Below are 72,089 nucleotides of genomic sequence, written 5' to 3'. Positions count from 1 at the left end.
GAATCTCTCTAACTCAACAAAGCCATGCAGGCCACCAAAACCCAAGAGTACCGCCAGAAAACACCTGTAGAAACTCACTACCTCATAAGGACCAAAAGAGCCAATCGCATCCATTACCATGCCGATCCAACCTACTACCAAGTTGTCTTATTTATCCTTGTTCCTTCTAAATTACCTTCAAATTGCTACTTGTCCTCACCATAATACCACAATCCTCAACCAAGACTTATCACACGAGACCCTAGCATAAACCACACCACCCTAAGGCTCATAAGCCGTTGAATGCTCTCTTAATCACCCCAAAAGTACCACAACCGAGATACTCACTCTGAAGAGACCTTCTGCGAATATAAAGCCATGTTCGCCTTCCTGATACTGATATGTAGAATCCATAATGATATAGAAATGCCACAAGTCCTGACATCCTCTAATATGAATCTCAGTTTCTAGCCAAATACATATCTTGAAGATTCCCAATTGCCACGCTCAAATCTTGAATTCATTTGAACCATTATCGAGAGTCTTTCACTCTGCTCAAATCTCAATTAGACTGACCAAACGGACCGAATGATCGATGCCCCATTAGCATTCCAACACACAAAGAAGTAACTCCACTTTAAGGCAACCACATATAGTCCTGCTCCATACACATTGCATCCTTCACCAATAACAACTCAAATCGTTTTGTGATTCTCATATACTCATAAAGTTTACCCAAAATTTCCTTTATTCAAGTCATCCTCGATCTCACCATCAACAGAACATAACTCATTCACAAGTATACCTCAAACCGAAACCAATACAACATGTAACCGTGAAATCAACTTATCAATAGCGGACTCCCCCCACTTGGCTCAAATCCATAAATCAAAGAACACAAAAACGCACAATGCCCATACTCTATTACTGCCATAATACCATAGTGAGATTCAACTAAATCCTTCATAAGCTCATGCAACACAAACCATCTAGTATTTCAGATCATCTGCAAATCTTGCATTCACCCTTGTAACAGTCAAGCCCACTCTCATAAGCGATCATAACTCAAATTGCGACACATATATTTCATTGGTAAAAGAGAACTCCCAACAAACAACATAAGGGTCACACAAACCTCAGGACACACTGCAGAAGATAAACCCATCTGCTTTGCCTCAAACTAACATCTCCATATACCCTTCCACAGTCATAACCATTACACAATCACTTAATCTTCCTGAGTCTAAACTTATATCACGACATGAAATCTACTTCACTCCTCAACTAAATAACATGTAAAGACCCTTCAACACACCATAACTCGGGACTATATATTAAATCAAGATGGAAATCAAGCACCAAATAGTTATTTCTACACTCCAAGCAGACCCTTCTCATCACATTCAACAATATGAACACATCTCGCAGTCACATCATACTCATCACGTAGCCATCTAGCCATAAATTCTACGAATAGGGACACTGCCGAACATATAAATCCAAAAGCGCATGCTCACCCAATCAACACCTCTGTGCTCAAACCACAGTCAAAACCCGGCCTCAAGTCCTCCAAACTGGTCGATCATCAGCATACCAAATTACATCTCGCACCTCTTCCATAAAATCACAAGCCGTCGATGTACAGCTGATACCGAGCGCTCACATGTGCATACGAATGCGTGGAAGGAATTCAAAGAGTCACGCTTCAAGCTGAATTAATGTTGCACGATAAGGAAAGAAAGATAGGAAGTATATCCTAAATGTCATGTAGCCTCTCGAAGATACATATGGACGTCATTATACCGATCTGCATGACTCTACTAGACACTTGCTCATGACTTGTAGAACTTATGAACCTAGAGCTCTGATATCAACTTGTCACGACCCAAAATACACCAGTCGTGATGGCACCTAACCCAACCCGCTAGGTAAGCCAATTAACAATTATCCAGTTTCATTTAACTTAAAAAAATTTACAAAGCAACAATGGAACAATTACACAGTCTATTTGAAAACTACATAAACATAATTTTATAGTCTAAGGCTACCGTGAACAAGAGGTAGCTACAGCAGGAACGCGAGTACGCCTTCAAATCCAGCAAATCGAACGTAGCAACATCAGCATCCGGGATCTGCACGCACTGTGTAGGAAGTGCAGTATGAGTACAACAGACCTTATGTACTCAAAAAGTAACAAACCTAACCTCAGGTTGAAAGCAGTGACATGCTAACATAGGATCCGGTCCAAAGCCAATATTTCCACAACAGGTCATAACAATATAAATGCGAGTATAAAAGAGATATTTCAAAAGTAAAATACTCAGCTCGTTCACAGTTCCAGAAAATGGTCATGCTTTTCAAATATCTCAGTGAAAGAAAATCCCAGATCTCTTACTGAATGCCAAAAGTATAAGTAAGTTTGAAAACTGTAATTTTTCAAATATCCTTTCCACAATAAATAAAATATTTCATTTTCCTTCCAAATAAAAAGTATAAAGTGCCTCTCCATACCCAGATATCAAAGTATATAATAAGTCATGAATGACATGATACTATATAGCATGAGGAAGAATGCATCTCTATGCCTTTATGTCATGTATGCATGTGAATGCCATGTATCTCAAAGATGAAACATGTACTCACACTCTCAGAGTACTCAATCTCATTACCTTGCATCCACTCTTACTAAGCTCAATACTCATCACACTAAATCACTCAGCACTGTATAATAACTGTTGCAGCGTGCAGCCCGATCCATATATATATATATATATATAGTCGACTGCACTCATTGGGGGTGTACAAACTTCGGAGGGGCTCCTACAGCCCAAGTGCTTTATTGCTGCGGCGTGCAGCCCGACCCAATATCGTTGTGGCATGCAGCCCAATCCATATATCGTCGCAGCGTGCAGCCCAATCCATATATCTATTTATATCCTCACAATTAGGCCCTCGACCTCACTTAGTCATCACTCTCTCCAGTCTCGCTCACGGGCTCAAAATGCCATGAAACTAGCCCGCCAACAATGATATGATGCATCAACAACAACAACTGAGACTGAGATACGATATGAATGCATGAATATGACTGAGTACAAAATATCAATGGAAATCAGTTAGATGACAACAAGAAATAACCACTATAGGTACAAACATAAAGCCTAAACATGATATTTAGCATGATTGGCAGCTCAATTACTTTATCACATAATGAAAACACAACTATCAACAAAATAAGGCCTCCATACAAAGCCATGGGAACAACAGAGTCCCATTTCATAGGGTGCACGCCCACACGCCCGTCACCTAGCATGTGTGTCACATCAATACCAATCCTCAATACCAATCACATAACATATAGTTCGGGGTTTCCTACCCTCAGAATTAAGCTTAGAAGAGTTACTTATCTTAAACAAGCCAATTTCGATACCAAGCAAGCCAAGCGATGCTCCAAGAATCCCATCATGCACGTTCCGACCTCTGAATGGCTCGAAACTAATCAAAAATAACTCAAATACATCAAACAATGCTAAAGGAACCAATCTCAATCGAAAAAGGTCGAATCTTTAATCAAAACCCCAAAATCGGCCAAAAAACCCAACCCGGGCCCGCACCTCGGAACCCGACAAAACTCATAAAATTCGTCAACCCATTCAATTATGAGTTCAACCATATTAGTTTCACTCAAATTCGACTCCAAATCGGTATTCAGAACTCAAAAAAATCATATTATGAAATTTTAGGCCAAAACCCCCAATTTCTTTTTTAAAATTCATCAATCAAAAGCTAAAACCGAAGATAGATTCATAAAATATAACCAAAACCGAGTAGAGAACACTTACCCCAATTCATATGCTGAAAAGCGCCTCGAAAAATTACCCAATCCAAGCTCCCCAACTTAAAATATATTAAATGCATAAAACCCTCGTTTTAACATTGTTCTGCCTCGTTTCTTGTGCCAAAGGATCTCAAAACTTACTTTTGATACCTCTAATGATTTCCTTGTGAAATTATAGTCAAGATAGGCTCTTGAATCACTCCATTTGGCCTTATATTGAAGGAGATATGTTGGTTTCAATATTTGGAAATAGTGCAGATTTTTAAATACGTAGCAGTGTCAATTTCGTAATTAATCTGAAAAATCTGGCAACTCAATTCTTAGTAAAATGACCATAAAATGCTTATACTATGTCCAAATTTGACCATTCTTTTTGCTATGGCTACATAATTACGATACGGATCTAATGCTTTAATAAAAATAGAAATCGAAGCTCATTTGTTCGATATGGTACCATTTATGCTTGAAGAAACGACGTCGAAACATAAGAAAAACGAGCGCAACACAACCCAAACCTATCCGAAGCTCACCTGAGCCCCTCGGGACCCTGTCTAAACATACCAAAAAGTTTCATATCATAATACAGACCCACTCATCAAAATCGAAACAACGAAATGCACCTCAAATCAAACTTAATGAACTTTCGAACTTTTGACTTCCAAAAACTCACGCCGAAACATATCAAATCAACTCGAAATAAACTCAAATTTTATACAAAAGTCCTAATACATTATATGGAGCTACTAGTGCCCCCAAACTACCGAGCGAAGTGCAAATGCTCAAAACGACCGATCGGGGCGTTTCAACGCAATATGACAAAAGAAAATCTGATAATTAGTATTTCATTTCAATTGAAAAATACAGTTAGATGTTTGGCACAATATAAATAGGTTAGTAACTAATACTTATTATGGAAAGAAAACTTTGCGCGCGCGTTAAGGACAAGCTTCCCAAGAAGCCAGTCCTGGCTGAGCCAACACAACATGAAGTGAACGACCATAATTTTGTGTTGGCAAATCTGACTTTTGGCAGGAGTGCGATAATTTTTTGCTTGCATAGTCTAACCGTATATCAGACTTAATGGATAGTATATACATTGTTGGGAGATAGTAGTTATTAAATAGACGAGGTACACATAAATTGACCGAATACAATCAATATATTAGAGAGAAATAAAGGAGAGTGATTAAGTGCAATAAAACCTGTGACACAAAGGGGGGCCTACAGACCATTGAGGAGGAGCTTTTGCTTGCATGATGAGGTACACCGAGCATGCCATGTGAGTTAGGAGACTACCAGCCAGCTATGGCTAATTTTGTGGGTCTTTATTCTCAGCGCCCGCAAACCTTGAAATACAAACAAAATCCAAAACAAGTACTGTCCTTTTCCAAAGGCTGCATCGGCTTAATGTCTTCTTCACGGACTCTTGTACCAACCTCTAATCTTTTGGTAGACTCCAAAAACCTTAGAATTGATATGAAGATTTGACGCGCTTGAAAGACATGTGCCTATGTTGTTTTGATATTTAAGCAGATGCGAAACTAAATTTTAAGTTAATGAGTTATAAACTTAAAACAGATGACGAAAGCTAACTCTACGAAGTACTGCCGAACTACTAAGCATAATTGCGGGGGCGTATCTGAATTGGGGAAGCCAAGAATTTTTCCAACAGTGTTCAAACTTTAAAAAAATGAAAAAATATTCCTTCGACAAAGGATGTTCAATATATGTTATATACTTCTAAAATTTAATATTTTACCTATATATATATATATATAATGTAATGTTTCGACGAAGAGTGGTCAATTGACCACCCTTAAGTAAATGTAGCTTCGCCCCTGCGTATCTGTATTAGAAATTGTGGGATACATGCACCCATCCTTCTCTGGAGTTAAAGTAGGGAAAAAAAGAGAGTTGATTTTTGTATAAATATTTAATGGTTTAGCTATATAGTGTAAATGGCATCCATGCTCAAATTTTTGTATTAGTGCCTGCAGTCGTGACCCCATGGAGTCATGGATATACATTAATATAATACTACGTATTTACTTTGTACTTCGTAGCTCTTTTTTTTTTATTTCAATTCTATTTCTTTTTTCTTTCGCCCTTCTTATCATTTTTTCTTTTTTATCTCTTCTAAAATTTCATGGTAACCAATAACCTAAGAAGTAAGAGATTGAACTATTGAGATTTATCGTTATTTTGAACCGTCATAAATTAGTTTATTATAAATAATTTATGTGACAATAACATCAAATTCATGATAAGACTTGCTTATTGATTTTATTCCAAATTATTGCTTAAATATATTTGAATTTCAATCAAATTATTAAATTCTTTTTCAAATTTTTAGGATAAAATATAGTTTTAAAAATTTATAAGCAAGTCACATATAAAGAACTAATCATATGCTCTTAAGGCTTTTTATATTTTCATGCTTTTTTTAGCCCCAGAAGTAATACAAATTTCAATTTTTACTACATTAAATTTTCATTAGCATTCTACTTTATCTTTATTTTGAATTTTATGTTAAATCCTAAATAAGTCTAACTGTCTAAGACAAATATTGTGTAATAATTGTTAGATTATAATTGATAATATTAATAACAAACACAAAATTAGATTAGCAAGATTATAGTTTATCTCTTTGGATAATGTAAAAAATTAATACTATGTCATAAAATACTAAAAAAATTCACATCACTTGATAATATAATATGTATCGTGGTATACCCATGATTTTAAAATTTTCGATAAGTCTGTAGCTCTGCCCCAGCTAATCTAAGACAGTTTTAATTCTTCTAAATCCATTTTGTAAAGTTATGTAAAAGTAAGGGGATTACTTTCATGGATGGCCATACAAATTAACTTAGGCAAAGTTAATTGAAGTTTTTGTAACAAAAAATAATTTAGTGATTTTTTGGATAAAAATAAATTATTGCAACAAAATAAAATTTGAGTTACCATCTTTGAAATTATTCCGATATGTATTAGTCCCCAAATAATATTGAAATTCGAGCTCTTAAACTGCAGTTTGATTTGTGATTTCTCAATGATTAATTGCATTATTCCCTTAGAATAAAGCGCTCAGATTTACACATGGCCCAACTTAGCCTCCTTGTTCCAAAATGAAAACAATTCCTCCGCGTAATGGCGTGTGGGATTCCAAATCACATGGTTTGCGCTGTGCTGCACCTTTCTTTTCGATCATTTTCTATGGAATTTCTAAGATACTATTTAATACACTTTAAGACGTGATGCATACTTGTCACACATGCCATAACAAAAACTATTAAATAAATATAATAAATAAAATAACAGCAAAGGAAGACAAAAAGAGGAAATTAAAACAGAAAGTGGGCAAAAGCGTAAATATGATAACAACCGAAAGCGTGATAGGCAACTGTTTTTTACGGGAAATCAAAAGAACCGTTGCGAAGTGGCGAGCCGCAAGGGGCGTTACTGGAAATTTATTAGTATCATATTGCCATATTGGCATTATAACAGAGTTTACCAAGTAATAAAGCTTTATTAATTTAAAACAATATAGTACAGTTATTATATATCTGAATTGAGGAGAGATAGCAAGTAGTCAATTAAATAGTTAAGGCGCACAATAAGTTGATTAAAATAATATATATTGTTATAAAATAAAGAATTATTTCACAATCAAATTACTTAAAACCAAAATTATTGCTGACCTTTCATAAAATAGTAGAGGCCATCTAAAAAACAAATATAATCCGTTAAAATACAATTACATTATATATATATTAAGTTAAACTTTGATAAAAGATCTTGCTTGAAAGTTATATGTGATAACCTTAGGAATTCATTTGCTACATGGAGTTAAACTGCACCATAATGCTGTCAGGGGTCGTTTGGTAGGAGGCAGGGGTGTACAAAGGAAACCGATAAATCGCACCAACCCGATAATCCGAGTTAAACCGGAAAAAAAACCCCGATAATGGTTTGGTTTGATTTGGTTTGGTGTTGGAAAAAGAATCCGACCATAATTGGTTTGGTTTGGTTTTAATAAAAGAAAATTAAGCCGAAACCAAACCAACCCCACATTACATATATAGAAATTTTAGATATATTTAATATATAAATATACTTATTGTGATGTCATTTATAAATATTTCTTTAAATTTTTCATAATTTTATCTTTTAAGGTATTATTTCAAGGTTGGACTTAGAACTTTTGAATGCTCCAATAAGTTTTATAGCCATTAATATTAGTAAATTAAATAATGTTAACTGTGAGCACGTGATTTTTGCCCTATATGAATTACTCCCATAAATTCAAAACAAAATAATTTCTTTTCATTATTTGCAATTTTTGTGGCGTTTTCTGTTAATTGTTTGCATTTGTCTGTGCATTTCGTTTTCGTTTAACTAATGAAAAATACAAAAATATGTTGCATTTGCATTTAGGATTTAATTCTACATTTTGGGATTAATTAGCAAATTAATTGTTTTATAAAAATGGAAAAATCACAAAAATAACTTAATTTTGCATTTTTTTTTAATTTTAGTCTCGAATTTTGGAGGTTTTCTTTAATTTGGTATTTAATTAGTTATGGTAATTATTATTTAGAGTTAGTTGACTTAATTTGATAGGATAATTTGATTAGGAATTAATTTAGGTTTTATGTTTAATTTTTAATCTCAGTTTAAAAAGAAATTAGAAGAAAAATGAAAAAATGGAAAATGAAAAGATACGGGAAATAAGGGCAAATTCAGTTCTGGGCCAAATTTACCCCAGGCCCAAACATTTCCCCCTGAAACCCGTTTGGCATGGCCCATTCCCCCCAACCTGGTTCGTCCCACACCCCAACCAAACGGCGTCGTTTCGTTAAGCTTTGATCTGAGCCGTTGATCGTGCCTAGATCCAACGGACTAGAACTAACCCTTCCCCCCGTATAAAAGTGTCTGAATCCTCAGACCCCCCCCCCAATCTCCTGAGCCCGAAGCCTAATCCCCTCTCTGAAATCACCACCCCTTTCCACCGTGGCTCCGCCGTCCGAAAATCGCCTCACGGCGGCGGAGCACTTCCAAATCCATTCAAATTTCGACCAGACAACTCCCATCGTCCCCTCTTTCATGTCCTGCCATCATTTTTTCCAAAAGACCACTAGATTTTTTCGATTTTCAGATCAAAGATTAAAAATCCAAGTTTTCTTCTTTCGTCTAAAAATTCCGGATTGCATCCTCAGTTTGTGTTATAACCAGCATGAATTCCTCAGTTTTCATCAAAAATGGGGCCATTTCATGTCAAGAGCGCCCTTTCCCTTGTTTCTGACCCGATTTCAAACACTCAGCCTCAAACGACCCAGTTTCTTCAAGATTCCGCCTCGTTCCTTTCTTGGCTCGTGATGAGAATTGCGACACGAATTATTAGCTATGAACAAGAGTTCAACTAATATTCGTGTTACAATTCTCGCCATTTGGTCAAGCTTTTGAATTCGCTAGAGTTTCGATGTCGGGTCAGCCTCGTCTTTGAGGATTCTGAAGTTTAAAATGGAGTGCATAGGTATCTTCTGTTCCCTTGGTATTTTTCTGTCTTGTTCTGTTTTTTTAGTTCAATCTTTAGTCATCAGTTGCTTCTCCTTTTCTGTAGGATTAAGTTAGATATGCTAGTTAATAACTTAGTGTTAATTTCAGGCTAAAGCATTTTTAAAAGAAAAGAAGAAAAGGAATTGGATTAATTGTGTGTGTTGTCGCTGTTCTGAATTGGACTTTAATTTCCCTTAAGTTTGTTTGTTTGGGCTGGGTATGGGGTCTGTTGTTTACTAGCCCGTTGCTTGAAGGAAACATGCCCGTTAGCCCAAGTTTAAAATTAGTTTTGAGTTGATCTGACCCTGCTTTGTCCTAAGAGTAAATAACAGGGTTTGGGGGGGGGGATAATTTGGGTAATCTAGGCTAGGGAATCTTTTATAACTGACTGAGGAAGCTGGGGTGGGGACTAATGTGAAAAATCTGATTTTTGGCTAGGGTTTTTTAAGTTAAAACGAAAATTAGCAAAGGGGCAAAGTGCAAGCCGAGGCTACCCTGCTTTCTTGCCTATAAATGCATCATTTCTTGCCTTTCAAGGGGGGAATATTTTTTGGGAAGTAAAACCAATACAGAAACATAGACGGCTAAAAAAAACAATGAAACTTTTACTGTTCCATTAAATTTTCTGAGATTCTAGAGGTTAAAAATGATCTGAATTTGCTGGTTTTCAAGTATTTGGTTCAAACTTGGCTGTATTTTGATTATTGGGTATCCTTGATCCCTCTGTTGGCCTGAATTTGGTTCAAAGTTGGTTGTCTGTAGTTATCTCTGGTTTGATTTTGTTGCTGTGGTTAATCCTGCTGCTGAATTATCCACCTCTGCTTTTGTTTTTGTAATCCAGGTATGCTTTGGATCTATTGTATATGAAGTGTAAATGTGAGCTCATGTAGTCCAAGATGATGAATGTTGATCAATATTAAGTTTCTATTGTCTGCTCATCATCATATTTGATTTAGTTCTTGCCTAGTAGAATTTTGTTTTATATGACAGTCTGTTTGGTTAAGCTCGTATTCGAGCTTATGAAGGTACAACTGATTTGGAGGCATTTAGGCCTTTAGTATATGTTCAAAATGGACTGTAGCCTGTAGGTTAATCAGTTGGTACACTTGATGTTTAGCTCATAATCATGGATGTGGATACATGTTATACACTTGATGTATAAAGTTACAGTGGCTCTTTTAAAATTATCTTTGGATATTACCTTTGTGAATTTAGTCTGAAGTTGTATAAAGTTGTCTGTTAAAACCAGTTCTCGCTCAGGTTTTCATTCTTATTTTCTGCATTTTGATTTCTTCTTTTTCTCCCTGTTTTTATGCGCTTACTGTTTTAGCCACGAAGTTCACGTGATTGATACATACTTCAATCGTTTCCTCTTTTCTTGCTCTAGTGTGTGAAGTATGTTAGGCATAATTTTTGGCTGCTAATTTTGTCACATGTTAGGCTTATTCTCGTGTCTCATGTGGTGTCACTAATAGGCACTTATGTGAGTTGGAGCAATCGTCGATTTGGGAAGTCGAACCAAAGTGCTTGGTTCGGATAGTGAGAGCTTAATGTCGGGTCTGAGAGAATGACACTATGTCTTTGGGTGTCCTCTCTTGTATTATACTCGGGCTCATTTTGGGCCCAAGTCTGAGTGTGTTCACAGCGAAGATTTAGATTTGTTTATCCTCGCCGACCCATTTTTCTGTTATTTATTGCGTTGGCCCAATCCATTTGTTTAAATAATTGATTTTCTTCATGTGAGCCTTTTGGTTAGTGTGAGCGAAACTCTCATTTGCATTTAGCGTTCAGTAAATTAGGCTCGTTAATTGGTGGAAGCGAGCCATATTAGATAACATAACTAGCTTATGGCCCTCATCAATTAGTTTAGAAATCCTTTGATTAGAATAAACCGAGGTAGGCCCTGCTGAACAAAATGACAATTGCATGGCCCTCGTAATAATTTAGATATAAAATTGATAAATGTACGGAGTTTGCTTATGCACGTTTAATATACTATCCTAATTATGGACACGTTCGCGTGACATGATTACGATTTCTAAAAACCAAACCGGAGTATGTGTTTGCGCAACTTTGGCCAAACTTTTCTTCATATTAATAAAGCGTTATTGATTGTGGACACGTTTGCGTGACATGATTTTTGATGCGCCAAACATGGGTACACGTACGCGTGACCCATTTCAAGATAATCTTTTAATTAAAAAGCGGTAAAAGTTAAATGCACATAGGTTCTAAAACGAGTAGTTAAACAATTTTAATAAGCCAAGTATGATCAAAGCGACTGTGCTAGAACCACGGAACTCGGGAATGCCTAACACATTCTCACGGGTTAACAAAATTCCTTACACGGATTTCTGTGTTCGCAGACCATAAATAGGTCAAATTTCCTCGATTCGGAATTTTAAACCGGTGACTTGGGACACTATAAATTATCTCAAGTGGTGACTGAATCTTTAAATAAACAAATCCCGTTTCGATTGTCCTTTAATTGGAAAAACTCCCTTATATTTATACTCTTTACAGGGTGTAGTAAAAAAAGAGGTGTGACACTAACAAAAGCCCAAACCAAAATCAAATCAATACTAATGCTAACAAAAGACATTCAATTCAATATTATGAACGAGAATGTATTGAATATCTATTTTTTATTTTGCATTAATTTAGATAAAAATGCATAACCTATTTTTATTTTTCTTTAGCGTTTAGTCATGTAATTAATACCCCCTTATTAATTTATTTATTTTAGCATGACTAAGTACTTTTAGATTATTTTTATTTTTATTATGGCTTTTTAATTAGCAATATTTATATTACATAATTTTATTGTCTTTATTGTTCAATATTTTAGGATAATGCCATGACACATTTAATATTTTGTATTATTTTCTTGGAAAATACTTTATATAGTTGTATCTTACTAGGATTAAAGAAATATTTTGAGCATACGTTATATGTTTTGTTCTACGAAGATTTGACCAGGAAAAAACCCCCAAAAATTGTGAAAACCCGAGATTGAAAAACCCGAGTTTTATTGATTTGGTTTGGTCTTTAGATTTAATAACCCGACACAGTTGGATTGGTTTGTTAATTGTAAAATCCAAATCAGTCCGGCCTATGTACACCCCTAGTAGGAGGTATAAGAAAAAATAATGCAAGTATTAGTTATGTGCATTACTAATACCTTATTTGGTACTTTTTTACATTATACTTGGTATTATCCTATGTATAAGTAATGCATAGAAAATCATGACATTAATAATACTAAGGGGTCGTTTGGTAGGATGTATAAGAATAGTGCGGAATAAGGTGTATTAGTAATGTAATAATTAGTAATGCATGAGTTAGTAATGCAAACATTAGTTATGCAAGTATTATTTCTTATATGTTGTTTGGTGTGGTGTATTAAAAATTATAATGGATTGCATAATTTTTAAGAAAAAATAGTTGTTTACAAAAATGCCCTCCATATTCTCTAGCTTTAAGGGACTTTAAGATCAATTTTATCTTTAACCATACTAATGCATGCATTAATAGCCTTGGTATTACTAACGCCATAGTTTTCTATGCATTACTTATATATAGGATAATACCAAGTATGATGTATTAGGGGTCGTTTGGTAGGGTGTATGAGAATAGTGCGGAATAATGTGTATTAGTAATGCAAGCATTAGTTATGCAAATATTATTTCTTATCTATTGTTTGGTGTGGTGTATTAAAATTATAATGCATTGCATAATTTTAAAAAAATAGTTACTTACAAAAATGCCCTCCATATTCTCTAGCTTTAAGGGAATTTAAGGACAATTTTGTCTTTAACCATGCTAATGCATGCATTAAAACCTTGGTATTACTAATGCCATGGTTTTCTATGCATTACTTATGCATAAGATAATGCCAAGTATGATGTATAACTAATACAAGTATTAGTTATACTTGTATTAGTTAAGTATGCATTACTTATGCATAGGATAATGCCAAGTATGATGTATAACTAATACAAGTATTAGTTATGCACAAGTTGAAAAAGGTGCCAAACAAGGTATTAGTAATGCATAGAGCTAATGCTTGCATTATTTTTTCTAATACCTCCTACCAAACGACCCCTTTAGTGTATTAGTTATACACAGGTTGAAAAAATGTACCAAACAAGGTATCAGTAATGCATATAGCTAATGCTTGCATTATTTTTTCTAATACCTCCTACCAAACGATCCCTAAGGCTATTAATGCATGCATTAGTATGGTTAAAGACAAAATTGTCCTTAAAGTCCCTTAAAGCTAGAGAATATAGAGGACATTTTTGTAAACAACTATTTTTCTTAAAAATTGTGCAATGCATTATAATTTTTAATACAACACACCAAACAACAGATAAGAAATAATATCTGCATAACTAATGCTTGTATTACTAACACGTCCAATATTAATCCCTACATTACTAATACATCTTATTCCGCACTATTCTTATACACCCTACCAAAAGACCCCTCAGTATATACCTTAAATCTTGTTACATCCATTGCTCGAGCTTTGCTCTCTCTGAGCCACCGCTTGGGCTGTTGTGCTGTACTACAAGGGGTGGAAATGGGCGGGTCGGGTTAGATATGACTGGGTCAAAAATGAGTAATTAAAAAATGGACAAATTATCCGACCCGACCCGTATTTGAGACCGATAAAAATGGGTTATCCGATGGATAATATGGATATTTATATTATCCATAACTTCTTGAATATGATCACTTATGAGAGAATTCCTAGCATCCCAAATTTGAGAAACCCTCAATTTGAAGCTTTACAAATATAAAAGTTAAACACATTAATTATCCATTTGATTAACCATTTTCTAAATGGATAATATAGTTCTTATCCATATTCGACCCTTTTTTTAAAAAATTATTATCAAATTTATTTTTTAATGAATTATATGGATAAATAACCGTTTTCTTTTAACCATTTTGCGTATGTCTATTGTACTAGTATTACATGGTGGGAAAGCCCAAGAAAAAAGCAAACCCCACAAAAGTAGAAGAGAAAGAACATCTCAGCGGTGGTTGTCATATGCTGTCATTGAAGTTAACAGTAACACATACTGCATGTACGGTCCCATCTTCTTATATACACTTCAGCCTTTCTTTTCTGTTCCTCAACTACCTATTCTACACACACTCCCCCCCCCCCCCCCCAACCCCTCTCTCTCTGTATTTGGGAATAACTATTAACTACCTTTCATTCTGTCTTCTTGGCTTTCCTTAAACTTCATCTCCACTTCTGTGAAGATTTCAGCTAACTGTTTTCCAACTCACTAGCCAAGAACACATTTTCTTTCCCCTTTGACTCTGTTTTCTTCTTCTATTGTTAAATATTTTCAATGGAAGCTGCTTGTGTAGAGGATTGTTGTGTCAAAGTGGCAGTTCATATTAGGCCGCTTATTGGAGATGAGAAGCTTCAAGGTTGCAAAGATTGTGTCTTTCTAGTCCCTGGAAAGCCTCAGGTACAGTTGTTTTTTTTATGTGATTATTGGCTCAGCATTGTGGACTCTTTAACATATGTTCCTGCTGTGGTGTTATTGGGCAAGCTTACTTTTTGCCTTTTATTTTCAAATTGATGATGATATTATGCCTTTATCAAGGAAATTATGGATCACATTATGATTTTAAAGCTTTCAAAGACCATGTTTTTCTGGAATCTTCATGTCCTATTTCAAGCAATTATGGTGATGTGATCCGAGTTTTACTCTGATTTTATTAATAGCCTAGTACTACTACAATAAATAGTTTCTATAATAGGGTATATTCAGTGTACTCTTCTGCTTAATTGCAGATTACTAATCCAATTTCTTGCACAACAATGATTTCTTCAATTTCCTTTAACTAGTTTGGGATTGAGGGACAATTGACTGATTGATTGGTCTGAGTGTGACTCTGATGGGGGCTTAACACATGTTCTGAGCTTAGTTTGCTTCCTTGAAATATCCGGCTTCGTTTAAATTCTTTCTTTCTTAGTTTGTAATTTTCTATTACACGGCAACTCGAGTACAATTCATCTAGTGAAGATTAAGACCAACAACAGGACCAAGCAAGTACACAATTTGTCTTTGTGTCACCATATTTCTTGTACAACAGCTGATTTCTTCCATCTTTCTGCTTATACTGCATTCATATTACACATTTTCCTCAATTTAATTGATAACTGGTACCTTCTCCGAATCCTTCCTCGTTGACGTCTGGGAGACTTAATTGTCAAAAACTAGGAAATAGGGAAATCTTGCACCAGCACTTTGAATGTAGTAATTAAGTTTTAAAGACAGTAACAGAAATTCTCGATGTGCCTACTAGAGTTTGGAGGCACTTCTGCAGTCTATATTTCATGTACATATTTTATTATCTAGCAAGTATAAGGCTCATTATGGCTGCTTTGCAGGTGCAAATTGGCTCACACTCATTTACTTTTGATCATGTTTATGGGAGCAGTGGTTCACCCTCAGTTACAATGTTTGAGGAGTGTGTGGCCCCTCTTGTTGACGGTTTATTCCAAGGATATAATGCCACTGTCCTTGCGTATGGCCAGGTATACCCTTTATCGTATAATATATGTGTGTTTCTGTGATATTAGCTATTTTCAATTTCAGCCATTTGTTTCCATATTCTTTCTATTTACATTTGAATGTAATGCAGACAGGCTCTGGGAAAACATACACCATGGGTACTGGTTTCAAAGATGGTGGCCAAACTGGACTCGTTCTGCAAGTTATGAATACTTTGTTTAACAAGATTGAGACCTTGAAACATCAGTCAGAATTCCAGTTGCACGTATCCTTCATTGAGGTTTGCCAACTCATTCCTTTCTTCTGTTTTCCTCATATCAAAGAATCCTTCTCATGCCCCTGCATGTCTCCTCGCGCCGTTCTTTTCGTAGTCGGTGCCTAAGCATTTCAGTAAATAACAAAAATTTGACCTAATAAGTGGCTCGTTAAAGCAAAACGTTCAATAATTCTAGTAGATAGCTCAATAGGCCATAAGGTACAGATAGTCTTTAGTTTCTGTAAGTTTGAGATTATACTTAAGAATCAATTGATCATATAGGAATACTGGGAGGCTTTGACAGTGAACACATCAACCTTCATTTTTTCCGTAATATGTTATAGTTCACGATGATAAGAAACATGTAGGCCATTCCATGGATCTAAGAAGAGAATAGTGAAATAAAGATGCTGAATTCTATCCAAGAACAACTGTTTTGATGAATTATACATTTTTCGAGCACGTCAAAGTTGCATGAGTTGGAATTTGGTCTTTCATTCTAATGTAAATTTTTTTTAGTCAATGCTGCATCACACATTTTTTTGCTTCCATAATTCCACTTGTTAAATGTATGTCCACCTCATCTAAAAACTTATGCTATTGACGGAGGACACTTTTGTTAATTTATGTTATGTTTTACAGCGACCCTCTCATGAGGCCTGAATTTTTTATTGTGACCAAGTACGTGGAAATACTTTGTTTATGAGTGGCGGTAAGACTTGACTACATGACCTCTATCTGCTCTAGTACCATGTTGAATTATCTGACCACTGCATCTAAAAGCTTAATCTGTTAGGCACAGAACAATTTTATTTTATTTATATCTATATATTTTACAACACTTGGAATTTGTAGAATGACTAACATTCCAAACAGTTATGACTTTCTTTGTTGGCTACACTATGCACGGTCATGCAGTTTGACTTAGTTATTCTCTTATGCAGATACATAAAGAAGAAGTAATAGATTTGCTGGACCCTGATTCTATTAGCAAATCAGAGACAATAAATGGGCACACAGGGAAAGTAGCCAGCCCAAGGAAACCACCAATACAGATCCGTGAAACATCAAATGGTGTTATTACATTGGTAGGATCAACTGAGCGTAGTGTAAAAACACTAAAGGAAATGGCTGATTGCCTGGAGCAAGGATCACTTAATAGGGCCACCGGCAGTACAAACATGAACAACCAGTCAAGGTAGGAAACATGGTCTCATGGTCTTGTGTGTTCTTTTTTTGCCCTTTATTATCTTGGTAAAATAACATGGAAAGACACCATCAATTATTTGCTTTCCTTTTTTATTTGTGGGGGGAAGGCTTGTCAAGTTATACTTAATAAAATCTTAGGCAGAAAAGTACAATACTTGTGCGCTAATAGCATAATACACGAAATCCAGGCTTTCACTTGTATCCTACATATAGTTTCTTTAATGGGTCCAGTGATCTGAAGGACGCATTCTCCCTGTTGCATTATTTATGTACAAAATTTTATGAACTGTTTCATCTTTTTTCTCATTTTTGTCAGTCGGTCTCATGCCATCTTCACCATTACACTGGAGCAGATGCGCCAGCTCAACCCGATGGATTCAAATGATGGCCATAGCAGTGAGTGCATGACTGAAGAATATCTTTGTGCCAAGTTGCATTTGGTGGATCTTGCTGGTTCAGAGCGAGTCAAAAGAACGGGATCAGATGGTCTCCGTTTTAAAGAAGGTACTCATTCTCATTGTTATCTCTTAATGTGTTCGAAAATGCCTCATGTGTGACACAGTTACTTGGTGGACGTTCCAATAACAGGAGTTCACATTAATAAAGGCCTTCTTGCACTTGGAAATGTTATTAGTGCACTAGGCGATGAGAAAAAGCAGAGAGAAGGTGCTCATGTTCCATATCGAGATAGTAAACTCACTCGGCTCCTGCAGGTTTGACATGTTTTCCTTTTAAGGATATTCCAATATTCCTTATTTTCATCAAATCATAGAGGAATAGTTATTGGAGACGAGAAAAACTTGCTTCGTTACCATTCTCAGAAAAACAGATGAGAAAAACTTGTTGTTTTTCTTTAAGAATCCTGTAATAGGTGTATCATACAACCTATCTACTAAAGTCGAAAAAGCATCCAATAATTATTTTCTATGTCAAAAATAGCTGAAACCAGCTGGTAACAGAAGTATCCTCTTGGTTTACTTTAAGAAAAGTGTCTCCCTTTATGTAGCTTTTCATGATATTGTTCTTAATATTTGGGGAACCTTTTCACCATTTAGCTTTATACTGCTGATAATACAATCTTGATAGTGGATGGTGTCAACTATTTTTTTCAATATCTAAATAGACTCAATTCTTATCCTGCCTGTTACAGTGTTATTAAACTTCCAAATTTTGAAATGTTGTTCTGAAATCCTTTATAGTCTTTCTTGAATACTTCCTTTGTTGCACTCTTTGTGGCATCATAACTATCTAAGGACTCAAACTGTTATTTCTTTGACTATGATTTTTCAATACATTATCTAAATAGTTTTTAACTATCAGAATTTGTTATTTAGAGTACTAATTAGAATTATTTCAAAAAGTTATGCAAGACATTTGAAGTGAAGTTGAAAATTAAACTGAAAGTTAAAGTTTACAAAAAAAATGTAGGTAAAAATTGATGTCCAAATTCACACCGAAATGAGATGGTTGACCCTTGTTTGGCAAACCCCACCATTTTTTCTGGGACGGAAGAAGTGATAAGTAAAGTGACAAAATTCTGTTACGAGTCTACTCAGTAAAGAGTGTCATTGAGGCCATGGTTGGTTTTCTGTGTTCATCACATAATCTGTAATGTCACTATCTTTAAGTATTATAAAGCACTTATTTGTTGCTACAATGAATTACATTTGCCAATAAAAAAGAGACTTCTCAGTAAAAAGGAAAGATCAGAAAACCAACACTGCCACACTTAATTGAATTATCAGCAGAAAGTTGTGAACAAACTTTGGTATTATTACATGGTCAACAGAACTTAATTATTTGAGGATTTGTTTTGTCTTCATCTTTTAAAAAACACTTAGATTTTGTTTTTTCCTTGTTGAGTCATTTCCACTGTGTCTATTGAAGTTATTTGCACACTTCATCCACTAAGAGTTTTTGGCAAATGACAGGATTCACTTGGCGGTAACAGTCGTACTTTCATGATAGGTAATTCCTGTTTATCTGCCCTTTTTGCGTTAGAATGACACCAATAGCATGCTGATGAACAATGATATATCTAACTATAGTGAATTTTCTAAATTTTGTTCTAGCGAAAGCAAATATAGTTGCAATGACCTATCAATGATAATATGACTGAGTTTTATTACTTACTCTGGATCCACGAAGAATGCAGATAACTACATCCTAATAACTATTACAGGGAGAATCCATAAACTGATTCACCACACACACATGAAAGGAAATGTTAGGTCTAGTCACTGTGGGGTAATTTAATTTACCAACCAGCTGCCTATATCTTGCAGGATCGCTAAGAGGCTCCCACTGTGTCGTTCATGTCTTCTCCAGAATGTCTAAGGCATACTTTCGTTGCGAGATCACAATACCTGAGCTAGACTGAGCGATCTCAATATCCAGAAAATACTTTAATCTGCCCAGATCCTTTGACTGAAAGTGCTGAAAGATATGTTGCTTCAACTTAGTAATATCATCCTGATCAGTGCCAGTAATAACAATATCATTAACATAAATCACCAGATAAATACAGAGATTTGAAACAGAATGCCGATAGAACACAGAGTGATTAGTTTCACTACGAATCATGCCAAACTACTGAATAACTGTGCTGAACTTACCAAACCAGGCTCGAGAAGACTGCTTTAGACCATAGAGGGACCGACGCAACCGACATACAGTGCCACTAGATTCCCCCGAGAAACAAAACTAGGTGGTTGCTCCATATAAACCTCATCCTCAAGATCACCATAAAGAAAAGCATTCTTAATGTCCAACTGATAGAGAGGTCAATGGCGAACAACAGCCATGGATAGAAAAGGCAGACTGATGCTATTTTAGCCATGGGAGAGAAAGTACCGCTGTAATCGAGCCCAAATATCTGAGTATACCCTTTAGCAATAAGACGAACCTTAAGTCGATCAACCTGTCTATTTGGACCAACTTTGACTGCATACACCCAATGATAACCAACAATAAATTTACCCGAAGGAAGAGGAACAAGCTCCCAACTCGTATGTAAAGCATACATCTCGTCAATCATAGCATGTTGCCATCCTGGATAAGGCAGTGTTTCACCTATAGACTTAGGGATGGAGACAAAAGACTAAGATGATACAAACGCATAATGGGGTGATGACACACGATGGTAACTTAAACCAACATATTGGGGATTAGGATTAAGTGTGGACCGTATACCTTTCCGAAGTGCAATCGATTGACTAGAAGGAGACAAGTTCGCAGTAGGAGCAGGGTCAGGTGGAGGACGTGAATTAGCTGGGCCTGATGCTAGGCGCGAACAACAATGATAAGTAAGAAGTGGTGGAGCTGTAGAAGGTTGAACTGGACTCGGTGATGGAACTGGAGCCATACATGGTAGAGCTAGAACTGGAGCTGTAGGTGGTGGAACTGGAGCTATAGGAGGAAGATGAATGGGAGATAGTGACTGAATCTCCAAAAAATGGAACTGGTAGCACCTCAGAAATATCTAAGTGATTACCTGGACCTGTAAAGTATTAGTGGGTTTCAAAGAAGGTAACATCAGTAGACATAAGGTACCATTGGAGGTGAGGTGAATAGCATCGATATTCCTTTTGCGTTCTCGAGTAACCTAGAAATATGCACTTAAGAGCATGAGGAGTTAACTTATTTTTTCCTGGAGTAAGGAACAAAACACGTGCTCTCAGAGACACGGGGTGGAAGAGAGAACAAAAATGAGTGGGAAACAAGACAGAGAATGGAACTTGATTCTAGATAACTGAGGAAGGCATATGATTAATAATATAACAAGATGTAAGAACTGCACCCCCCAAAACGCAACGGAACATGAGATTATATGTGTAGAGCACGAGCAATTTCAATAAGATATTTATTCTTCCTTTCAGCTACCCCATTTTGTTGAGATATGTATGGACAAGATATTTGATGAATAATCCCATGAGAGTTAATAAACTGATGAAATAGGGAAGACAAATACTCTAGGGCATTATCACTACAAAATGTGCGGATATAAACCCCAAATTAATTTTGAATTTCAGCGTGGAAGGTCTTAAAAATAGGAAATAACTCCGATCTATTTTTCATCAAAAATATCCAAGTGCACCTGGAATAATCATCAATGAAACTCACAAAGTAGTGGAATCCCAAGGTAGAACCGACCCGACTAGGACCCCAAATATCTGAATGGACTAAAGTGAAAGGTGACTGCTCGATTATCAAGACGTCGAGGGAAATGAGAGCGAGTATGCTTACTGATCTGACATGACTCACACTCTAGAGTGGACAAGTGAGATAAATCAGGTACCATTTTCTGAAGTTTTGACAAACTGGAATGTCCTAAACATTTATGTAATAAATCTGATGAATCAGTAACATGATGAGTTGTTGAAGGAAGATAAGATGTGAGTCCATGTGATTCTGTAAGGATAAGGTAATAAAGTCCATTTGGTTCATGCCCGGTTCCAATGATCCGCCCTGTATGTATAAAAACAAGGTCATTAAGAAATAAAACAGAATATTTAAGTGATTTGGCTAAGCGACTAACGACTATGAGATTAAAGGACTACCGGAAACATAAAGAACTGAATCTAAAGGTAAGGAATTGCGAGGAAAACAAACTAAGGTTTTGCCAAAATCTGGCCGGAAACAGCCTCACGTGCCGACGCACTGACGTAGGAACTTAGCCGGAGAAGTTCTCCAGCGGCGCGTGAGTCCTTTTCTGCCGAAGATTTTTTTTAAGGGTTGGTCGCCTAACTCTGATCTACTTCTTGGTAGTGTTGGTTTTTGCACACTGACGGATACTATTGTTCTTGTGGACAGACCTGTTTTTGTCGGAAAAGGGGCTTTCGGTTGATGTATTTCTCTTCCCGAAGTTGCTAGAATTTATGCACAATGATAAATTTTCATGGTTGTTCTGATACCATGTGAGAATGCACGGGAGAAAAATATATTATTGATATTCTATTAAGCTAAGTTGCTCGGACACGGGTGCGAGTGCTGACACGGATGCGGATCTAGAGGTCGGATCTTCGAGATGTAAATTCTAAGATTCGGTGACACGGATCCTAGTACGGATACGGATGCGGGGATCCGGCTAAAAATAATTCAAAAAAATAAAAATATATCTAAATTATGAGAAATTTTGTGGAATACTGATGTATAGCTTTTAAAGTGTGGATTTCTTTTTTATTCTCAACCTGTAGATAAGTAAAGGATTGATTTCCTAGATAGGTATGCTATTTTCTTAAAATTTACCCTAGTTTTGGTTCTTATTTCGAGAATCAAATTGTATCTCATCTCGAATTTTCTCGTCCGTCGCGGTCAAAGTACCCAAAATTGTTTGACCAAATCCGGTACGAATCCCATATCCACACCCATACTAGTGTCGTGATGACACGGGTACGGCACCTAAGCTGCCGTGTCGGAGCAACTTAGCTATTAAGTATTTTACAATAGCCCTATTTATAACTATACACAATATCTATTCTACTCCTATTCACGTGGGACTAGGGTTATTTCCATAACTATCTAACACTGCTCACTATTGTGCTGCCCTTGGTCAAGAATTTGATTTTCCCTATTGAGTTGGCTAGCAAAGTTTGATACTGGGTTATGTTTTATGTGCTGTGAACAATATCTTGCTCGTTAAAAATAGCAAGTATGGATCTTCTCTCTTCATAATTGTAATCTTCAGCCTGCTTTTTGTTTGCTTTTGTTCCTTTAACGTTTTATAATTAAAAGTTAGTCGTTACACTAACACTAGGTCTCGTGTTTGTTAGCAGTCCTTTTTTTCTGTTTGGAAAGTTGTACTTCCAAGTAGGAATAATTGTACGATTTTGAGAACTCATATTTGTGTTAGAAGACATATTATTTAGCATCAGAATGAAATAAACCTGAAGAGAGCAAAATGGAGATAGAGAACTTATACATTCAACCTCAAAAAATTTGTGATTGAGGAAAATTTTGGATTGAGGCATAGTTGATTGATTGAATGATTGTTTGCCCTAACATTGAGCACAATCTTTGAGCTCAATTTAACTTCTAAGCTAAATCATGGTGGTGTTAATATTTTGAATCGTTAGTATGGGCTGATGGGGCACACTGTTAACAAATTTGATTCACTTGAGAGATAAGCCAGTGGGACTTTGCATTATCGAAGCAAATTGGTGGAATTAGCTAACTTTTGCTCCCTTTCCTTTCTCCTTGGCCGGAGGCCAGGTAGGTCTCTATATGGACCCCGATTGAGGAAGTTGAGACCTGTTGTTTGGGAGTCCTCAGTAGGTATATTTATCTGGCCTCACTCAATATCAATTACCTGCTTCCTCTTATTGTTTCAATCTCCAGTGAACATGTCTTTTTACTACCATTTAAAAAAGAGACCAAGAAAAGAACATTGTTTAAGTAAGATGCTGAAGAAATCTATGACAGTGTTATGTATATTCGTCTTGGATTAATCAAAGTTGTGGTTCTTATTTCTCTGTCTTTGAGATGCTTGCATGTCCTGCTGTTCCTACAAGGGGACACTTCACCTACTTTTTCTTATCTTTAATTTACATTTTTCCAGCATGCATTAGTCCTGCTGATATAAATGCTGAAGAAACTCTGAACACTCTTAAATATGCAAATCGTGCTCGGAATATTCAGAACAAGCCAGTAGTAAGTTTTGCAACAAAACTTTTCTTACAATGTCTTTCCATCATTCTGGGAAAAAGAAATCTTAAGTACCTCTCTTTGAACATTTTGTAGATAAATAGAGATCCAATGTCTAATGAGATGCTGAAGATGCGCCACCAACTAGAGTATTTGCAGGCAGAACTCTGTGCCCGTAGTGGAGGTGCTTTTTCTGATGAAATACAGGTGGTTTTGTTGTTCTACGGTTGTCCATGACTTAGATCGTCTTTTTACAATTTAAAATGGATCCCTGGATAGTTTTCATACTTCAATAGCTGACAATCAACTCATTTGTGATTTCAATTGCAGGTGCTTAAGGATAAGATTGCATGGCTTGAAGCTACTAATGAAGAGCTAAATAGAGAACTAAATGAGTACCGCAGAAGAGGCTCTAGCACTGAGCAATATGAAACAGAAGTTAAAGTATACATTAACTTCACTACATTAATGAAGTCCAGTTTATGAAAAGAGGATCCTGATTAGTCGCATAACTAATTCTCTCTCTCTCTCTCTCTCTCTCTCAGGTTAGTGGTGCCTTTCCAGTGAAAAGTGAAGGCCTTAAAAGAGGCTTGCAAAGCATTGATTCATCTGGTTATCCTGTGAAAGAAAATGGTACACCTCTCTTGACTTTTGATTCACATGTCAGAACTCAACTCTACAAGTGGTTCAGTGCTTTGATTCGGACTCACTGACTGACAGGTGATCCAGGAGATATGGAAGAAGAAGCAGCAAAAGAGCGGGAACACACTCTCCTGCAAGACTCCTTAGACAAAGAATTGAATGAATTAAATAGGCGTTTAGAGCAGAAAGAGGTAAGCTGGACTCTTAAACTGCATTTAAATTAAACATATCATTGGTTGAGTAATATATTCTTCACACAAGGACACAGTGATGTGATCTAAAGTTGTCTGTTTTTCGCATAACAATCACAGCAAGTGCTAGTCTGTCACTATTTGGAGTTACTTCTAAAATAGAAGGGCTCATTAAAGAAATTCATCAAAAGTCCGAAAAGATTGTCTAGAGCCTAGCACTGGTTTGGAGGTTCTAATTCTTAGTGTTTTGAACTTAGTTTAGCACCACTCCCCCCTCTTGACATGGAAGAGGGAGGCTATAACCACCTCCTGGCTTGATTTTACAACTCCAAATTTATGGATTAGCATTCTCAGACCTAGCTAACCCTATGTTGTGCGGACGCTCCAAAATGATGCCGCACCCGTGTCGGATCCTCCAAAAATACACTATTTTTGGAGTATCCGACACGCACCCGGCAACATTTTCGGAGAGTGCGAGGAACATAGAGCTAACCTGTATAGTTTGCCGTTTTCTGTAGATAGCTGAACTGCCACAATGACACCTCCTATTTGTTTATTTTTGAGGCTTTAGAAGTACTAGTTTTGGTATGTCATGTCATGCAATTAATTGTCTATATGGAGTTGGACACGAGAAATTGTTCTAGATTCGACAATTCTTCTGGATGGTACCTTTTCTTAAAAATGGTTGCTAGCGTTCCTAGTTTTGCTACATCTGATGATCTAATAATAATCATCTGCGTAATACTGTGCAGTCTGAGATGAAACTTTATGGAGGCTTTGACACCATGGCTCTGAAGCAGCACTTTGGTAAGAAGATTATTGAACTTGAAGAGGAGAAAAGAGCTGTGCAGGTAATTGAGAAAACAAATTGAAGAAATGTAATTTCCACATTTTTGTTTGGGTTGGTGATTTCCTCATTTGCTGATCCCCTGATGCAGCAAGAAAGAGATCGATTATTAGCTGAGGTTGAAAACCGTGCTGCTAATTCTGATGGACTGTCCCAGAAATTGCAAGATATGCATTCCCAAAAGCTAAAATCACTTGAAGCACAGGTCTGCATTTGTGCCATGTTCTTTAAAATAATCATTTACTTGGGGTTAGAAAACCAGATAATCTTCTGCTGTGTGCCTATCTCTGTAATTTGTTAAATGTGTATTCACCTACCAGATACAAGATCTTAAGAAGAAACAAGAGAACCAGGTTCAGCTTTCAAAGCAAAAACAGGAGAGTGACGAAGCAGCAAAGCGCTTGCAAGATGAAATGCAATCAATCAAGGCGCAGAAGGTTGCGTTACCCTTTGATTTCTCCTGTAAAAGTAACGTCCTTCATAGCACTTATGTGCAAATTATGTTCTGTGGTTTTATAGGCACAACTGCAGCAAAAAACTAAACAAGAGGCTGAACAATATCGTCTATGGAAGGCATCTCGGGAAAAAGAATTGGTGCAGGTAGTTTGCTGCTACTGCTGCTTTTACTCTCTATTCTTCGCCTTGTGTTATGGTTGTCACAACCATTATGAGAAAGAATGATGTTACTACTGCTTCAGAACTATAAGTGTCTTTCATAATTATCTTCTCCTAAATACATGCTGTTAATGAGGAAATTGCTAGTTATTGTGTTTGAAGTCTTCAGGTTGTTGATAATGCTAGACGTTGTTATCTTTGAATGCAGTTAAGGAAGGAGGGGATGAGGAATGAGTATGAAAGGCATAAATTGGTTGCTCTGAATCAGCGCCAAAAGATGGTGAGCATTTTCCTCTCACTTTATATTGTGTTTCCCTCTTCTGCAGCAGCTTGTTGCAGAGAACTGGAAATTTTGATTGACTACAGAGGGTCTATGCTTGACCCCTGTGCAACAATTCAACTTCTACTTAACGAAATGGCTAAATAGCTTCCCACGTTTTAGCCCACCTTATCACACCGCGTGGTTTTAAGTAGTTCCCCTGCTAGCAACACGAGTATCAAGCCCACCTTATCTCACCGCATGCGTTTCAACCCCAAACCTTATACCACCGCATGCGTATCAATATCATAACGTATCACAAATCGCACCTCAAGTGCCCAATATCACAACTTGCCATGAAACCAACAACAATAGTATTTTCACAACAAGTAGCCCATGGCTCAACCACAATATGCACAAGAGTATCAATAACAACCGGAAGTGAATAACTCAACGAGAATAGTATTTCACAACTGAACACTTTGCCTCAATGTGAATCACGACCCTTATAACTCAATACCAATTTCAACAACAAGATATTCCAAGAATAACAACTTCAAGTAAAGAATTCAACGATTAAATAATGAATATGGAATAAAGGAAGCAAGAACTTCGACTAAACATGTAGAGCAATTAACAAGTAAGAGATAAGGCAAGTAGAGCAAGTGAAAATAGACAAATGATGATGAATATAACATGACAAGATAACTCAATTAACCCATGAAAGGAATCTACATAGCTAAAACCGATAAATTTCCACATTTAGCCTGTGTACGCACTCGTCACCTTGCGTACACGGCTTTCACATATCACAATTATCACAAACCAACACCAATCCTAAGGGATAATTTTCCCCCACAAAGTTAGGCAAGACACTTACCTCAAAACACGCTAATTCAACCCACTAGTAGGCCTTTTCCTCGATTATCCGACTCCGAACGGGTTGAATATAGCTAAAACAACTTCATACCATAAATATAAGCTATAGGAAACTATTTCGAACAATAAAATTACGATTTTTGCAAAGAAATAAAAAGTCAACTCAAAAGGTCAACCGAGGCCCACATCTCGTAACCCGACCAAAATTACAAAATACGAACACCATTCGATAACGAGTCCAACCATACAAGAATTACTCAAATATGACCTCAAATCGCTTTTCAAATCCCCAATTTTTAGCTTAAGAAGTTTCACAAATTTTTCCCCAAAATTCCAACTCAAAACACCAATTAAATGATGAAAACAACAATAGATTCATGAAATATAGTCCAATCCAGGTTAGAATCACTAATCTCAATGTTTTCCTTGAAAAACTCTCGAAAAATCGCCACAAACCGAGCTCTCTAGGTCCAAAATATGAAAATGAAATTCAAACCCTCGAAGACCCATTTTCTGCCCAGCGATCCTCGCTTCAGCGAGCCTGGGGTCGCACCTGCGACGCTGCACCTACGGAAAATCCATCACAAGTGCGGTTCAAACTTAATACTTGAGGTTCTGCTTCTGCGGACAATTGCTTGCACCTGCGAGCCCGCTTCTGCAGAGAAACGACCGCATCTGCGATCCTGCCCAAGGCTGCTCCCCAAATTCCGCTTCTGCGAAGGCAAGCCCGATCCTGCGAAGGCGCACCTGCGCCCAAAAGTTCGCACCTGCGAGCCTATACCTGGGCTGCCTCATTTCGCTTCTGCACTTCACCACTTGCATTTGCGAGTCCGAACCTGCGGCCAATCCCTCCGCAGGTGCGATGACACCAGAAAGCTGGAACTTCAGCAATGAGACTAAGTCCAATTTTTTTCCGGATTCGATCCGAATCACACCCGGGGTGCCTAGGACCCCGTCTGAATATACCAACAAGTTCCAAAATACATAACGGACGTACTCGAGGCCAAAAATCACATCAAACAACATCGATTCTACGAATCGCAACCCAATTCAAGCTTATGAAACTATGAACTTCCGAATTCCAAAACTAATGTCGATTCGTACCAAAACAACTCCGATTGACTTCAAACTTTTCATACAAGTCATAAATGACACAACGGACCTATTCCAACTTCTGAAATCGGAATTCGACCCCTAGAACAATAAAGTCAACTCCCGGTCAAACTTTCCAACCTTCCAAACCTTCAACTTCCTAACTTTCGCCAATTCAAGCCGAAACGACCTACAGACCTCCAATTCGACATCCGTACATGCTCCTAAGTCCAAAATCATCACACGGAGCTGTTGGAACCGTCAAAACTCCATTCCGGAGTCGTCTACACAAAAGTCAAACTACGGTAAGCTCCAACTTAGGGACTTTATGTCCCATTTCACTTTGAAACTCATCCGAAACCAAAACCAAACACCCCCGTCAAAGCATATAACCATAATACAACATAGAGGAGGCAATAAATATGGGATCGGGGCTAAAATACTCGAAATGACCGGCCGGGTCGTTAAATCCTCCTCCTTTTAAAACAAACATTCATCCTCGAACGAGTATAGAGACATACTTGAAGTGGTGAAAAGATGAGGATACCGGCTACGCATATCATGGTCGGCCTCCCAAGTTGCCTCCTCGATTGTCCGCTGAACCTTCATTGAAGTAATAGTCTTCGACCTCAACTTTCGGACCTGCCTGTCTAAAATGGCCATCGGCTGCTCAACATAAGTCAAATCCTTGTCCAATAAGACTGAGTTGAAATCCAACACATGAGACGAATCACCATGATACTTCCAGAGCATAGAAACATGGAATATTGGATGAACTACAGCTAGACTAGGTGGCAGTTCAAGCTTGTAAGCCACCTCTTCAATCCTCTCAAGAATCTCAAAACATCGAGATACCTAGGGCTCAACTTGCCCTTCTTCCCGAACCTCATAACACCCTTCGTGAGCGAAACCCGGAGCAAGACCCGCTCCCCAACCATGAATGCAACGTCGCTAACCTTCTGATGTGCGTAACCTTTCTGTCTAGATTGGGCTATGCGAAGCCGATGTTGAATCAATTTTACCTTTTCCAAAGCATCCTGAATCAAGTCTGTACCCAATAGCCCAGCCTCACCCGGCTCGAACCAACCCACTGGAGACAAACACTGCCTCCCACACAAGGCCTCATACGGAGCCATCTGAATGCTCGACTGATAGCTGTTGTTGTAGGCAAACTACGCAAGCGGCAAGAACTGATCCCAAGAACCCCCAAACTATATCACACATGCACGAAGCATATCCTCCAATGTCTGAATAGTGCGCTTGGATTGTCCGTCCGTCTGAGGGTGAAATGTTGTACTCAACTCAACCCGAGTGCCCAACTCTCGTTGTACGATTTTTTAGAGTCGCGATGTAAATTGCTTACCTCGGTCAAAGATGATGGATACCGGCACGCCATGAAAGCGGACGATCTGGCAAATATAAACTTGAGCCAGCTGCTATGAAGAATAAGTAGTCACTATTTGAATGAAATGAGCTGACTTGGTCAACCTAGACACAATCACCCATACTGCATCGAACTTCTTCTGAGTCTGTGAGAGCCCAACAACAAAATCCATAGTAACCCGCTCCCATTTCCACTCTGGAATCTCTAGCCTCTAAAGCAATCCACCCGGACGCTGATGCTTATACTTCATCTGCTGACAATTTAGGCACCGAGCTACATACTCCACTATATCTTTCTTCATCCTCCTCCACCAATAGTGTTGCCTCAAGTCCTGATACATCTTAGCGGCATCCGGATGAATGGAGTACCGCGAACTATAAGCCTCCTGGAGAATCAACTCACACAACCCATCTACATTGGGTACACATATCCTGCCCTGCATCCGTAACACACCGTCATCCCCGATAGTGACCTTCTTGGCATCGCCGTGCTGAACTACGTCCTTGAGGACAAGCAAATGGAGGTCGTCATACTGACGCTATCTGATACGATCATATAGGGAAGACCGAGAAACCACAAGCCAACACTCGACTCGGCTCCGAAACATCCAATCTGACAAACTTGTTGGCCAAGGCCCGAACATCCAATGCTAATGGCCTCTCCACTGCCGGTTGATATGCTACACTGCCCAAGCTCTCCGCCTTTCGACTCAATGCATCGGCTACCACATTAGCCTTCCCGGGATGATATAGAATGGTGATATCATAGTCCTTAAGCAACTCTAACCATCTTCACTGACGCAAGTTAAGATCAGATGTTGTAGACTCTGGTGGTCGGTATAGACCTCAATAGGGACACCGTACAAAATCTGTAGTTTCGATGTTGTGGTTTCAATGGATGAGAATTTAGCATACTCATCCATTGAAACTTGAACTAATTTATCAGAAAACTGACTCGGCGCTGTAGTTTCAGTCATAATTTTCTTCTACTAATAGTACAGTTAATATCAAAACAATTAAAGAAAGCAACAAACCCCACACAAATAAGTGCTTCTTAACGGATTTGAGACCCCAATATGAGTTCCAACAACACTTGAAACAGAGAACCCATTTGACAAAAAAAAAGAAGGAATCACACCCGAATGCAACCTGTCAATTACTCAGATACTAATACAACAACAACAACAACAACCCAGTATAATCCCACAAGTGGGGTCTGGGGAGGGTAATATGTACGCAGACCTTACCCCTACCCCGAAGGGTGAGAGACTGTTTCCAGGAGACCATCGGCTCAAAAGCAACAGAAGCCGATATATTAGTACCATAAAAATGCATAATAAAATAACAGCAATACAATAGATATGACATACAGAATACGAAATACGAAAAAGATGGCTGGTATAGTAAAACTAGCAGGTAAAGCCCTGCATCAATAGACGACCAATGACATTCTTAGTCCAACTCCTAACTGGCTAGTCTCACTCTATTGTGCTGTAGAAATATTCACAACTCTCCCCTAACCTACAACCTTAATACTCGACCTCCATAATTCCCTGTCAAGGGCCATGTCCTCAGTAATCCTAAGTCGCGCCATGTCCTGTCTGATCACCTCTCCCCAATACTTCTTAGGTCGTCCTCTACCTCTCCGCGTGCCCACTACAGCCAGTCGCTCACACCTCCTCACCGGTGCATCAGTGCTCCTCCTCTGAATGTGCCCGAACCATCTGAGTCTTGCTTCCCGCATCTTGTCCTCCATGGGGGCCACACCCACCTTCTCTCGAATATCTTCATTCCTAATCTTATCCATTCTTGTATGCCCGCACATCCACCTCAACATCCTCATCTCTGCTACTTTCATCTTCTGGATGTGTGAGTTCTTTACCGGCCAACATTCAGTTCCATATAACATGGCAGGCCTAACCACTGCTCTATAAAACTTACCTTTTAGTAACGGTGACACTTTCTTGTCACACAAGACTCCCGACGCTAACCTCCACTTCATCCACCCCACCCCTATACGATGTGTGACATCCTCGTCAATCTCCCCGATCCCCTGGATAACCGATCCAAGGTACTTGAAACTACCCCTCTTGGGAATGACTTGAGAGTCAAGCCTCACTTCAACTCCCGCTTCCGTCGGCTCAACTCCAAATTTGCACTCGAGGTATTCCGTCTTCGTCCTGCTCAACTTGAAACCTTTAGACTCAAGAGCATGTCTCCAAATCTCTAGCCTCTCGTTGACGCCGCCTCGTGTCTCGTCAATTAGAATAATGTCATCAGCAAATAGCATGCACCATGGCACCTCCCCTTGAATATGATGAGTCAGTGCATCCATCACCAGGGCAAATAGGAATGGGCTGAGCGCAGACCCTTGGTGCAACCCCGTAATAACTGGAAAGTGTTCAGAGTCGCCTCCTACTGTCCTAACCCGAGTCTTAGCTCCATCATACATGTCTTTAATCACCCTAATATAGTTACTCGGGACCCCTTTATCCTCTAAGCAGCTCCATAAGACCTTCCTAGGAACCTTATCGTACGCTTTCTCCAGATCAATAAACACCATGTGGAGATCCTTCTTCTTATCTCTGTACTGTTCCACCATCCTCCTAATAAGGTGGATAGCTTCTGTGGTAGATCGTCCCGGCATGAACCCGAACTGGTTGTCTGAAATAGACACCGTCCTTCGCACTCTCATTTCTACCACTCTCTCCCAAACTTTCATGGTATGACTTATCAAGATCACTTCCACCATGGAAGCAGCTTCAATCTAGCTCGTAGCAGTAAATTCTGATTCTCTCAACTGTACTGAAATACGCACCCTATCAACAAATGTAAGTTAGACAACGATCAGAGTCAATACGTGTGTTAATGAGTTCTTGAATTTACATCAGGTTCTCCAACGAAAGACAGAGGAGGCTGCAACGTCAACCAAGAGATTGAAGGAGTTGCTAGAAGCACGTAAATCTTCAGCTCGTGAAAACTCAGGTCTGCACTTAAGCTTTAATAGGATGTCTTTGTTGTAAGTTACTGGTGTCTGTGTTCCTATGAAGATTATAAAGTATCAAACACTTGGCTCACTGAATAGGTCCCATTTTCTAGAAAGCTTTATTTTACAAGTATAACTTATTCTACTTACTAACGATGAATTTATCGAGAAAAAGAAAACTTAATAATCTATTTAAATGCAGCGACTGGCAAAGAAAATGGAACAAATGGACAGGTAATAATCTCTGTTCTCTTTTCTGCTTTAATGAATTTTTTTCTTGATCTATTTGATCAAATCATTTAGAGAAGTTCTTATTACATTCAGAGTTATGAGAAATCATTGCAACGTTGGCTTGATCACGAGCTTGAGATTATGGTGAATGTTCACGAGGTTCGGCATGAGTATGAAAAGCAAAGTCAAGTGTAAGTAATTATATCTGGTTTTCGTTAATCTACTTGTTTTCTGTTTATAGTTATATTATAATCTTTTCCCCAGTTTTATGTTTATTCATTGCTTTCTCTCTATTCCAGACGAGCTGCATTGGAAGAAGAGCTAGCTGTTTTGAGACAAGTTAATGAATTTGCTTCAAAAGGACTGATCTCTCCTAAGGGAAAAAAGGGTCTTTCTAGGTACGTATACTAAACTCATCCTTCTCTTCAGCTGATAATGGATTCAGCACTACTGGACAAATGTACCTTGCATGTCACCTGGATTATCCTATTCACTGTCATCTGTTCAGGGCATGGTCAATGTCACCTAATGCAAGAATGGCAAGAATTGCTTCTCTTGGGAATATGCTTAGCATTTCATCCAACTCTCTAGTTGCCATGTCTTCACAACTTTCGGAAGCAGAAGAACGAGACCGTGCCTTCAGCAACCGTGGACGTTGGAACCAGCTACGTTCAATGGGGGATGCGAAAAATTTACTCCAATATATGTTCAGTTCTCTTGCGGATGCAAGGTATTTTCCTGATGCATTTTTGAGCTTTCTTCTATTTATCTCTTTATCACTTCTCTCCATTGGATTAACAACCTATCTTATAGTGCGCGTATTCCATTGTCTCAAACATTACGAATTCTATGGGCTGAAGCTTCATAAGAAGTAGAGATAGGAGGAAATGGCAAAACCGAAATTGAAAGATTAGTGAAGTAAAGTTATCTGAAGCACTACCAGGAGATCTAATACTGTGCTTTGAAGTAGATTTGAAGTTGTGAGAAGGCACGGGAGAAAATATGATATATTGATATTGTATGTGATGCAATACAAGAGGTGCTATTTATAACTACTCTATACAAAGGGGATACTACTCCTATTCCAATGTGGGACAATTACATAGCTATCTCTAACACTCCCCTCAAGCCGGAGCATATAAATCATATGTACCGAGCTTGTTACATATATAATCAATGCGAGGACTAGCGAGGGACTTGGTGAAAATATCTGCAAGTTGATCATTCGATCTCACAAACTTCGTAGTAATATCTCCTGAGAGTATCTTTTCTCTGACGAAGTGACAATCAATCTCAATGTGTTTAGTTCTCTCATGAAACACCGTATTTGATGCAATATGAAGTGCAGCTTGATTATCGCACACAAGTTCCATCCGACTGATTTCACCAAATTTCAACTCCTTGAGCAATTGTTTGGTCCCTACTAGTTCACATGTTGCCATAGCCATTGCTTGGTATTCTGCTTCTGCACTAGACCGAGCAACTACATTCTGTTTCTTACTTTTCCAGGACACCAAATTTCCTCCTACTAAAACACAATATCCAGACGTAGAACGTCTATCAGAAGGTGATCCTGCCCAATCAGCATCCGAGTACCCAACGATCTGCTCATGACCTCGATCCTCAAACAGTAATCCTTTACCTGGAGCCGATTTTATATACCGGATAATGCGGACAACTGCATCCCAATGACTATCACAGGGAGAATTCATAAACTGACTTACAACACTCACAGGATAAGAAATGTCGGGCCTAGTCACTGTGAGATAATTTAATTTACCAACCAGCCGCCTATAGCTTGCAGGATCGCTAAGCGGCTCCCCCTGTCCAGGCAGAAGTTTAGAATTCGGATCCATCGGCGTGTCAACAGGTCTGCAACCTGTCATCCCTGTTTCCTCAAGAATGTCTAACACATATTTCCTTTGAGAAATAACAATACCTGAGCTAGATTGAGCAACCTCAATACCTAGAAAGTACTTCAATCTGCCTAGATCCTTAGTTTGAAAGTGCTGGAAGAGATGCTGCTTCAGATTAGTAATACCATCCTGATCATTGCCCGTAATAACAATATCATCAACATAGACTACCAGATAAATACATAGACTTGAAGCAGAGTGGCAATAAAACACAGAGTGATCAGCTTCACTACGAGTCATGCCAAACTCCTGGATAACCGTGCTGAACTTACCAAACCAGGCTCGAGGAGACTGCTTTAGACCATAAAGTGACCGACGCAAGCGACATACAAGGCCACGAGACTCCCCCTGAGCAATAAAACCAGGTGGTTGCTCCATATAAACCTCATCCTCAAGATCACCATGAAGAAAGGCATTCTTAATGTCCAACTGATAGAGGGGCCAATGACGAACTGCAGCCATGGATAGAAAAAGGCGAACTGATGCCACTTTAGCCACTGGAGAGAAGGTATCACTGTAATCTAGCCCAAATATTTGAGTGTATCCTTTGGCAACAAGACGTGCCTTAAGTCGATCAATCTGGCCATCGGGACCAACTTTGACTGCATAAACCCAACGACAACCAACGGTAGATTTACCTGAAGGAAGAGGAACAAGCTCCCATGTACCACTTGTATGTAAAGCAGACATCTCGTCACTCATAGCCTGTCGCCATCCTGGATGAGACAATGCTTCACCTGTAGACTTAGGGATGGAAACCGAGGACAATGAAGATATAAAAGCATAATGGGGAGATGACAGACGATGATAACTCAAACCAACATAATGAGGATTAGGGTTTAGTGTGGTCCGTATACCTTTTCGAAGTGCAATCGGTGTACTAGGAGCAGGATCCGCAGTAGGAGCCGTGTCAGGTGCAGGACGAGAACCAGATGGGCCTGATGTAGGGTGCGAACGACGATGATAAGTCAAGAGTGGTGTTCCTGTGGCTGGGGAACTAGGAGGGATAATACTGGACTCCTCAAAAGTTGGTATGGGTGAAACCTCTGTGGTTGAAGGTGGAGGAGGATTACTAAACTCCTCAAAAGTCGGTATAGGTAAGACCTCAGATATGTCATGGTGGTCAGCAGAAGTGACATCAGTTGTGAAGAAAGGTTTAGACTCGAAAAATGTGACGTCAGCTGACATAAGGTACCTATGAAGATCAGGTGAATAACAACGATATCCCTTCTGAACACGAGAATAACCAAGGAAGACACACTTGAGAGCACGAGGAGCTAACTTATCTTTCCCCGGGGCTAAGTTATGAACAAAACATGTGCTCCCAAAAACCCGAGGTGGAAGAGGGTATAAGGCTGACTGGGGAAACAATATTGAATGTGGAATCTGACCCTTGATGGGAGATGAAGGCATCCTATTAATCAAATAACAAGCTGTGAGAACTGCATCGCCCCAAAAACGCAGCGGAATACGAGACTCAATTAGAAGTGTGCGAGCAGTCTCAATAAGGTGCCTATTCTTTCTTTCTGCAACCCCATTTTGCTGAGGGGTATAAGGACAAGATGTCTGATGAATAATTCCATGAGAAGACATAAACTGCTGAAACTGAGAAGATACATATTCTAAGGCATTATCACTGCGAAAAATGCGGATAGAGACACCAAATTGGTTTTTGATTTCAGCACAAAAACTCTGGAATATAGAGAATAACTCAGAACGATCTTTCATTAAGAAAAGCCAAGTACATCTTGAGTAATCATCAATAAAGCTAACAAAATAACGAAATCCCAAGGTTGAACTGACTCTACTAGGACCCCATATATCAGAATGAACCAAGGAGAAAACAGACTCTGCATGACTCTCAACACTACGCGTAAAGGAAGCTCGGGTATGTTTCCCAAGCTGACACGACTCACAATCTAATCTAGACAAACTGGATAAACTAGGCACCATCTTTTGAAGTTTGGATAAACTCGGATGTCCTAAACGTCTGTGGATTAGATCTGGAGGATCTGTAACTAGACATGTTGTGGAAGGACTGAGCGAGTTAAGGTAGTAAAGACCTTCTGATTCACGACCTGTACCAATTGTCCGTCCCGTACTGCGGTCCTGCATAATAAAAGAATCATCAATAAAATATATACCACAATTGAGGGCACGAGTCAAACGACTAACAGATGCAAGACTAAAAGGACAACCAGGAACATAAAGAACGGAATCTAGGGTGATAGAAGACAATGGGTTGGCTTGTCCAACTCCTTGTGCCTTAGTTTGACATCCATTGGCTAAAGTAACAGTAGGAAGAGACTGTGAATATACAATATTCGACAAAAGTGATTTATTACCAGAGATATGATCAGAAGCGCCTGAGTCCATGACCCATGGTCCAAGAGTACTAGACTGGGAAACACAAGCAAAAGAATTACCAGCAATAGGAGTGTCAGTCTGGGCAACTGAGGCTACTTGTGGAGATGTTTGCTTACTTGCTCGATACTGAAGGAGCTCATTATATTCTTCTTTAGATACAGAAAAGCCCTGGTTACCTGTAGTCTCGCTCTGAGCAACGTAGGCATTTTTGGGTGGACGGCCATTTAAGGAATAACACATTTCGCGAGTGTGTCCAAGTTTGTGACAATAAGAACACTTGGGTCTAGATCTCCCAAAACGACCGCCTCCTCGTCTATTCTCCATAGCTTGAGATGCCCGAACATCCACTGTCTGAGATGCAAGAACAGAGGAATCAAGTATCTGTGATGAAATCACTGGGTGACTTGGTGCTGCAGCAAGGCGAAGTAATCGAGAGAATAATTCATCAACTGTAGGGACAGTCGGACTCGCCAAAATCTGGTCTCGTACTGAATCAAGATCATGAGGAAGTCCAGCGAGTGTAAGAACTAGAAACATTTTCTGTCGCTGCTCTTGTTGTTTTGACACACTAGCAGAAACTGGCATCAATGTCTCAAATTCCTCCATGACTGCCTGTACCTGACCCAAGTAAGTAGACATATCTAATTCTTGCTTCTTTAAGTTTGTCATCCGTGATATCACATCATAGAAGCGAGATATATCATTAGTGTATAACGTACGAGCCTTTGCCCAAACCAAATAACATGTCTGGAATGGCCGAAACAAAGGCATCAACTTAGAATCAATAGAACGCCACAAGATGCTACATAATTGAGCATCAATTTTTGCCCAAAGCGCTATCGCCTTTTCATCTCCTTCGCTAGACTGTTTAATCAGATGATCTTGCACACCTTGACCTTTACACCACAACTCGACAGATGAAGCCCAAGCTAAGTAGTTTGAACCTCCCATTAAAGGTTCCGAGGTAATCATAACATTAGAGTTTCCAGAACTCATGCTTTTAGACCCAAAAACATCAATTCCCAAAGACATCTTGTAAATTATTACCAAATAAGAGAAATAATCAACTGTAATCCACTGAAAATAGAGTAAGGAACACTGAACCAGAATAGTAAACTACTGTAGCAGTTGGAAAGTTACTGTTGCAGCCGGAAAATATTCAAAGTGGTCGGAATGAAATAAAAACAGTAGGGGTAGGATCGGAATTACCAGAAGACCAAACTGTTCTGAAGGAACTTTTTAAAAAAATGGCCGGAAGTCCACCTTTTTTTTTGAAATCACTATTCACGCCGGAAAAATAAAAAAGTGGTCGGAATTTGGTGTAACCTGGATGGGTAGGCTCGGAATTGCAAGGGAAACAATCTGTCCTGAAGAGTCGTCGCCAAAAAATGGCCGGAAGGTGGCCCACACAACGTTGGAACTTCGTCGAAAAATTTTCTTTGGACAGCTACAGTACCGCCGGAGATTTTCACTGAGATTTGGTCGCCGGATAGTGACTACTCTTGTGGTAGTGTTGGATTTTGTGCACAACACTGACCGAGACAAAGCAGGCGCAAAACAACTTTGAAAGTCGCCGGAAAAAAAGGGTTCCGGTGACTGATTTTACTTCCCGGAATCGCTGGAATTTATGCACAGCGATAAATCTCTCACGATAGCTCTGATACCATGTGAGAAGGCACGGGAGAAAATATGATATATTGATATTGTATGTGATGCAATACAAGAGATGCTATTTATAGCTACTCTATACAAAGGGGATACTACTCCTATTCCAATGTGGGACAATTACATAGCTATCTCTAACAATGTTTACTACTAAGGACAAATACTAAGAGTTGTCAGTCCAAAAGGATTTGCATGTAGGTGAGCAAGGGAGGACAATGGTCATGAGACTGGATGTCTGTGAGGTTAAAAGCCATTTCTTTACATTGAACACCACATCCAATCTTTTCTGTTGTGATGGTTTGAAATCCCTGTTTTGCATGTCATGATAGTCAAGAACGCTCGTGAAATAGAGAAAAAAGTTACACACTGAGAAGGTCTCCTTAGGAAATTAATGCATAATATACACCAGCTGACCATATCAATATTATATTTGTGATGATTGTTTAAGGTATAGAAGGCTTCGGAGACTTGACCTCCTCTGTAGAAAAGAATATGTCATTTACTTTTGCTTTTGTCACAGCCTGTGTGAATTTATTTGTTTTAACTCTCACTTTTGCTTTATGCAGGTGCCAACATTGGGAAAAGGAGCTTGAGATCAAGGAAATGAAAGAACAAATGAGAGAACTAATAGGTGTACTGCGACAGAGTGAAATTAGGAGAAAGGAAGTCGAAAAGGATCTGAAAGTGAGAGAGAAACCCGTTACAATATCATTAGCTTCATCAGCTTCGGTAGGATTTACTTTCTTGCATTTCCATTTTTTTCCCTGCCTCATGCTTTTAGTTTTCGACCTCTTTTAGAGAAAACATGCAAGGATCTTAATCAAATATATTACTATTTTCAATTATTTGTCCAAATGAAACCAGAGGCGTATCCAGAATTTTAAGAGCATGGGTGCACCACTATCTTTAGATAGATATATGATTTGACAATATAATTTTTTACGATAACCCAAGTTGACGGGCAAACTCTAATTAATATTATTAGTATTATTTATGTCCTCGACGAGTTTTCATTCAACAACTATCAATTATAGTATCATTACTTACAGTTTTAAATATCTTAAGTTATATATAGCAAGCTAAAAATTATCAAAAAATTCTTCGTCCATCCTATTACGTGGATCTTTTTATGTACTTCTATATCCATATAGATTTATGAATTGCATTATAAGTTTTGATTATAGTGGGAGATTAAGATTAATTTTATTTCTTTTTCTAGTACTTTATTTCTTGACAAAATGTAAACACATTTCATGAAACATTTTAGTGAAAGATTTCTTTTTAAAGAATAACTTAAGGCCATAACCAAGAAAGAAGAGGAAACAATAAGAAAACAGAAATATTTTTAAATAAAAAGTCTAAGGGAGCAAGTAGGGATCGAACCATTGACCTTGGGGGCGAGGTCGCACTCATTTTACCACTGAGCCAAAGTGCTCACTTGAGCACGGGTTCACACATGCTTATTTAAGAAGAAAATCAGAAAAATACAAGTGCTATACATAATCTAGGGAGGGGAGCATGGGTTCATATGAACCCACCCCCTCCCATATAGATCCGCCCCTAAATGAAACCTTTTCGAATTTTTTTTTGTGCCTCACACGACCGACACTAGTGATGTGAGGCCTCTTTTTTGTCTCACAATTTTGTGACCCAAAAGTGTAAAATATGGGTCCACAAATTTGTGAGAAAAAAAGAGGCCTCACACAACTAACATTAGTTGTGTGAGGCACACCATAAAACTTCTCAACCTTTCCTATGTATTATCTGGTTACTGAAACTGCCATTTGAGTAAATAAAGCTGTTAGAAAAAATCCAAATGCATTTATTCTGGTTTTGCTTTTTATTTCTTTTTCTTCTGGTGAACACTTGAAGTATTGTTCTTTCCTTTAACTGAAATGTTGAAATACGAAGCAGGCTTATCCTGACAAACACTTTGTGGATGACACAAGAGGTCTCTTGTCTCCAGTCCCTGTTCGGGCACAAAAGCAGCTCAAATATTCGGCTGGAATTGCTAGTGCTTCGTTCAGAGAGGCAGCAACCTTTATCGATCAAACACGAAAGGTTTCTCCCGCGATCTCCTTTTCTTCTTTGGCAGTTCCTTTAATCACTTAGCACTAGCATCACACATGGCTGATAGTGCACTCTTTGATGACTGCAGATGGTGCCACTCGGCCAGTTGTCAATGAAAAAACCGAAAGCTGCAGGACAAGGTGGGAAGCTATGGAGATGCAAGAGAAGTCATCATCAATGGATATTACAGTTCAAATGGAAGTGGCAAAAACCCTGGAGACTTTCGGAATGGATTAGGCACGACAATGAAACAATGATGAGGGCACGTCATCGTAAGCGGGCTCTGCCAAGTCACTAACTTCCGTGTGCAAACTATATATTCCGCTCTTATCTCTCTCGATCCCCAACACATCGTACAGAAAGGGAATGGAAATAAGTGCAGGTAATGTTAATCTATTTTGAGTTAAAATTATAGGGTAAATTTCATTCTGCATATCCTCTGGGCTCTTAAGATAGTGATACTGTCTTTGCTAAGATAATTTTAACATATGAATACATGTTCGAGTGACTTAGCGAAATTGATACCATGATATTAATAGCAATTGATTAAGAAATATCTTAACTTAAAGTGTCTGACCTTCCAGCCACCCTTTTGCATGATAAGAACCAGATAGTATTAAATGAATACTAACAAATAATGAATTTTTTTTTAAAAGTTCAAAAGTAGCAATAAAATTCTGGAAATTCTTGACCAAGTGAAAATTTAAGAGGCAACAAAGTCCTTGAATCTGCTATAAAAGGGTCAAATTGCCTGCTCATAGATATCAATATACTTCAATAGATTCTTATCATTTTACTGTATTATCTTGAATCCCTTTCTTTTTCATAATTATTGGCATCTACAATAGGGGATTCTATTTGCAGGGTGCAGTTCAAGTGGCAGTAGGGAGCATTTTGTTTTAGGTGTTACATGATGTGGATTTTCCGAGGACTTATATCTGATCTTGAATTTTAAAGATCGGTCATTATTCATCAGCGGTATCTTGTGAATACATGTTGAGGCTACATAAACGCGCGTGAGTGATCCCAAAACAATATTTAGAAGGTGGATATGAGTAAGTTGCTGGCAGAATTTCAGTTACACAACATATCGCCAGTCTGTGTATACTTTTTGGCAAATGCATTCATCTTGAAAGATATTCTTGAGGAGCATGTGCAGACTTCCTTTGAGTTTTTGTATTATTTTTGACAAATTTATGTAAATGTAGTATATCTTATGTAGTACAATGTTGAATTTGTTTACAGTTTTGAACAAGAGAATTCTTTAAAGCAGAAAACTTAGTTTCTTATGGTCCACTTTTTCATTTTATCCTTAGGTGTTTTAGGTAATAGCATTTGGTATGATGTACAGCTGGTTCAAGAATACTTGCCGTTTTAGGAGAGTGAATTTGTTCTACTCTCTCTCTCTCTCTCTCTGTACGCTACTGGTTCATATAGTCTAGAGTTTTGGACAGCTTACCATCAACAAGTGATTAATTTCTTGGAAATTTGGTTTGAGTTTAAAGTTTAAACAATATTACAGTGTAAAGGTTAAGACTGTTACAAGTGATTATATTTGCACATAATATTTGTTGAACTATTACTCATTCATTATGTATCTTTCAGAAACAAAAACATACAAATTCACAAGCTAACATTGGTTACGCATCAATTATATTAGATGACATCTCAAACAGCAAATGGGGGCACAACATTCGGCGGAGAATTGAATGCATTTTTGTTTACTGTGTAAAACGGTACAGGTAAATTTGTTACGTGGTTTATAGACAAACGAACTGATTTAATTCAAAAATGATAAATGCACTAGATTAGAAATAAGACTTAGCGATTAAAATCAAAGGAAACAACAAGCTTGGCTCCGAGAGTAGTGCCTCTAGGGACATAAATGAGAATAATATAAAAGGTAAGTAAAGTTACTTGATTTAGCTTTGAGAATAGAATGTATCATAAGTTTTGCCAAGAATTTTGTGTCTTACAATGACTGTTGAGTCTATTATAGGGAAACAAGATCCTAGGAACAAGCCCCTCTTAAATGACAATAAAGAGGGCCATTGATGAATATTGAACGGCACGCCATGAATGTAAATATTCTCTACAACTGCTGCCCATTTAATGCCAGAGAATATTCTTCATTGAATGCTATCTGATGGCAAGCATTTGATTCTACTCACGTTGATCATATTCCCTTCGGGGCTAGCCCGATGTCAATTGCACACGTTTTTTCCGGTGCTGGTTACTATGCAATTTACTTTCTACCTGTCATCGGGTCCACATGTTATGTTGCCATTTGATCATTTTATGTAAACCAATTTTACCCTACACAAATACTCCCCCTGCTTTCTGGTGGCATATCTTTGTGTCATCGAAAAATTGGTAAAGATCCCTTTCTTGGTAGGAAATCTTCTGAAAACCCTTTGAATAGTTTCTGATGCTTGAAAGGACGCACGTCTTCTCGCATTTAATACCCCGAACACGTGTTGCCATACGATTTAGCAATATTTTCGCCGGTTCTCGAGGTACTCATGACCATGATCTTTGCAGTATATATATATACTTATACTCATCATCTTACCTCTTTTACTTCTAAAATTTTCATAAGTTTCTTACCTTCTTTGCATTTAACCTTCTTCTGCTTTCGTCTCTTTCCGATTTTCTTCAAAAAAACTCCATCATCTTCTTACTATTATGACTTCTTTTACTAAGTCCCTTGAGAACTCTGGTTTTCTCTTCGGCGGAGGCCCGAAGAGAAGAAAGATAACGAGGTTGATGTCGATGCCGATCCTCCAACGGTAAGTACCATCATACCCAAATACTTGAGCACCGTTAATGACTTCCAAGAGAAGTTACCCTCTGTGCATCCACGGACTTGGGATGTTAGCAGGCATCCTTCCTCTATTTGCCCTTTTAGTATTCCTACTATAAAGGAGGACTGTAATTGCGCAAATCTTAACATCATTTCTCCTGACCTGATAGAGCGGGTCACCTTTACCAAATGAGGTTTTACGTATTTTTATACGTACCCCTTCACCTTGGGCCGTTTTCTTTGAGCGGGGGTCATGACCCCATGATCTTGGAGTTATGCCGTCGGTACCAGGTCTACTTGGCACAAATTAGCCCTTCTGTGTGGCGAATGGTTGCTTTCCTACACCGGTTTTTTGCTGAGACTATGAAAAACCCTAACCCTTGCACACATGATGAATCGCTATTCCCCTAAAATCTTTCATGGGCGAGTAATAAATTTCAGTAAATGTGGTCACCACGTCCTACTTACTAGCGTTGATGATGACAATGATCGTGGGTGGATGGAGCGGTTTGTCATCGTTGCTACTAGGGATATCATCCCGGCCACAACTCTGCCCTTTCCTGAATCATGGAGTCGTTCACTTAAGTTTTCTTAATCTCTTTCCTTCGCAGAAAGGCCACTTCTCATCATTGTTAACCCTTTTGTCTTCGTTATTTCAGCTACTCGGTGGACACAACCAAGGGTTGAAGGCCTAGACCAATGATATATTACAATGACAGAAACCCATCAATGGAAGGAGATAGCCCCCAAATATGGGTGGAAGACCAAGAACCACGGTAAACTGAGTCATTCTACTTTCTGCCTCTATATATACATAAGTAAACTTTCTAACCGTATCTTTTTGTTTGACTCGGGGCTCTTGCTGGGCTCTATCACCTACCTTGAGGTCGAGGTTTTAGCCCATCTCATAGAGGATGCAAGATTGTTACAAAGTACCCTCGCTCGAAGTGGTGCCCTCAGGTCTGCTTCCGGTAGGAGCACTCCCTCTCGGAGTCCCCAGCCAGAGAACAAGAGACCAAAAATGCGAATTTCTTCCTCGCCTGGGGATAAAAAGAAGAAAATAAAGAAGGCCACAACTGAGCCAGCCGTGGTCGCAGTGGTCATTGAAGATGATAGGAAAGGTAGTGATGAAGAGGCTTCCCTTCAACAGAGACAACGATCTCTATCAGCTCAACAGAATGCTCAACCGGGAGAGCATTTAGAACCGGCCAATAAACATGCCCAAACACTGTGGGGTGAGATGGATCTGGTAGATAATGCCAACTCCCGCTATATCCTATAATACCAACAACTTCACGTCCCTCTACACTAGCTGCACCTTCGCCATCAACATCTGTTGCATTTCTTCTGCCGGCCACAGACGCCCTAGAGGAGGGTGCTTCTCCTTCCCAGTCCCCAGACCACGAGAATTTGGGGCATAATTACTCACCCCCTTCCAGATCCTCGAGGGAGGAGGAGTGTCACTCTCTTGGTTTTAAAGGGGTGCCATATGCTGTCCAGGAAGGTGGAGCTTGCAAACGACCTGAAGCCGCTGGATTCAGAGAAAGATAAGAAGAAGATGCACTCCCTTTCAGGGGAGTGTATGTTGAATAACACCGTGCACATTGAGGCAGCGGTACCGTACTTGTTCTCTTAATGCTTATTCTTTAGTTATCTATTATAACAGGGTTTCTAACTTTGATATATGTTTTGCAGGCCAACTTCTTTGCTTATAAGGGCCTTCAGAGATTGATCCTTGATAAAGAGAGACTTATGTCCGAACGAGATCAACTGTTGGCCGAAAGGAATCAACTTGCTACACGCCTCCCAGTGCTGGAGGCAAAGGCTGCTGAAATGGCCGAGCCTGAGGCGTGGTTGCAGCAGAGTGAACAGGAAGTGAAAGCCCACAACCAAGAAGCCAGTTAGCTACATGCACAACTTCATGATGCTAAGGCTAGGTGGGTTGAGCTTCAGGATGTTGTTCTTGCTGCTGCCGAGCGCGAGTCTTCCTCTATTGAACGAGTGAATAATTTGGAGGCAGCCTTGAGCTCCAAAAATGAGGAGGCTAATGCTACCGAAGAGAAGCGGGCCCAAATGGAGGAAATATTCAAGAAAATCATGTATCAAAATCGGCTTTACTTTTCCATAATCTGTGATCTTGATTCTAGCCTCATTGCCACGAGATCCGAGAGGGACAATTTTTTGGCCGAGGTTGAAAGACTTAAGAAAAACTCCATCACCAAGGGGACTCCCTCATCTTTGAAACAACGTACGCTATGTATTATATGAGGAGGAAAACCTTGAAGGAAGCCAAAGCGGGCATCGTTGATATTTATGATGAAATCGCCAAGGCCCAATCATTGGAGTTAACCGCTCGAGAACGTCTCCTGGCTAAGACTAACGCAACTGACTTTCCGAGTACCGGTTCTGAGTATTCGGGAACCAATAAGGAACTTGAAGAGAATGATGATGAAGGCCTAGGTCCTTAACCAGCGGCTGATCCACCCACTTCTCCCGAGGGGGGGGGGCATAGATGCCTCTCTCCCTCCGAGTTTTATTGGCTACAATGTTTAGATTTTTCCTTTTTTCTTTTTCTGTTTTCCCTTTGTACTTTTGTACTTATGCCGTTTGGCATGTTGATAAATAAAGAAGACTTTTGCTCAAATATTGCGGAAAGTTTATTCTTTTTGCATCAAATTAGATAAGGCTTCGGGTGTATTTTCCTCCGGTAACTTTATTTTTCGGGCATAAACTCTTCCGGAACCAGTCATTTACTATGAGGATTTCATAAGAGAGGGCCTCTTTAGGTTTACAATGCTCTTGAAGAGGACGTCTCATGTTTATTTCGGCACAAGTTTTGAAGTTTTCTGTTAACTTTCAAATGATAAAATTAACTCATCGCTTGGACAAGAAACAAGATATACAAGATTTTATTTTGTTCCTTCCATCTTTAAAAGTACATAAGCATTTGATTGCTATAGAAAAGAAATTGCCAATACATGTGACTAACTCGTACAACTTATTTCTACGTGGTTGGCCATGTAGTCCTCGGTCCCGATGAAGACATTGTTGTTCCCGGGTCTCGTAGTCCCGGTTTTTGTGGCATCGTTAATGCCCTATCCAATACTATTCCCCCCACCCCCCGTGTTTCAACGCTAAGTATGCGAATTGGAACACTAGATATCTTGCCATGCTGTTAACACTTGTGGATGGTTAGATAGCCTTTGATTCGATGGCTAGTTTTGTTTCCCATTATGAATTTCCCATCGATCCAAAGACTATCTAACCATCCCATAGTGGTTTATGATCTCAATTGCTTTTTATTTAAAGGTCTTATCTTTGTCGATGACGCTCTCTTCGTAGTATGCATTCCATTGCTGTCTCGTTAAAAACCTTGCCAGAAAAACCCTATTGGGACAAAAACTGCTCGAAGGGAAAAAGAGTGCAGTACATACTTCAGTATAGGCAGGATCCATCAGCACTAATACCTTTTGAGATGAGTCACATTCCAGTTGCAAGGCAATTTGAATCCATCGTGATTCTCCATCTCGTATGATCCCTTACCGGTGACAGCTGAAACCTGGTAGGGGCCTTTCCATGTCAGACCCATCTTTCCAACGTTGATTTCCCGAGTGTTCTGAGTCACTTTCCTCAAAACAAAGTCTCTTACTTTAAAGTAGCGGAGATTGGCCCTCAGGTTATAGTATCTTTCCATCCTTTTCTTCTGAGCCACCATCCTCATGTGTGCCAAATCCATGCGTTCATCGAGCAGTTCCAGCTTTACCAGCAATGTCACATTATTTGCTTCTTTATATGTTCAGGAGAACCATAAGGTTGGTTCTCCTACTTCTACCAGGATTAGAGCTTCTACACCGTATACAAGAGAGAAATGTGTCTCTCCCGTGCTTGATTTTGTAATTGTCTGGTACGCCCATACCGCGCCTGATAACTCTTCATGCTACTTGCCTTTATCTGCTTCTAACGTCTTTTTGAGATTTAAAATAATCACTTTATTGGTCGATATTGCCTGCCCATTAGCGCTCGGATGGTATGGTGAAGATGTAATCCTTTTGATTGCTAGGTCTTCAAGAAATTTGTGACTTTGGAGCCTATGAATTATGGTCTGTTATCCCAGGCAATCTCCTTCGGTATTCTGAACTGAAAATTATGTGTTCCCATAGGAAGTCGATCACTTTGCGCTCACTGATCTTTTGGTAAGGACCTGCTTCAATCCATTTAGTGAAGTAATCGGTTAAAATTAAAAAGACTATTACCTTTTCAGGAACCGGTGGCAGTGAACCAACTATATCTATCCCTCATGAATGACCATGGGGACAATATCAAATGGAAGAGTTTCACCGGTTGGTGCACCAATTGTGCATGGCACTGACACTTGTCGCATTTCTGAAAAAAGCCTTTGCATCATGCCCCATCTGTGGACATCGGATATGTGATTTATTTTGAAATATGACCTTAATTTGAGGTCTAAATCTATATTTTATAAAATCCCTGAATTCTACCTAAAACCCCCAATTTCTACTTTGAAATTCATAGATTTGATGATAAAATTCATGGAAAAGGTAGTTAAAATTGATTGAAAACAAGCTAAAGCTGCATACCAATGAATTTGGGAAGATATTGCTCTTAAAATATTGCCACTATGGAGTTTAAGGTTCAAAAATGCTATAAAATGAGCTAAGTCCCAAAATTCCTAGCCTTTACTCAGCTACAGATGTCTTAATTACAAACTCTTGTTCACAATTACAACCATCGCAAAAGTGAACCATTGATCGCAAATGCAATTAGTGTCTCAACCACATAGTTATCACAAATGCAATTAGTGTCTCAACCACATAGTTATCACAAATGCAATTAGTGTCTCAACCACATAGTTATCACAAATGCGACATTTCCTTCGCATTTGAGATGGCCCTCCAGATCGCAAAAGTGAATCCAAGCTTCGCAAAAGCGAAGCAACGCACAACCTTCCTATGTTGCAAATGCGACTATCACGACCTAAATTCCCACCTGAGCCATGATGCTGCTAACACTGCTTGCTAGGCAAGCCAACCATTTCACAATAACAATAAACTCAATTAATAGAAGTTTGATAATTTCAACAATGGATTAATAAAAATAGCAAAAAAATAGCAATAACATCGCAACTACAACCATCCCAATGATCTGGTGTCAACAAGTACATGAGCACTATAGAATCTCAAAATACATGGCCAAATCCTCAATACAAACTGTCAGAATGATAGGAACAGTGATCACAGAAATAAATAAAAGTCAAAGTTTGCGATATCAGCTACTTCGTAGTCTCCACAAGCTATACCGATGTGAACTCTAGCAATCACCACGCCTAGAAATACCTGGGTCTGCACATAAAGTGTAGAGTGTAGTGTGAGTACAATTAAAATCATATACTCAATAAGTAATAAACCTAACCTAAGACTGAAAGTAGTGGCGAGCTCGGAAGAAAGGCTTGTCCAACACCAATAATCAATAATAATTCATAATATAATGAAGGCCATAAATGTAAATAACTCAAAAGATATAATGTTCATATTAAAAGAAATGTCTTATCTGTTGTTCAAAGTTTGGAAAATCATAGTTTCCTTGATAAACTCACATTTTAGAAATTTCGGTGAAAGATTGGGCTTGACTGTTGTACTTGGAAAACATGTCTAATTTTCCGTAGTTGTGAACCAGCCAGCATGAGAAAAATACATCTCTATACATACATGTCAAATATACATGCCAAGTTAATTACATCACTATAAAACCATAAAGTACACTCGCTCTGAGCACTCTCATGGTGCTTGGAACAAGTGTCCCTCACCATCACACACATAACTAGACTCAACATTATACGGGTGCCTGGAACAGATGACCCTCACCAAAGCACGTATATAACTTTGTGTCTGGCTCACTGTATTACCAGACACTGTAGGGGCTGATCCTAGCCCAAACACAATCAATAATCAATATAACCATTGCGGTTTGCAACCCGATCCAAATATCAATCAATTGCGGCATGCAACCTGATCTACTATAAATCATAATACGACTCTATGGCCTATCACAACCATCAACCACTCAAGTATCAATGGAACACATCTCATAGAACTCATCCAAAACAGTACCACATGTAGAAGGCATCAACAACATGTGATATGACATATAAATAATGTAAAGAGACTGAGATATAACATACAACTAAAGAATTATGACTGCAATCAAGGCAAACAACTCAAAACAACAAGAATAATTCTATCATGTCTCAAACAATTAAGCATAATTTCTAACATAAATCATAGCTCAAATTATCATTCAAGTAGAGAAAACATGGATATAACGAGGCATGAAAGCAAAATAGTCTCATAGTAGCCTAAAGTCTACCGGGATCATGAATATCCCCGTGTATGCACACATGCCCATCACCTAGCACGTGCGTCACCCCTAAAACCTCTCAAGTATCATAGTTCGCGGGGATAATTACCCTCAAACAAATTTAGTTATGTTACGTACCTCAAAACACATGAATCAATACTTCTAAAAGCCCTTCCAATATGAATCGACCTCCAAACTTCTCGAATCTAGGCAAAAGAACTTAATATCATCAATTAAAACCACGGGAAATAAGCCCAAACAATAAATCTATGATCTTAAATCAAATATGAAAAGTCAACCTCCAGGCCCACACCTCAAAACCTGTCAAAACATACAAATACCGAACACCCATTCCGATACGATTCCAAATATATGTGTGTTACCCAAACTCAACGCCAAATCATCAATTTTCACTCCCCAAAACCATACTTAAAAATCCCCAAATTTCACCTTTAATTCACATAAACTAGGTGTAATAATCCATGGATAATTAATATCTAATACCAAAACCAAGTAAAGATTATTTACCCTTTAATTGTGGTAAAATCCTCTCCAAAAATTGGCTCTAGTCGAGCTCCACGATTCCAAATAATGAAAATGACCAAACTCTTCAAAATATAGAGTCCGCCCAGCGTTTCCGCAATTGTGGTCCAAAATGTCGTGTCTGCGGCTCTGCATCTGCGAAATATCCATCACAGATGTGGAATTCACTAATCGTCCGACCATATGCTTCTGCGAACCCTCCCTTAGCAAATATGAGTTTGCTTTTGTGAAAACTTATCGCTCATGCGTAAGCGCATCTGCGCTACAATGCCGCATATGCGGACTTCCTTTACCAGGACAAAATCTTGCATTAGGGCATCCCATGCCGCATCTACGGCCAAACATTCGCATATGCAAACACACCAGAACTCAGAATCTCAGCAATGTCAACATAGTTTGTTTACCCTACAATTTGAGTAACAATTAAACTTATATTGTGGTTTTAAGGATATGTGATTCAATTCAATACCAATTGATAAAAAAAGAATTAAATAGATAAATTAGGATATTGGATAGATCAAACCAGTATGCAAGTGGAATCTCGACCTCGATTCCAGATGATCTCGAGATGGAGCAATAGTAATAACAGTAAAGAAATGAAACAACAATGACGAACAGTAATGAAGGCTAAGCAAGAAAAAAGAGCGGTGGATGTGTGTATTATTATTGGTGAACAATGATCCTTACAAATGAATGGGATCTCTCTTTATATAATAAGGGAGTCCTAAATAAGGTACACTTCTAATTGTAGTAGGAAATCGTATCAACATCTAATTAACTGCTGCAGATCGATCCGTTCCAGATTCATACCACAATTCTCGACCAATCGCGGATATCTCGCTTTTTCTGTTATCAAGCCATGTCGATGTCATACAAAGTCTGTCTCTTTCTATCTGTCATCGAGGCTGACCTCAGGATGACTCAATGTCGTAGCTCTTTGATGTGAAGTTCCTATCTCGACCAAAGAATGAAATTGAGTAGCCCCGATTTCCGTCGTATATAGATAGTCCCATCATTTCTTAGAGTAAAATGATAAGAAACGACTTGAGCCTCGATTTTCTGGAGACCATGATAATGACATCATCCCCATTACGTAAGCGATCGAGGTGACCAAAACGTCCCGTCGGTATAGTTTCCCAAACCATTAATGCTTGCCAGTGAAGATCGACCACTAGCACTACCAAACCGTCACTGTGAATCTATAAATTCAGGTCTTTTGGTTGAATCAAATTTTACTTTTTCCTCTCATCAAATTTTCTAAGTCCCTTACTCTCTCTATCTCTTCTCTTTCACCACCCACTGAGTCAACTTAATTAGTACCAAAAATACTAATTTTAATCTCTTTCCGCAAAAGGAGAAAACTTCCTCCTCTTCTTCCCGGCCGGCCGGTGGAACCACTCCCTCATGAGTACGTTCCTGGCCCTTGTGTTCTAAAATCCAACTTCAAAGTCGAGAATCCTCCATTGGTCCCTGGCCGATGTGAACATGTGTCGAGATACATCTACTCGATAAAGGTGGGCAATATCAAGGCTGTGAAGATAGATTGTAACTGGGGGGCCGAGGTCGTGGTACATATCCCCACTCCCGAAGAGAGTATTACCACTCACATGGAGGGGTTTCTAAGTGTCTAAACTTACCCCTTCACATTAGATCCTCTTGACCCCGTTATCGTTGACTTTTGCAAGACGTACCAGGTTACCTTCGACCAGGTTCATCCCTCATTCTGGCCTATAATGATCATGCTCTACTTCTTTTCTAGCAAGGCCAAGGTGATGGAATTCACTCTCAGCCACCTCATACAGTTGTATCAACCTTGACTTTTTTGAGGATTAATCAAGCTCCAACACCGATCAATGAATTCTTTTTTGCTAGCATCGATGAGGACAAGGACTGGGGTTGGATGAGTCGGTTCATGCAGGTAAGGACCTGCGACCTCATCCCAGAAGAAGAAACTGCCGTTCCCTGAGAAGTGGAACCCCGATCGTGAGTAACGTATTACCCATTAGTCTTTGAAATTCATTTGTTTGCTTTATGTAATGCTTTCATCTGTTATGCAGTGGTTGCCTAGATGCCTCACGCGGTCCCTGACCTCGAAGATTGGGTTCAGAAGTTGGCCTTGACTTCCTCCCATGCTGAACGCTGCTAGTGTGACTTGGATATGGGAAAATGGGAGGCCAAGAATCACGGTAAGCTTATCATGTATGCTTTCAATGCCTTTTTGTGAAACATTTCTTTTTACTTATATTTGACTCCTTTTAATGCAGGCTACGAGGGTGTTGCTGAAATGAGGCTGGCCCCGCCTGAGGAAGAGGTGGCTCCCAAACCGTCTAAGGATAAGAAAAGGGAAGGACCTTACCTTCTGATACCCTGAAGCCTAAGAAGAGTAAGGCTCGTAAGTCAAAGGACGACTCTGCCGCTCTATCTGCCGACGTAGCCCAAAAGCTATGAGATAAAGAAGAGGAGGGAGAGGATGCCGATTGTGAGCTGGTACCTCGAAAGAGGGGGAGCTTCGAAGCTTCAAAAGCAACTAGGCCGATGATGGTCGAGAAGACTCACTCTCAGACAGATGAGATTTCGGAAGGTTCTCCGAGCAAAGTCCTTGAGTCATCGGGGGCCGAAGATATTTCCTATCATGATGAAACCGGTGAGTATGCCCGAAGGGTCCAGTTCTAGGGCTCTTCAGAAGGGAGAGAGTGCCCAAATGACTTGCTTAGGGCAAACAATACTGATGATTCACCGCCCGGCCCTGAATTTTCTGAATAGCAATTTTAGGAGGCTCGATCTATAGAGACCCCCGATGTGGGAATGCCCCATGATAGGGAAGACATATTCCATGGCTGCCTTGCTGGGGTCGATGATGTTTTCGACCTAGATGCAATTGTCATTTTTGATGAGGCCCAACGTCTCCTAAACCAGATAAACTTCAACCCCCATTATTACGTTTGCTTTTATTTCTTTCTGCCTGATTTCTTTCCTTTATCCATAGGCTTTAATGCTTCATCGGGAAACATTGACCAAATCCCAATCCAAGTTGAACCGGTGTGAGGCCGATCTCAAAACGCTTATGGAGGAGAGAGACGCCCTCAAACGCCTCTATGTGCAGAAAGAAGAGGAGATTATGGACCTCCGAGCAGACTTGGCCCAGGCTCGTAAGGAAGAGGTCGAGCTAGATGAGCAGGTAACTATCCTTTTGAAAGAATACGGTCTCAATCCAACTGTGGAGGCTAATACTTCAATATCTCAGTTGCAGCAAAATTTGGAAAGGATCGAGCTGCTCCGAGTGGAATTCGATCAAATCAAAGTTGATTGTGATCAGTGGAAGGAGAATATGGACTACCTTGATGTGGATAAATAGGCTACCTTTGCCAAACTGTCATCGGTCGAGGTCCAACTTTGGGGCATTAAAGAGAAAAGCTCAGCCTAGGCCAAAAGGATCGAGGAGCTTGAAGCCGAGCTTGCTGAGGCCAAGGTGAAGGTCGAGAAGACGAAGATCATAACTGACAAGTCCATAGACGTGTACCTGGCCGATGCCAAGGCTGCTCAATGTAACTAAGGGAGGCTTCTGATCTAGAGAGATAGAGCTATGACTTGGCGAAGTGTCAATCCCAAAGGGAGACCTTTGAGGTAATCCATGCTCGAAGTTTTGACCTCTCCAAAGAGATAGCTCAAGCTAAGGCGCTTGAAGCTGATGCCGGGTTGCTTATCTCCTTCGATGATGATGAAGGCAGCTAAGGTGGGTCTGATAACAATGAGGGGCCCGAAGGAGAGGCTGCCCCTGAGGGAGAAACCAGCCCCGGGCATAGTTAGGATTTTATTTTTTTTCTTTTTTTCTTTCGTAAGACCCCTGTCGATCCCTTGTACATATTTTTGCCCATATATATAAAGAAATTTTTACCTTTTTAATGCCTTCTCAATTTTTATCTACAAACACGTTTTTTGCCTTGTAAAACTTTAGCACAATCTTATGCTTTGAACGGTGCGTTCGAGATTTTAGTTTTGGGTGGCTTCCTCAAAGTCACCACAGTCGAGTTCGAACAAGGTTTGAACTTGAAGAATAGGCCCTTTAGGGTTTGTGTCGAATAATGATGAGTCCCCGAGCCACATTAATTTGGTCGTAGCCTTTGGGTATGCCTCTTGGTCTTATTCCCCAATAACAAGTGTTAGTCCCCGAGAATGATGGCCTTGGCCTATAGATCGAGGGGTGCCTCTTTGAGGTCTTATGAATTCGAGTTTAGATAACTCGAATATGTCAATTGTCGATGATAGTCCTCAAGTGTTCGAGGCATATTTGCGCTTGGCCCTTGAGCCATTTCTCACAAAATCATAAGTATGGAGCTCGTATAGTAGAAAAGTTTCTTTGAGATAAAAGATGTTTGATATAGAAAGAATTCTTCTTGGAATAATATATACATGCATACATGTTTTGCCATCAGGCGAGCCTAATCTATATGGACACGGTTCATTCGACCGTTTGGCCCATTACAAAGTTTCCCTATCGAGACCCTTTGACATGATGTACTTTCCTCGAAGATATAACATCCGAGGGTAATGCCCCCAGTATTCCAGGTTTATTGTAGAGAAGCCTTGGATACTGTTGAATTTTCCTCAGGTAGTACATAATTGTTGCCTCGTTAAAAACCTCGCCAGAAAAACCCATTTGGGATAAAACCTGATCTAAGGGAAAAAGAGTGCAACACGTGCTTTAAAACCTAAGGTCCTCGTGTTGAAGAGTTTTTTGACATCTTCGATCGAACACCTGCAATAAGTTAGTATCAAATACAAATGGAAAGGGAGAAAGTCATACCTTAGTAATAATATTGTTTGAGGAGTGACATATTCCAGTTGTTTGACAATTGTTCGCCCTCCATTGTGCCAAGTTTGTAAGATTCCTTTCAGATGACACCGAGGACTCGATATGGTCCCTCCTAATTCGGGCCTAGTTTCCCTTCGTTTGGGTCTCAAGTATTTAGGGTGACTTTCCTCAGAACTAAGTCCCCAATTCTTAAGTGGCAAATGTTGGTTCTTCTATTATAATATCTCTCGATTCTTTGGTTTTTCGTAGCCATCCGAACGAGTGCAACTTCTCGTTTTTCATCCAATAGTTTGAGGCTAGTATTCATAGTCTCGTGATTTGATTCTTCCATTGTATGTCAAAATCTGGCGTTGTGTTCCCCGACTTTGACTGGAATCAAGGCCTCAGAGCCATATACTAGGGAGAATGGGGTTGCCCCTGTACTAGACTTTGATGTTGTTCGATATGCCCAAAGGACTTTGGGTAGAATTTCTCTCCACTTTCCCTTAGTGTCGTTCAACATTTTCTTTAAGTTTTGAATGATAGTCTCGTTGATTCGGCCTGTCTGTTCCCACTAGGGTGATACAACGTTGATAATATCCTTTTTATTTTGTGGTCTTCGAGGAATTTTGTTACTTTGCTGCCGATACATTATTTCCATTGTCACACTATTTCGGTGGGTATCCCAAATCGACATACGATGTGATCCCAGATGAAGTCTATAACCTCTTTCTCTCTCACTTTCTCGAACGCTTGTGCTTCAACCCATTTAGAAAAATAGTCAATCATAAATAAAATGAACTTAGCTTTACTTGGGGCCGATAGTAGAGGGCCGACGATATCCAACCCCCATTTCATGAATGGCTATGAGGATAGGCCTCAATGAAGTTTTTCTCCGAGCTGATTGATCATTGGTGCAAATCTTTGACATTTATCGCATTTTCGAACAAACTCCTTAGTGTCTATTTCCATGCTATCCCAGTAGTATCCTGCTCTAACTATTTTGTGAATCAATGATTCGGCGCCAGAGTGGTTACCACAAGTGCCTTCATGGACCTCTCGTAAAACATAATTGGTTTCTCCTAGTCCTAAACATACTGCCAATGGTCCATCGAATATCCTTCTATATAATGTTCCATCTTCAGCCAATGTGAACTGAGAAACTTTGGTTTGTAGGGCCCTCGGCTCTTTAGGGTTCGATGGGAGCTTTCCGTTCTTCAAGTATTCAATATATTTATTCCTCCAATCCTAGGTTAAGCTTGTAGAGTTTATCTCGGCATGGCCTTCGTCGATCACAGATCTCGAGAGTTGGATGACAGTCCCCGAGCTGATCTCGTCTTCCTCGATCGATGACACCTAATTTTCAAGAATTAGCCTTACTGTTTTGTTATTGAGGTACAACTGTAAATTCCATTCCTTGAAACGGTGCAAAATTACCTGTAGCTTATCCAAATACCTTTTGCATTTTATCTTCTCGGATTTCGAAGGTTTTGTTTACTTGGTTCACCACCAGTAAAGAGTCATACTTGGATTCAATGACTTCTGCTCCCAAGATTTTAGCTAGCTCGAGACCTGCAATCATGTCCTCGTACTCAACCTCATTGTTAGTCAACCTAGAATTTTTGATAGATTGCTTAATAGTGCTACCCGTGGGCGGCTTCAAAATGATGCCTAGCCCGGACCCCTTCACATTCGAAGCACCGTCTGTGAAAAGGGTCCATACCCCCGATGATGTGCCCGATTTTAACAAGAGTTCCTTTTCAACTTCGGGTACGAGGGTTGGCGTGAAATCGGCCACGAAGTCCGCTAGAATTTGAGACTTGATGGCCGTTCGGGGTAGATACTCAATATCATAACCACTGAGTTCGATGGACCATTTGGCCAACCGGCCCGACAGTTTGGGCTTGTGCAAAATATTACGAAATGGGTAAGTGGTTAACACGCATATGGGGTGACATTGAAAGTATGGTTTTAACTTTCTAGAAGCGCTTATCTGTGCAAGTGCAAATTTCTCTAAGTGTGGATATCTAGTTTTTTCTTCACCTAAGGTTCGACATACATAATAAATGGGAAATTCCGTACCTTGCTCTTCTTGAACCAAGATACCACTTGCCGCGATTTTCGATACTACCAAGTACAAGTAAAGTTTCTCATCTGCCTTTGGAGTGTAAAGCGATGGCGGGCTCGATAGGTAAAGCTTTAATGCCTCTAATGCCTGTTGGCATTCTGGGGTCTAGGCGAAATCGTTCTTCTTTTTGAGTAGAGAGAAAAATCTATGGTTTCGATCCGACGACCTCGAGATGAAACAGCCTAAAGCATCTATCCGTCCAGTTAGCCTCTGCACAACTTTTACACTGTCCACAATGGTGATGCCTTCGATAGCCTTGATTTTATCGGGGTTGATCCCGATTCCCCGATTCGACACCATGAAGCCCAGGAATTTGCCCGAACCAACCCCGAAAGCACATTTCTCGGGGTCGCAGGGACTTAACTAGCATGTCATCGATAAACTTCCATTGATTTACCTATTTGTTCTTCAAGCATTTTATTTACTAGCGTTGGTACGTAGCTCCTACATTTTTTAGCCCGAAGGGCATTACATTATAACAATATGTTTTATACTTGGTGATAAATGAAGTTTTTTCCTGGTCTTCCTCCTCAAATGCTAAGCCCTGCCTCCGCAATTGCATAAGGCTAAGCACTGCCTTTCCCTACATGAGACTAAGAATTGTCTCCCTTTCTTGCATAAGGCTAAGCACTGCCTTCCCCTGCATGAGACTAAGCACTGTCTCCCTTTCTTGCATGAGACTAAGCACTGTCTCCCATTTTGCATGAGGCTAAGCCCTGCCTCCTCAATTGCATAAGGCTAAGCATTGCCTTTCCCTGCATGAGACTAAGCCCTGTCTCCTACTTTGCATGAGGCTAAGCATTGCCTCCCTAACTGAATAAGGCTAAGCTCTGCATTTCCTTGCCTAATACCGAATGCTATGCTACTTGAAATCTAGCATTATTTCGCCTTCCTGGAGCTAAGATCTACCCCAATGCAAGACTAAGCTCTGTCTTGTTTAGCTTCTCATATATCCCATATCATGTCCTTGCATCTCATGGGCTAAAACAATGCCATATTATCTAAAGGCGTTATAGTCCAAAGGCGTCATCCTCATAGCCTGAAGAGACCGTGCCATGGCCTGGGGATCTCTCAATATTGCACATCATTATTCAAATGCGTCATAGTTCAGAGGAACCATTTTCATGGCCTGAGAACGTCATTTCATGTCCTAGGAATCCCTTATCATGCGATTCATGGCCCAGGACATCATGGTCTAATGACATCATCCTCATCGTCCGAAGACAACCTTCATGGTCCAAAGTAAATTTGCATCATGTTTAAATTCTTGCAATAACCCATATATATTTGTATGCATCGTGTTTTAAGTTTTACAGGTAACCCAGGAAGTAACCGTTCTTCAAACAGGAGCAATCTTCGCTCAGGTTTTTGTTCATAGTGTTCACATTCTGCAAATGTTTTAAACATAACTGACCATCATCAATTCCCACTTCTTACTCTATAGCTATTCAGATACTTGCATTATAACACATCCGCTACGTTTCAGATTCACAATCATAACTTCGCATAAATCCATCCGATACTATACTTCCCAAAAGAACCTTTTCCGAAACGTACAACCATTTCTATAACAACTCCATTGGTTTCGTTCACGGTTGGATCAAGAACTACACATGACCTGATTCCTGTAAAATCAGGGATATGTAGGCAACTCAGAAACCGGAGTTCAGCCTCTATTTTTTAAAATCATCCCATTCGGTCAAAATCGGTCATCATTTCTTTGCCCAATAATTCTTTCATCATTCTCGGGTAAAGAGGGGCAGCTGTTGATACCCAATTTTTTCCTCATATTTTTAATTGTATATATATACTTGAAAAATAGTATATTTTCATCATCATTTAGTTTATAAACATATACAAGCATTTTACATAATTTTTCATAATTTCTAAAGGTTTTAAATCAATTTCTTTCTGCATTTTATTGTATAAATAACTAATAATTATCCTTCAAATTATTTTTATGATGATTTAATCTTCCAAACTCATCATTTATATTTTTAAATATTTTATTTCATTTATTATAATTACATTTGCATTTTTTAGGCTAATTACCTAATTTTGCAATAATAGCCTATATTCCTATATAATTGCTTTTTATCTATATTATTTGTGTCAAAATAGCCTTCTATATTTTTATAATTCTAATTTATTGTTGTTAATTATTTTATTGCACAAACAACATTTTTATCTATTTATTAAAGCATTTTTATAAATTATTTTATTAAATTTCATGTATTTAAATAATAGCCCATTTTTTAAAACCAAATTCGAAACCTAAAACTACCCAACACTTAATACCCTAGCCCAAATAACTCCCAGCCCAAATAAATTAATCCAATCCTACAACCTGATTAGTAACCGTTTTATTTTAACTCGCCCCGTTCATTTTTTAAATCCAGTCGTTGATCTTTCAAGATAAACGAACCACATTCTTTCTCCCCTTTTTAACTAACCAAACCCCCCAAACCCTAGCCATTTCATCCAACCTGCCGCCCTCATATGCTCTCATCCCTCTTCTTCTTCAATTAAACCCTAGCCGTCTTCCACTCAAATCCTTCTCCTAATCCCAACAGATATGGGATTTAACTGCTACTAATTGCCATACAAGGCCTCCTCTTGGTACTGGTTACACCTCTACATTGCTTGCCTAAAAATGACAAGCAGATCTCTTAAAGATCGAACCAAAATCGGTTCAAATCGTTGACCTTTCTGCTATTCTATTTATGTTTATCCTTTGTTCTATTATGGGTGCGAATCTGTGTGTATTTCTGTTGATTCTTACTTACCCTAAAACTAAGATTTTCAGATCTCTTTAGATTGAAACAAAATTGGTTCAAATCTTTGATTTTAAGTGTTATCATGTCTATATTCGTCCTATGTTGCTATTTTCGTGAATATTATGTTGATATTCACTTTTCCTAAAAAATTAGGGTTTGAGAATTTTTCTCTTTTCCTTACTGATTTCCGATTGCATGTGATGTTCTTTCCTTTCTTGTGTTTGATTGATGATTTTCCTTTTTTGAGTGTTTAATTTCTACTAATATATAAACCCCTCCCCCATTCCCTTTTGGAACAGACCAGAATCGAGATAATCCTACTAAAAACTTGAGGTTTTGCTCCGTGAATTCCTTATTATCTTGCTCTTTATTTTGTGGTGGCCGGCTTAAAGCCAAGGCCACATAGAATCTACTGTTCTAACTCTTCTGGACTTTTGTGGATCTTTTGCTTTTGTTTGTTGTTCGTTTAACTGGTAAGTTACTTGACTCTTGCAGTTTCATCCTTATATGTTCTTGATTTGCTTGTTCTCACCTGTGAAATTCCTATCTTAATTTGTTTTTCTGGATTATTTTTATGAATGAGTTTGTTAATTCTACTTTGTTCTAAGTCCGTTAGCATCTGACATTCTTCCTAATTCTACTAGTTTTGTGTTTGTCTAAGCCTAACTTGGGTAATCTGAGTACATGGTCTAGATGTTTCCCTGATTCATGCCTATTTATTTTGTCTTTAACCCCTATAGTGAATGCTAGAATGTCTGTGTTAATTATGACATGTTCACTTGCTATTTTGTCACTCAACATGCTCACTTGAACCCCATACCCCATTAGTAACTGATTGAGATCTTTACAGTTACCTCAACCTATTTTTTCATGCCCTGCTTGAACCATTTTGTGACATGATCTAGATCTTCTCTAGTTGTTTAGTCTATTATGACAATCCCAGAATACGCATATATGATATGTGGTATGAGTTTGCTATCTTACACAGTTCTAAGTCCTTGCAATGTTTGTTCTGCATATACAATGTGTTTCAATTTGTATTAAAACTATTTGCTATCGACTATGATCCTGCATCTATGCTAATATGCTTTCGAGTCTGTCCTTTGTTCATTTGATACCCTGTTTCTTCCAGTGTTTATCACAAAATATGTTCCCCATCATGCCCAAATATTGATTAGCATGACCCTAGGATACATGTTTAGCTTAATATGAACCTCTTAAGCCTCAATTGGTTTAGTGTCATGACTGCTAATCCTGCAAATTTGTTTCTTTCCTCAACTCTTTCAATATGTGGCTATCTATGTGGTGTTTTCCCATGTGTTGAGATCCTGCTAAACCTACTGGTTTGTTTGATTAGTTGCTCTCAATGGCTATGTCTGCTTTAGGTTATAAGTGTGTTCACCACTTCTCTTCCTTAGCTATTGTCCATTCTTCCTCATTTTCACTTATGCTATTCTGAACTCCTTATTCTTAGCCAGCTGAAAGCCAAGGCTATCAAGGCTATCAAGGCTATCAAGGCTCTTGCTACTGACCTCCCTAGTGTTAGCACTGCTCGAGGTCCATTTGAGGCACTTGTGAACTCTGACACACTAGGATTTGGGTCTTTGATCATCCCCCCCAGTACTGAAACCTACACTATCCCTGAATCTCCTCTATTAACCTCCCTAGTGTGAGCACTGCCCTGGGTTCTTGAAGCCCTTGGGAACTTTGTCGCAGTAGGGTCCAAGGTTCTTTGCCATTTTTATTCATTGCTCAACTTTGACCCTTTCTACTTGCTGAATGAGACAATGAGCTTTTGTACATGGTTGTTTCCTGAATCTTTGATGGCTATTGGGTTTTGGCTCTGAAGATTATTTCCTAGGCTGTTGTGAAACTATGTGGACATGAAATTAAAGGCATGGCCTGGCCGGGTATACTTTGGGCCTATCTAATCCCTACTATAGTTATTTTATAACTTTGTAATTTATTTCATTGATTGGGCCTGTAATAATTCTGTTATAACAATTGGGGTATTAGTAAAATTGGGAAAATGGGTCTATTCTAATGTTTGCATGAAAGGGTAGAAATACTGCCTATAGGATCCACGTATTTAACGTGTTCAACATGATCTTCTTTGATGTGTTTCAATAACATGACTATAAGACATAAATAATCTTGTCTGCTCTCATGTCTATTTTCACATGCTTTTGACTGCCTATTATAGTCACGACCTAAACCGATGGGCCGCGACGGGTGCACGAGTCTTACCCGTCTGACACCCCTAAGCATATGTCTAAGATATAAACCTGAATAACATCTGCTGAATTACGAGAATAATATACATGAAGGAAACCTGCCCAAAAGGCATATGTACATATACGTACAATATACATAGGGCGAGCCGATAAAGTTGCTATAGACAACTATACACCTCAAAATTGGAAACCAGCAAGGCCACATACTATCCAACTAGACATATTGTCTACAGACCTCTAATCGAAATATAACTGTACAAAGACAGGACTGAGCCACGTCATACCCTTATATATACACAAACATATCGTACCAAAATCAAAAGTAGCTCGGAATCAAGTGGAGCATGCCAACTCTCGCTGATCAAGGATCCTAAGAAAGGACACCGTTAGCTTGCCTACCTGCACCTGCGGGCCTGAAACGCAGGCCCTCGTGAAATAGGGTGTCAGTACGAAAAATATACTGAGTATGTATGACATGAAAATCTGTATGTAAAAGGCATAGATGAAACATGGAATAAAGAAATCCATCTATAAATCTGAATAACTTTGTAAATTCTAAAATATTTATAATGTCATGCACGTGCATATAAATGTCGTGTCATGCATGGGTATAGGTGTACACAACATCATCAAGCCACTAAGGCATCCCATCATATCATCTCAGCCATTATGGGCAACATCATCAATATATACCAACTGATCAGGTGGAGGTGAGTATATAACACCGTAAACCTTTTTTCATACCCAATATACATACATATATACATATAAATATGCGCATATAATGTCGTCCGGTCATGAGTCAATGTACATGCATATGAATGCAATGCATGAAAATATGTCAATAAAATCTTTCCAAGAACTTTTTGGTATAATCAAGGAATTATTACTTGTTCTGTTTGAAAATCTACATCTCAGTTAAGTTACCGTACAATGTTATACTTTATTTAAGAAACAAAAATCAAACAATTGCAAGTGTTTGAGATTAAAAAAAACCACTGTTCAAATGATATTAACAAATATTTTAGTGGTATAGATAAAAACAAAGAAGGTTTACGTAGTAATCTCAATATTTCTCCCGGATAAACTTTTTCAACTGCGTATTATTCTGAGATTCATGAACAAAAAATATAATAATATATCACACGGGGAATCAAGAACACAGAGACCCCTAGTATTTCTATGAATAGAGTCGTTTATGAAAATTGTGCGTTTGCTCGTTTCTTCTGTATAATTTGGATCATGCCAAAAAAAAAGAAGGGATGACCTTAACATACTTGGAGTAGGAAAAACTTTATATAATATTCTTGGCGAAGATTGCACCATACTCTTTTAGAACCGCAAAATTTTACGTTGTACGATTCTAATAATTCTCGTTGGAAACCTTCGTGGATTGAATTTTGAACCGCAAGATGTGATGGAACTTAGCTTCTGTTCTTGTAGTATTTGAATTAGGAAATAATAAATGTTTCTTGCTTTTTTTTGGATTTAGGGACGTTAGGCTCTTTGTCCAAATGAATGGAACAAAACACTTAATAGATCTTTACTTATTAAATTTTAATTAACCCTTAGGTAGCCACCTACTCCAATATGACCATGATCATTGTTTGGAAAGTGGTTGGCTGCCACGTTTCTTTTGGGGTAATTATTAATCTTTATCCATTTGTTAGTTAATTAAGTAATGTCTCGTTACCCGGTAATTAACCAATTATTCGCATATTTAAAAAATATATCAAATTACTTAAAATTTTATTTATTTGTAATAAACTTTATACATCATACTACCGTGGTCATATGGTGCCTTGCATGATACTAGTCCATAATTATCGGGTATTATCACTTGACCAGTATTTTATCCCAAATCAGCAACCTTCAACGAAACTCGTTTTCTTTAATTCGTGTACCCTTTATCATTCTTGACACTTACTTATTGCTTGTTATAAATAGCGTAAATACGTTAACTTCAAGATAATCTCATCCCCGAGTGTACGTCGGTTAAACATGAGTTATTTGCAAATAGGTGCCCTAACGCACCTCAAACCCGTTAGGTGGCGACTCTCTCTTTTAACACCTTTCCTTTAAAAGAGTTGTCACGTGTCAAAATTCGATTTCGCTAGAAAAAGGGGCGTGATAGCCATGCTTGCTGAAGTTTATTACTCCCCCACGAAAGATTTTGGGGGAGTAGAGGTTCATCATATATGCCAGGGTGAGGGGATCCATCATTTCCAACGCTGCAAATTAGCCATCGTTTGCCATAGAAAGGGACCTACTTGTGCTAAGTAGCCTTGATAATGGTGGCAGAATCCCAAGATCACGGGGTCAAATCCCCCGCTCAATAAGAATGGGCCCAAAGTGAAAGAGTATGTATAAACGTATGTGAAACCCTTCTTAGTGAAGGTTACCCGCTCCACCAAATCGGGAGCAATAACATTTAGAGAATGACAGTTACAGTCCTCTTTCACAGCAGGAATACTGGAAGAGCGAATAGAAGAAGGATATTTACAAACAACCCAAGTTCGAGAGTTTGAAGTGGGAAATTCTCTTCGAAATATTTGGCAGTGTTCAGATTTTTGGGTATGATGGTGCTCACCGTGGGAGGATCAACATCGATATCAACCTCTTTATCTTTGCTTCTCTTTGAGCCCCCACCAAACAGAAGACTAGAGTTCTTAAATTTTTTTGAAGAAGCCATAATAGTAAGGAGATGATAAAGTTTTTGAAGAAGAATAAAGAGAGATGATAGCAAAAGGGAGTTAAGTGCAAAGAAGTTAAGAAAGCTTATGAACTTGTTAGGAGCGAAAGAGGAAGAATGAGACATATAAGTAAAGAAATAGGCGATTAAAATCGTGGCCATGATTACCTCGAGAACTGACGAAAATATTGCTAAATCATGGGGTAACAAGTGTTCGGGTTATTAAATGCGAGGAGACGTGCATCTTATCAAGCATCAGAAACTTTTCAGAAGGGTTCAGAAAATTTTTTACCAAGAAAAGAATCTTCACCAACTTCTAGATGACACAAGGATGTGCCACCGGAAAGTAGGGGGAAACAGTCAAAGGAAGTAAATGAATGTTTTGTCATCGGATGACATTTATTGAAGAATATTCCTCCGTATTAAATATGTAGCCGTTGTAGAGAATTTTGGTATTCTTGGCTTGCCGTTACATATTCATCAATAGCCCCCATTACTGTCATTTAAAAGGAGCTTGATCCTAGGATCTTGTTCCCTAGGTATAGCTATAAATAGGAATTCAACAACCATTGTAACACATGAAATCTCTGAACGAACTTATGCTATACATTATTCTCAAGCTAAATAATACAGTACTTTATTTTCTGTCTTATATTGTTCTTATCACTGTCCTCGGAAGCCTTGCTCCCGTAACCAGCTTGCCTTCTATTTGTTTCGTTTCCAATGCTAAGTCTTATATTTTTATTTAATTTATTTATTATTTTGGATCAAATCAGTTCGCTTGTCTATAAACCACACAACAAATTCAACTGTACCGTTGAACACTTTCTTTGAAGCATGTAGATGAGTAGATCACATTTTCTCAAAAAATTGATTATAATGGACAATTATATTTGGATATGCAACAAGCCCATCATCAAAGTTTCCAGAAGTAATTACTGTGTTCATTGCCTATTCTTATTCTATTTTTTCGGGAAATACCAACGATGTTCTTTGTCACGATCCGGATTTTCCATCCTCGGGTGTTGTGATGACGCCTACTAGTGAAACCTAGGCAAGCCAATCATTCCAGATATTTTACTTTTTTTATTTTTAATCCTTTAACAATTGTGAATTAACATTATATAAATAGCTGAAATAATAAAACATAGAATGGAATGTAACAATTTGAAATAAAACCAATCCATAAACAAAAACTACCCAGAACTGGTGTCACAATTTCACAGACTGTCTAAGAATACTACAAATAGAGGTTCGAAAGATAAATACAAAACTGTTTCTGAAATACATAAAAAACAGTATGGAAAGATAGAAGGAGATGCCAAGGCTTGCGGGTGCCTGTAGGACTACCTCTGGTCTCCCGATGGACTGAAGGCAACAACCTCACTGCGGTCAAAAGCTGCAGCACCAGGATCTGCACACATTGCAGAGTGTAGTATCAGCACAACCGACTCCATGTGCTGGTAAGTGCCTAGCCTAACCTCGGCGAAGTAGTGACGAGGCTAGGACAAGACTACCAAATAATCCTGTGCAGTTAAATCATATACAACGGGAAAATAAAGGCAGATATTTACAATTAAAGATAAGAGGGGGAAACATGCTGCGGGGGAATATCAAGTAACAATAGAAAGCCAATAGATAAATGTGAACACCATAACTCAATTTTCAACAAGAATCAGGAAATCAAAGACAAGCGCACGACATCACCCTTCGTGCTTTTACTCTCGTCCTCACCATACGAATCAATAAAATCGGCGCATTATCACTCATATCATGGCACGACATTGTACATTGTGCGGCACGACATCGCCCTTCGTGCCTTTACACTCTCAAAATCATGCACGACATCACCTTTCGTGCTTTACACTCTTCCTTACCCAAGCAACAATCACAAAACAATTTGGGCAAGTGAATCAATAATATCACAATAAAATCCCGGCAAGGGAACAATAACATAACAACAATGTCCTGGCAAATGAAACAATATCATGAGTAATAATATCCCGGCAAGGGAGATAATACCAAAAGCAATAACATCCCGGCAAGGGAGACAATATCATAAACCTCTTCTCTTTTCCACATTTACTTCACAACTCAATTCTCAACTTGAGCCAATGCTCAACAGTGTTCAATTACCAATAATACTTCCACAAGCCTTAGAAACCGTCATATAAAGCATGAAAAATACGAAACAGAGTCACATTAATCATAGTATAAGACTCGCGAGCATGATTTACACCGACATATAGATACTCGTCGCCATGCCTATACGTCGTACTCAATAATTAACACATAACAAATAAGACTCAACTCCTAATCCCTCAAGCTAAGGCTAGACCAAACACTTACCTCAATGCCACGAACACAATTCAAGCCTCAACTACTGGTTACCTCTTGTTTCCACGACTAATTCACTTGTATCTAGACACAATTTACTTAACGATATCAGTAAATGCTAAATGAATCAATTCTAATGCATGGAAATAGTTTTTCTAAAGATTTCCCCAAAAAGTTAAAAATTGACCCTGGGCCTACATGGTCAATACCCAAGGTTCAAACCAAAACCCGACTACCCATTCACCCACGAACTCAAATATATAATATATTTTGAAATCGAACCCCAAATCGAGGTCCAAATCCCCAAAATTTGAAAATCCTAAGTTCTACCCAAAACACCTATTTTCCCGATGAAAACCCTTGATTTTGAGTTGAAATCATGTGAAAAGATGTTATAGATTAAAGAAAATGAGTTAGAAATGACTTACAATCGATTTGGAGAAGAACATTTCTTTAAAAATTCGCCCAAGAGAGCTTAGGGTTTGAGGGAGTTTGAAAAATAAAGAAAAATGCGTCTAAGTCCCAATTAACTGGTCGCAGATGTCACAATTGTGAAGCTCGCAAATGCGAACAAGGCCTCGCATTTGCGAACTTGGGCATTTTCTGCTAATCTCGCAATTGCGATACTGGGCATTTTTTGATGACTTCGCATTTGCGAAGGGTGGTTCGCAATTGCGAACACTGGCAGACAAGACTTTCTTCGCAAATGCAGTTAAGCCCTCGCAATTGCGAAGCCTGACCTCGCAATTGCTAGATCAGAGCCTGCAACACAGTTGAACCTGCAACAACCATTTCCCTAAGTCCAACTTCACTCTGTGGCCTATCCAAAACTCACCCGAGCTCTCGGGGCTCCAAACCAAACATGCACGCAAGTCCAAAAACATCATACGAACTTGTTCGTGTAATCAAATCATCAAAATAACATCAACAACTATGAATTGAACCTCAAATTCATGAAATCACTCAAGAATATCAAAATTACTATTTTCTCAACTATAGGTCCGTTTTATACCAAACCAATTCCGATCTTTACCAAATTTTACAGATTCAACTTAATTATTATTTCAAACATGTACCGGGCTCTAGAACCAAGATACAAGCTCGATAACATCAAGAAAATGCATCAATTCACATCTAACAACCTTTATATTTTCCAGAAAATAATTTCTTTCAAAAATTCATTTCTCCGGCTTGGGACCTCGGAATTCGATTCCGTGGATATGCCCAAGTCCCAAATTTTACTACGAACCCTACGAGACCATCGGATCACGGGTCCGGGTCTGTTTACTAAGAATGTTGACCAAAGTCAACTTTATTCAATTTTAAAAGCCAATTTCCATATTTTACTTAGTTTCCACATAAAAACTTTTTGGAAACGTGTCCGGACTGCGCACGCAAATCGAGGTGAGACAAAAAGAAGTTTTTAAGGCCTCAGAATACTGAATTTACTTTTAAAACAAGTGATGACCTTTTGGGTCATCAAATTCTCCATCTCTAAAACAGCCGTTTGTCCTCGAACGGACATAAGAAAAGTACCTAAGTCAGAGAAAATATGGGGATATCGGCTCCGCATGTCGAACTCGGACTCCCAGGTCGCTGCCTCAACAGGCTGACCTCTCCACTGAACACGAACAGAAGGGAAACTCTTCGATCTCAACTGACGAACCTGCCGGTCTAGAATAGCTATCGGCTTCTCCTCATAGGGCAAGTCCTTGTCCAGCTGAACAGTGATGAAGTCTAACACGTGGGTCATCACATTCTTATTTATAGATTAATATAATTCCTAAGGGTTAGAACGTCTTGAGAGCAGACATGCAACCATTTTCATATTACGAACTATCCAACATGTACTAGTGTATTTTCTTTTCTTCTTGCACGCTTGGCGCAGACCAAAAACTAAACATTTTTATTGGCTAGGAGCGGAAAAGTAGAATTGGGGAATCATATCCAAAAAGTGTCAACCTCCTAGCCTTTTCAAACCTTTGAAAACTAAACATTTTCATATATATATATATATATCCACTAGTTATCAGCTGCACTCCACTAGCCTTTTCAAACCTTTGAAAACCAAGATACAGTGATAGTATGACAAGGTTTTTTTAGCTAATTAGTACAATGTATTGGTAAGTTATTGTTTATGATGGGTTGTTCAGACCTGGACCACAATCGACATGCTTGCACTCGCCTATGGGAATGATTAATTTAGTTAAGGACTAAACTTTATTGTGTAGTTTCCAGAACTCTCATTAGAAATGTGAAAAGAAGTCTCGAAATAGTTGGAACTGATAAAACGTAAGAACCATCAGCTGGTTCTACCCCTGCACACACGGACAATTCTTCACACACAGGGTGTGTTTGGTATGAAGAAAAATATTTTCTATTCTTTTGGTAGGGAAGTCATTTTCCGAGTTCACGAGAAAAATATTTCTATAATATTTAAGCCAACCAAATATTTTCTGAAAATATTGGATACTGCTGGAACTATGCTATATGAATTATTTACGAGGTCAACATTTACTATTTTTAGTGCATAGATAGTCATCTAGTGTACTGCTTGCAAGGTCATCTTTCATAAGAATTTTAGAGTCAAATAGGATACGATTAGTATTCTATGTATATAGAGTCAATACGCTGGGGGTGCTAAATGCAGAGGATAATCCAGGATTTAGAATTAGTTGATCCAGAATTAGTATGATCTTATTATATGCATGTATTTTAATTTTTTCTTCACATGTATATATAGTTCGAGCTGAAAACATAGCTGTTTAATTGAACCTATAAAACATGTCATATATCCGACACTACTAAAAATACATTTACATTGATACCAAAGATAAATAAGGTAAACCTGTTTTCAAATACTTAAAGATGAGAGAGTATCGACCATTTTCCTTTCTTTCCCTGCATCCTCCCCCAGTCCAAATCCCCAAAACTCCTAGCAAGTCAGTTAAAAAGTAGCAGTCACATTAATCAGAAATAGAATCACTTGCTGTAATGCGGATCATAGCATGAGATCCATAATAGAAGTTATAGAAAAACTTCAGAGATGTCATTGCATTATTACTGGTGAACGTACACATATTTAGTTGTGCATACTTGCTAAATATAATTACAAGTTTACGAATAAAAAGACGAAGTTTATGATTTTTCTCAGTTTAACCATCTGGTATCCGAAGCACAATACTGGCCGAATAATCCAGATTTACGCCGAGTAGTCTCAAGGGATAAAGGCTTCTTACCAAGAAGTTCTTCATTTCCAGGCTCCAACCCGAGATTGTGATTATGGATGTTTATGATCATGAGAAGATTTGAAGCTGGGAAGGAAACAGGGAATATAAGAATATGTCTCCATGTAGGGACAGTACCTTGGCTGAGCAAAAAATGCTACACATTCAGCAGTGGATCTTTGAGATGGCAATCCAGGAATGCAGTTTTTCCTCACATCAACTACGCCTTCCTTGATCAAACTTAGGCAAATCGGCCCGACTCCTATAAAAAAGTTATGAGACAATGACAAATTGGCCAAATTCCCCAGTGAACAGATCACCTCTGGTACCATCCCATACAACTGATTTCCTGCAAAGTTCAAGACCTCCATATTCTCCAAGCACCCTAATGAGAATGGAAGTGGACCTGTAAGCCTATTGTTTCCGGCATCAAAGACAACTGCTTCATTCAAGAGTCCAAGTTCATATGGAAGACATCCACTTAACAAGTTGTTAAGTAGCAAAATTTCACTCAAACTCGCAAGGATTTTGGAAATACTACGCGGGATTGGACCGAAGAATCTGTTGTTGGCTAAGGTAAGATAAAGAACATGGCTGCTGCTGCCTAAGTTATCAGGAAATTTCTGCATGAAATTGTTGTTGTTGATGAAGAGTGCATCAAGCTGGTCCTTTGTGAATAACTGAGGTGGCACTGATCCAGTGAAAGAGTTGAATCTTATGTCCAAGAAAGACAGGCTATTCATGCCCAATATGGCTGGTGGAAATGGTCCAGAGAATTGGTTGTTACTGATGTCAAGTTCATACAGATATGGAAGATTGGCAATATTTGCAGAAAGAGTACCACTAAAGTTGTTGGAATTGGCATGAAAGAGTGCTATGTCAGGGAGCTGATCAAGGAATCCGTCGAGATTCGGGGCGCTTAGTTGGAAACCATTGAAATCAATGGAAGCAACAGCAATTGCAGATTTGTCGTCTGGGGGAGTATCACAGTAGAAACCAGTATAATTGCA

At 38.8% G+C, this 72,089-nt stretch overlaps 2 protein-coding genes across 3 annotated transcripts in view; one reads left to right on the top strand and one right to left on the bottom strand.

Annotated features, from left to right (window-relative positions):
* The first annotated feature begins 14,557 nt into the window (after nt 1-14,557).
* On the top strand, nt 14,558-42,567 carry LOC104241439 (kinesin-like protein KIN-4A). 2 transcript variants are annotated; one of them, XR_011403492.1, is made up of 27 exons: nt 14,558-14,868; nt 15,798-15,944; nt 16,052-16,201; nt 17,122-17,375; nt 17,703-17,890; nt 17,975-18,099; nt 19,318-19,354; nt 23,597-23,659; nt 23,943-24,034; nt 24,125-24,235; nt 24,359-24,472; nt 24,574-24,661; nt 24,749-24,861; nt 25,614-25,712; nt 25,800-25,913; nt 26,029-26,145; nt 26,228-26,308; nt 26,532-26,603; nt 32,828-32,921; nt 33,125-33,156; nt 33,247-33,344; nt 33,453-33,551; nt 33,662-33,883; nt 39,668-39,830; nt 41,016-41,162; nt 41,260-41,553; nt 42,020-42,567. XR_011403492.1 is itself a non-coding variant. In XM_070162348.1 (25 exons), the coding sequence occupies exons 1-25, from the start codon at nt 14,746-14,748 to the stop codon at nt 41,467-41,469; spliced, it is 3,090 nt and encodes a 1,029-aa protein (XP_070018449.1). In that variant the 5' UTR covers nt 14,558-14,745; the 3' UTR covers nt 41,470-41,538. The 2 variants fall into 2 exon arrangements, 1 of the variants encoding a protein (XP_070018449.1); XM_070162348.1 differs by lacking the exons at nt 23,597-23,659; nt 42,020-42,567 and having other exon boundaries at nt 41,260-41,538.
* Nucleotides 42,568-70,795: 28,228 nt separating this feature from the next.
* LOC104219806 (uncharacterized protein At4g06744-like) overlaps nt 70,796-72,089 on the bottom strand; it is a 1,784-nt gene continuing 490 nt past the window's right edge. Inside the window, exon 1 of the mRNA XM_009770546.2 lies at nt 70,796-72,089. This exon is cut by the window's right edge and continues 490 nt beyond it. Coding sequence (XP_009768848.1) covers nt 71,133-72,089 — 957 coding nt within the window. The 3' untranslated portion in view covers nt 70,796-71,132.

This window comes from Nicotiana sylvestris, chromosome 11 (genome assembly GCF_000393655.2).
Source record: "Nicotiana sylvestris chromosome 11, ASM39365v2, whole genome shotgun sequence".
Classification (NCBI taxonomy): Eukaryota; Viridiplantae; Streptophyta; class Magnoliopsida; order Solanales; family Solanaceae; genus Nicotiana; species Nicotiana sylvestris.
The sequence above is the reverse complement of the archived record's forward strand: the minus strand, read 5'-3'. Positions and strand labels throughout refer to the sequence as shown.

Excerpts from the sequence above, each read along its gene's own strand:
- LOC104241439 (XM_070162348.1), top strand. The coding sequence starts at position 14,746 with ATGGAAGCTGCTTGTGTAGAGGATTGTTGTGTCAAAGTGGCAGTTCAT. Across the intron at positions 17,891-17,974 it reads TGGTCTCCGTTTTAAAGAAG|GAGTTCACATTAATAAAGGC; the intron begins GTACTCATTCTC and ends TTCCAATAACAG. Across the intron at positions 25,914-26,028 it reads TAAAATCACTTGAAGCACAG|ATACAAGATCTTAAGAAGAA; the intron begins GTCTGCATTTGT and ends TTCACCTACCAG.